Source organism: Nicotiana tabacum, chromosome 1, assembly GCF_000715075.1.
Source record: "Nicotiana tabacum cultivar K326 chromosome 1, ASM71507v2, whole genome shotgun sequence".
NCBI classification, from domain to species: domain Eukaryota; kingdom Viridiplantae; phylum Streptophyta; class Magnoliopsida; order Solanales; family Solanaceae; genus Nicotiana; species Nicotiana tabacum.
Genome location: NC_134080.1, coordinates 108,263,360 through 108,335,448, shown reverse-complemented (window position 1 = coordinate 108,335,448; position 72,089 = coordinate 108,263,360).

Genomic DNA, 72,089 nt, shown 5'->3' with positions numbered 1-72,089 from the left:
CCTGACTCGACTGGAGGCTCCTTGTTTATGTGATTCCTCTAATTCTAGTTTTTTACTATCTTTAAAACACGACTATGCTGGAAACCCTAACTTTTCAAAAGGTTTCACACCTGCTACTATGAGACTTTTGCATGCTTCTGATACTCTATTTTTTCTTCACTATTGATTCAATGTGACTTGACCTACTTGATTATTATGTTTCGAATGTTGACTATCTACTGAACCTTAGGCTACTATTGTATGCTGTTTCTTTTGCCAATAGGTTTGGCCTCACATGTATAGTGTTTGTGCGCTCTATTTATATGCTGAGGTTCCTTCTTTGATTAATCTTCAATCTTGGGACTGATTTCAAACTTTGCTTTCGTGAAACTCTAATTTCACTTGCCTATTTAAGTTAATTGATTCTTTCCTTACTTTGCTTTGCTGAATCTTTTTCCCAAAATAAGTGTATTTCTATACTTAGACTCGATTGCTTACTTAATGTTTTACCCCTTCTTTTATGGCAATAATCAGTTTGCCTACAAATTGATTTTCTTTCCTTAATTTGAGTCTGTCACTGCCCGTTAAGCAGTGGTTCCTTAATTAAAGGGAATCACCTGTGTAATTGATTCTGACTTGTGATTGTTTCCATGTTTGTATCTTATTACTTCTCCTTCACTGGTTTTCAAAAGTTATAGGCTATGGGGAAATTTGCTTACTTTATTTCTACATTTGCTTCTTTACTGGTATGTTCTGATTAATCTTTCAGCATCAACAACAACATGTTTCTTTACTATTCCCTTCACTCTTGCCTGTTTCCTACTTATGTTTGATCAAGTTTCATTATCAAGCATGTTGTAATCTGCCTCTTTACTTTTCTGAATTAATGTTTTCCTTACGAATTGAACTCTGTCAGTTACTTATGAATTCCAAACCCCCATATCCCCTGTGTGTTTGTATTCTATGGTTGGTTTGAGGGCATGTCAGCATTAGACATTACTGTGCATGACCCAAACCTAATCCTCTCTATGTATTATGTTTTCTGGCTAGTTTATGGGCATGCCAACATCTCTTATTGTTGTGCATGTCCAGAGTTGACCCCTCTTAGGGTCATACGCCACCTGCAATATTTTCCCAAACCCCTGCCCCCTTTGTGCAATTGCTGATGATGTGCAATTTCAGCTTTACTGCTATTGTTTTTTAAACTACCCTTATCCCTTACTATTCTCAACCTAGTTTTTTAAATAACTCTCTGCTTCTGCAATTCCACTCTACTCTTAGACTTAGGCTCGGCCCCTCTTGTGTGAGCCTTGCTTTGGGACCCATGAGCTCCCTCTGAACTTGGACACATAAAGGCTGGCCCTTCCACACTGCACTCATCTCTATCTTGTTATGAAACTTGGGTGTAAGCACTGCCCGGGTTCATTGAGACCCTTAGGGAACTTTGACCTACCCAGGTCTAAGAAAGGCTTTGAACAAATGACATTTGAGTTGGTTTATCTCATAACTTAGACAGGAAGTCAAGAATCATGCTTCATATGGTTGTAATTTTTTCTTTTGTACTTTTCTGAAGTAATCCATCATTCAGTTTGTAATAATTTGTAATAAACATTGGAGTTGGCTAGTGAAAAGGGCTGGGTAATTATGGATTCTTAAGGGTAGATATTATGCCTATAAGACCTATAATTCTGCTTGTTGAATTCCGCAATTTAGATATCATGCCTATAAGATTCGTGGTTCTGCATGTTTAACTCTGCATTTAGAAAATATGCCAAAAATGCTACATGTTTAGCTCTGCATCTAGAGAACCCGCCTATAGGACTTGTTTAAATTCTGCATGTCTAACTCAGTATTTAGATATTATGCCTACAGAATTTTGCCTTAAATTCTGCATGTTATTATCACACTTAGACACCATGTTCTAAGGATCTAAATGGTTAAAATCAGATATCATGTTCATAAGGATAAGAATCAGTACCTCTTTTATTTTAGAAATCATGCCTATAAGAATTGCGAGTAAACTCTGCCTGCTTCAATACACGTTCGACTAGATATCATGTCTATAGGAATTAAATCAGTAACAATAGATATCCTGCCTACAGGATCCGAAATCAGTTTAGTCTAAAATCAGCTTAATTCATATTGTCCTTAACTAGTTTTAAACAACTCTCTCACTCCCTACGGTTTAGAAATCATGCCTATAGGATCTTAAATTATTTGTTTTGAAATTGTTATTGCTTTGCCATATTCTGAATAGATACCATGTTCATATGATCGCACCCTAAACACTTAGTCAAGCCTTAAGTGATAACAACAATAAAATTGAATCCGCCTTTGTTAATTAGTAATTGCTACAACCAGCATGCGGACCTGATTCAGACTTCTTATCTGAGTTATGTAATAAACTGATCTGCTTCAATAATTAAAACTCACCCCGCCTTTAGTATTTTAAATTCAGACCCTAAATGTATGTTTAAGTCATGCTATTTATGTGTTTTTTGCTTGAGGAGGTATACATGAGCCTTTTACTTGTTTACATGCTTCCCCTAATGTGTAATATTTATGTGTTTTGTATGTTGCCTTAGCTTTTTCACCTTTTGAAACCAGAAAGTTAGCCTAATATCCCTCCTCTTTAGGAATAGCAGTCCTAAGTTCCCCCGAGACTGATAGGAATGGGACGGGTAATAGCATGCAATAGTGATCGAGACTAATTCGCGCTTTAATACCTTAACGGGGTGGGAAGGGTGGATATGGATATGATGACCGGTGTGCTAATACCTCGTGTATCCTCTCTTCTGAGGAGTGTCATGCCAGATATCACATTGACGTGATCCATATTATAAATAAACCTAGGATCCCTCTACCTTTTTCTTTTCTCTTTTAAGTATTTACAAAATTGTAACTTCTCTTCCAAATTCGCCTTTTAATTTTTTTCTCAAAATCTTATGTGTTTAAACTCAAATCCCTTACTATTTGAGCCTATACTTGTATATTTGCTAAATTGCACAAATTCACAAAAATTGTCTGGCCGGGAACCACACTAGTGGATCCTTAGGGGTGCCTAACACCTTCCCCTTAGGATAATTTCAAGCCCTTACCCTATCTCTGTTTATTCAGACAAACATAGAAGCGAACCTTATAGGTGTCCTAATGCACCTTAAATCATTAGGTGGCGACTCTTCAAATGCAAAACCCAGTTCTTAAAAGGAACGAGTTGTCCCAAAATGTCACAAACCCAATCTCCCGATGACTAAGAGGGAAAAAGGGGGCGTGATAACTTTTCGACTGAAGAAGTGGTACGTCACCTCGCCATTCGCGAAAGGACAAGAGTAGAGGTTTCAATTTAGCATTGAGAGATCAAAATCGCACGACAAGAAAGAATAGATGTGAAGTTTTCCTAACTCTATAGCCTCTGTGGATAAATACAGACATCTCTGTACCGATCCCTCAAACTCTACTAAGCTTGTCTGTGAACTGTGAGACCCATGCAACCTAGAGCTCTGATACCAACTTGTCACGACCCGGATTTCCCACCCTCGGGAGTTGTGATGGCGCCTACTAATATGAGCTAGGCAAGCCAACTGTTTGGACAATTTATATTTTTACCCATTTTATATTCTTTAACAATTACGAAGAAATAACATTTAAACATCATAATTTAACATAAGCGGAATAAATACAATAAGCTATATGAACATGAATATCTATCACAACTATTTGAGTCTCGACTACCCAGAACTGGTGTCATAGTTTCACAAATGGTCTAAGAATACTACAAATAAAGGTCTTAAATAAATAAATACAACACTGTCTCTGGAAATGCATGAAAGAAACAGGAATAGTAGATAGAAGGAGACGCCAAGGCCTGCGGACGCCTGCAGGACTACCTCGGGTCTCCTGAAGAGCAAGAATCAGCAATCCCACTGTGGTCTGAAGTCTACAACATTGGGGTCTGCACAAAAGAGTGCAGAATGTAGTATCAACACAACCGACCCCATGTGATGGTAAGTGCCTAGCCTATCCTCGGCGAAGTGTGACGAGGCTAGGACCAGACTACCAAATAAACCTGTGTAATTTAATTATATACATCGGAAAAGAATAACAATAATATACAGTCAAGTATGGAAGGGGGAAACATGCTGCGAGGAAACATCGTATAGTAACAGAAGGGCAATAAATAAATATGAGGATCACCATAGATCAATTGAAAATAGAACGGGGAAATCATACTGCGGGGTACAACAAGTATCAACATGAAACCAACAATTAGATGTAGAGAAACTGTAACTCAGTTATCAATAACAATTAGGAAAATCATAGACAAGTGCACGACATCACCCTTCGTGCTTTACACTCTTCCTTACCCAAGCAACAATCACAAGGCAAATGGGGTAAGTGAATCTATAACATCAAAATAAAATCAATTAACAAAAAATAATAATAAATAAGCGTAAAGGACATCATAACTCAATTATCAGCAAGAGTCAGGAAAATCAACGACAAGTGCACGACATCACCCTTCATGCTTTTACTCTCGTCCTCACCATAAGAATCAATATAAATTGCATGGCATCACCCTTCGTGCTTTTACTCTCATCCTCACCATGAAATCTGTATAATAGGCATGGAATGGAACATCGTGCGGCACGACATCACCCTTCGTGCTTTACACTCTTCCTTACAAAGACATTGCACGGCATCACCCTTCGTGCTTTAACACTTTTCCTCACCCAATCAACAATCACAAATGAGAGGGCAAGGGAATAAATGAAATTACAATAAGAATCCCGGCAACGGAAGAACAATTCAACATTTAAGTCCCGGCAAGGGAGATAACAAATAAAGCAACAATATCCCGACAAAGGGGGGGGCAACATAATGATCTCTTCTGTTTCTCACTTTTACTTCACAATTCACTTCACAACTCGAGCCAATGCTCTAAAGGTTCAATTATCACTTATACTTTCACAATTCACTTCACAACTCAAGTCAATGCTATAAAGGTTCAATTATCACTTATACTTTCGCAATTCGTTATACAACTTGAGCCAACGCTCCTCAATGTTCATAGGTCACAATTCCTTCCTCAAACTTTACACAACAAATAGAAACCATCACCAAGGCATGAAAGATACAACGAAGTCATGATAATCACAATATAAGACTCACGGTCATGCTAGACACCAACGTATAGATACTCATCACCATGCCTATACGTCGTACTCAATAATTAGCACATAGCAAATACGACTCGACTCCTAATCCCTCAAGCTAAGGTTAGACCAAACACTTACCTCGATGCCACGAACACAATTCAAGTCTCTACTATCGCTTTACCGCTTGATTCCACCACCAACTCGCTCATATCTAGCCATAAGTTACTTAATTACATCAATAAACGCTAAATGAATAAATTCCAATGCATGAAAATAAGTTTTCCAAAGTTTTGCCCCAAAAGTCAAAATTGCCCCCGAGCCCACATGGTCAAAATCCGAGGTTCGAACCAAAACCCGATTAACCATACCCCCACGAACCTAAATATATAATTTATTTTAAAATCGGACCTTAAATCGAGGTCCAAATCCCTAATTTTTGAAAAACCTAGGTTCTACCCAAAACACCCAATTTCCCCCATGAAAAACATTGATTTTGAGTTGAAATCATGTTAAAAGATGTTAATGATTGAAGGAAATGAGTTAAAATTAATTTACAATCGATTTGGAAGAAGAGTTCTTGAAAAATCGTGCTAGGGAGTTTGTGTTTTGAAAAGATGTGAAAATGGGTTAAAAATTCGTCTAAGTATAAAAGTTGCAGGTTGCAGATGTGGGAAATGCGAATAGGGGTTCGCAATTGCGAATCCTGACCTTTGTCATGTTGGGAAATGCGAAACAGGGCTCGCATTTGCGAACCCTTCAGAAATGTTGGCCTGCATGCATGCTATGCACAACTGAAAAATCTACAACTTTCTAAGTCCAAAATACACCCCGTGGTCTATCCAAAACTCACCCGAGTCCTCGGAGCTCCAAACCAAACATACACACAACCTCAAAAAAAACATCATACAGACTTATTCGTGTAATCAAATCACCAAGATAACATCATGAACATCGAATTAAACCCAAGATCAATGAAATTTCTCAAAACTTCTTTAAACATCAAATTTTGCATTTAAGGTCCGAATCACGTCAAATGGATTCTGTTTCTTACCAAACTTCACAGAGTTATCTTAAATAACATATAATACATGTACCAGGCATCGAAACCAAAATACGGGCCCAATTCTATCAAATTTTAATCGAAATTCATTTTCAAACCTCATAAATAATTTCAGAAAACGATTTTCTTTAAAAATTTATTTCTCGGGCTTGGGACCTCGGAATTCGATTTTGGGCATACGCCCAAGTCCCATATTTTCCTACGGACCCTCCGGGACTGTCAAATCACGGGTCCGCGTCCGTTTACCCAAAACATTGACCGAAGTCAAATTAATTCATTTTATAGTCAAAATTAATTATTTTTTTACAGATTTTCACACAATAGCTTTTCGGCTACGCGCCCGAACTGCGCATGCAAATCGAGGTGATGCTAAAAGAGCTTTTAAGGACTCGGAACATAGAAATCATTTTAAAAACAAGTGATAACCTTATGGGTCATCACAGTTAGGGATTGGGTTTGAATTGAAATTGGGCCAGGGAAATGGGTTTAATTTAGGGTTACAATTAGGCTAAAATTGAAATACAATTGGGCTATTATTTAAATAGCCAATTTTCCCCTTTTAAAATTATAAAAAATAGTAAGTTAATTTCTGAAAATAAATTGAAAGCACTAAAATGATTTATCACATATAATTAACAATTTAAAAAATACAGGACTTAATTTTATGAATATAAAACACAATTAAATCTTAAAAGGGCTAATATTACAGTTATATGCAATTTAGCTTAAAAATACTAAATAAATTTGTAAAAATATGAAAAAATTAACTTAGCTATATTTTAGCATAAATACAAAAATATAATAAATGAATTACCAAAAATAATAATTTTGGAAATAATTATTGTGTTTTTATTGATAAAAGAGGGAAATAAATTGATTTAAGAACCTTTAAAAATTATGGAAAAATAATAAAACATTTGGACATACTTATATATACATATATATGCTATTTTGAAGTTCTTTTGCATATTAAAAATATCTATAGAAAAATTGGGTATCAACAGCAACCAACAAGGCCAGGCAGACTTTCGTGCTCCCGGTACGTTGCTCCTCTTCGGCTCGAGTCTGTTCGCTTGGGTAAACCAGGTCTAGAACACAACCACAGGTTTAAACTTAGAATAACGTAACCTCATGTTGGATGCCTAGTGGGAACATTTATTTGCATTACATACATTTGACCTTGGGGACTCAACACAGGGGTTGGGTCCGTCCAGGACAAGTGTACCCAAAATAAAAAACCATCCTGATGCATCCTACGTGCTATATGAATATTTATTTGTTTCAACTTGCATTTTGACCTGTTAGGAAAAGAAAATCAAGAGAAAAATCAAGAGTGAGGTAGGATAGAGAATTCACCCGGTTCTGAAAACCCGGTATTCGAAAATGTCTCGAAACTCTGCCAAAATTTTTGAAAAAAGAGGAAAATGTATTTCAAGATATAAGAGTGAGTCAAATATCATGTTTTTCCAATTATGTCAAAACTGACCGAACTACGCAAGTCTGATTCTCACCGGATGTGGGATACGTAGGCAACCTACATAAGGTTCGGCCTCATTTTTGTAAAAAATAACCAAATATATGTACTTTACGGCTTTGGTCAAAAGAACAAGCCAACCCAGCTTCGGTTACGTCTTAAGCCGTTCTTGCAGGGATAGCCTTAGATTATCTTTCAATTGTCGAAGGGATATTTTTGTGAAGAACGGGCAAGTCTGTCAATAAGGTGTCATTGTTTTTCACAAAGTACCTTCCCCCGGCCTCAAAATTTATTTGGAATTGTGAAGGGGCCATGTTTACAAAAAACGACCACTATTGCTAAAATAGAATAGGGGGCCATTTTTTCTCTCTTTTTGGAAATTGAAAACTTGTTTCACAAAGGAGTCCACCAGAGTCAACCCTAACCTTAACCATCCACGGGTACAAATGAACACTGTCCAGAACCCCTCACAATTGGTCATGGAGTAGGCTTAGCTGCAGCTTCGTATGTGGTGGAATAATTTAGATGAAGATGGTCAGGATTGGGTAAAAGAGCAGTTGGGTGCCCTTGTAGACATTATGAAAATCAAACCCTGGGAGGATCTAATCAAGGCTTTGGTAACTTTTTGAGATCCTGTCCACAACGTGTTTTGTTTCTCGGATTTTGAGCTCACCCCTACTCTAGAGTAAATGGCCGGATATATTCATTTTGGCAAATACTTGAGGAAACATCAACTTATATTCACAAGGGCTCCCTCTATGGACAAGTTCTTTGATCTCCTGAATATCAGTAAGTAAATGAAGAAGGCCCATATAAACAAAGAATATTGTTCTTTCTACTTCTTGTACTTCAGGTTCGGGCACTCAGCTAGGTTTGAAACACATGAGAAGGGGTAAAACAACAGACAAGATAAGAGTAGCTGGAAAATTCATCTTTGATTCACTTTCATTGTGGAGTTTTTGGGAATTATGGTCTTTCCGAATGCAGAAGGGACAATAAATACTCGTATGGACAGAATTGTAAGAATCCTCACTACTAAAAAAGATCACACACTTGTTCCGTTAGTGCTGACAGACATTTATTGAGCATTAACCTTGTGTAAATCCGGGGCTCAATTCTTTAAAGGCTGTAATGTTATTCTTCAAATGTGGTTTATTGAGCATCTCCACCGCCACCCCAAGTTCATGAGTTATGGTTCGAGCGAGGACAACTTCATCAAGAGTTATGAGGAAAGGGTAAAAGACTACAATTCTCCAGAAGGGTTTGAAGCCTGGGTCTTCTACTTACGAACTCTAAAGGCAAGTCAGATAGAATGGACCCTAGGATGGCTTCCGGTAATAGAAGTCAAACACATGATGGCTTCAAAAGGTTACCTAATGATGATGGGTCTAAGGAGTATCCAACCATACGTATCGCAAAGAGTTCTAAGGCAATTAGAAAGATATCAAGTGGTACCTGAAGATGTAAATTTGAGTAGCCAAGTCATTGAGCTACACCCAGAAGCAACACTACTTGAGGCTTTAGTCAAACGAGATTGGAATGGTTGTCGATATCTGAAAGGTGACACCCAGGTACCAGATCTTGAGAGAGGAGAAGTGAATCCAGGTTATTCTGCATGGTTTGAAAGAAGGTCTAGTGATAATAATAAGCCAAAGCCCAAGCCCGAAAGGCCCACCAAAAGACCCCATGTTAAGGCTTTTGATGATAAAGTCCGGGAAAGGTTGTCTTGGGGATAGAAGGAGAAAAAATATCAAGTCACCATTCACACTTTGGAAGAAAAATTAAGAAACGTCATATTCAATAATGATATGTAGGGACAAGAAGCTGAAGGTGAAAGGAGAAGGCTGGCCCAAGAAAATGAAGCTCTCCGAGCCCAATTCCGGAAGATGAAAATAGCAGTTGAGAACCTATAACGACCTGAAATGTCATTTTAAGAATTAATGCCCTGATCCCCTATTAACTACTATCGCCATGTTTGTTTCTACTATTATGATTCGCCGGAATGTTTGGTTTTGAGTTTCGAAGTGTTTTAGGACACTTAGTCCCTAAATAAGAGCTTAATCTTTAGAATTTGGACCGTAGATGGAGCAATGTGAAGATGGCCTCGGAATGGAGCTCTATTGGGTGATTTTGATCTTAGGGGCGTGTTCAGATTGTGTTTTGGAGGTCCGTAACTTATTTAGGCTTGAAATGCCGAAAGTCGAATTTTTTAAGTTTCTGGTTCGATAGTGAGATTTTGATATCGGGGTCAAAATGGGATTTCGAAAGTTGGAGTAGCTCTGTAGTGTTGAATGTGGCGTGCTTGCAAAATTTCAGATCATTTGGACGAGGTTTAATAGACTTTTTAATCGAAATCATAATTTGAGAGTTTTTGGAGTTTTTAGGTTTAAATCCGTTGTTTAATTGGTATTTTGATGTTGTTTGGAGCATTCAGAAGATTGGAACAAGTTTGAATGATGTTTTAGTATTGGTTGGCATGTTTTGTTGAGGTCCCGGGGCCTCGAGTGTGTTTTGGATGCTTAACAGGTCATTTTGGAACTTAGAAATTGCAGAAAAATATTGCAACAGTCAGTTCTGGTTTCCTTCTTTGCGTTCATGAGTGAGGTCGCGTGTTCGCAAAGAGGAGCTAGGGCTGGTAAGAAATTAATGCTTTGCGTTCGCGAAGGAGCTCCCGCGTTCGCGAGGCTATGGGACCTTGTGCCTACGTGTTCGCGAAGGCAGTCTCGCGTTCGCGTAGGATAAGAGAAATGATCATCGCGTTTGCGGTTCGGCATCACATTCGCAAATAGGGAGACTGTCCAGTGGAACTTTAATGCATCACGTTCGTGACCGTTGTCTTGTGTTCGCGAAGAAGAACGCGTCTGGGCAGAATGTTTAAGTTCAAAATTGAGGGTTTAGCCATTTTTCTGAAAAATAGAGCTTGGGAGCTAGGATTTGAGTGAGGTTTTGAGGGATTTTTAGAGATATCGATTTGGTAGCGATTCTTAACTCCTTTTTAATTATAACCCATTAATCTAAACATAAATTTATTGTTTAATATCAGAATTTGTATGAAAATTGGGGGAAAGTTCTTAGACCAAGAATTTGAGTTTTGATTTCGTGAGAGTATGAGAATTCTAAAAAAAATGTAAATTTTACCCAATTCCGAGACGTGTGCCGAGGGGCGTTTTGGTCAATGTAACTAATTTCACGTATTAGTTTAGAATTTGTTTGTAGAATCAGTTACTTGAAGTGTTATTTACATTATGCAATTGAATCGAATAGATTTGGGCCATTTGGGGTTGAGTACTCGTGGCAAGAATGTGGTTTCGGGTTGATTTTGAGCCGGTTCGAGGCAAGTGACTGGCCTAACCTTGTGTGGGGTCTCTCCTTAGGATTTGGTATTATTGATATTTGAAATGCGTTGTATGTGAGGTGACGAGTGTATACTTGTGCTAATTGTTGAAAATCCGATTTTCTTTAAGAAATTTCAATTTTGTTTCTTTTTCTTGTTTATACTACTTGCAATTTAAGCCTTTTGTTATCTTAGGGAAGCATGTCTAATTGACTTAATTGCTTTACTTGCTCAAACTGCCTTATTTGGATTATGTGCAGCATGCTAGGCTAGAAGTACCTGTTTTACCTTAGTATGGAATTTGAATTGAATTGTGTATTCTTCGTGTTGTTGCTGGATGTTTACTATGGGACTATGGGACGGTATCCCCCTAGATCACCCTGCATGTTTACTTTGGGACTACGGGGTGGTATACCGGTAGATCCCCCTGCATGTTTACTTTGGGACTACGGGACGGTATCGCGGTAGATCCCCTTACATGTTTGCTTTGAGACTGCGAGACAGTATCCCGGTAGATCCCGCTACATGTTTACTTTGGGACTACGGTACGGTATCCCGGTAGATCCCCCTACATGTTTACTTTGGGACTACGGGACAATATCCCGGTAGATCCCCTTGCATGTTTATTACGGGACTACGGGACGGTATCCCAGTAGATCCCCTGCATGCTTAATTTTTGACTACAGATTTGTATTCTGATAGATCCCCCTGCACATTTACTTTGGAACTACGAGACTGCACCAGGTAGTTTCCCCTTTGTACTGGATATTTACATTTGGGAATACAGATCGGATTTCCTGTAGATCCCCGCGTATTATGAGTTGGACTACGGGAGTGCACCGGGGAGATCCACTGGATATTATATTTGTGGACTACAGGACTGTATCCTGGGTCCCCGGTTGCATCTCACACTTCACACAGTGTTTCAGGTGTTCAGGGGTCTTAGAATACCCGTACCACACAGTTTCTACTTCTACGTCAGCCACGAGGTTGTTTTGAGTTTGGTGACATACGCCATATGGTGAGGTATTTACCCAGGCTTAGGAGGGGTGCACTTCCACAAACTTCTCAGCCACAAAGTGCCTCGCAAAGTTCTCAGGCTATGGTTATAGCACCAATTGCTACCCCACCCGCTCAGCCGGTTAGAGGTAGAGGTCGTCCTAGAGGAGGAGGCCATGCTAGATATTATGCTCTTCCTTCCCGTACCGAGGTTGTCGCCTGCGATTCTATCATCACAGGTATTGTCCTGGTTTGTCATAGAGATGCATCGGTTTTATTCGATCTCGGTTCCACCTATTCTTATGTGTCTTCTTATTTTGCTCCGCATTTGGGTGTATCTCGGGATTCTTTGAGTTCCCCTGTTTATGATTCTACTCCTGTGGGAGATTCTCTTGTTGTGGACCACGTTTACCAATCGTGTGTGGTTGCTCTTAGTGGTTTTGAGACCAGAGCCGATTTGTTATTGCTCAGCATGGTAGATTTTGATGTTATCTTGGGCATGGACTGGTTGTCTCCCTATTATGCTATTCATGATTGTCACGCCAAAATCGTGACACTGGCTATGCCAGGTGTACCACATGTTGAGTGGAGGGGTGCTTCAGATCATACTCCCAGTTGAGTTATTTCTTTCTTTAAGGCTCAGTGAATGGTTGAGAAGGGGTGTGACATGTATCTAGCTTATATGAGAGATGTCAGTATCGATACCCCTATAATTGATTCAGTCCTAGTAGTACGGGACTTTCTTGATGTGTTTCCAGCTGATCTTCCAAGTATGTTGCCCGATAGAGATATTGATTTTGGCATTGATCTGTTGCCGGGCACTCAGCCCATTTCTATCCCTCTGTATCGTATGGCCCCTTCTGAGTTGAAGGCATTGAAGGCGTTGAAGGATCAGTTACAGGAATTTCTTGATAAGGGTTTTATTTGATCCAGTGTATCACCTTGGGGTGCTCCTATCTTGTTTGATAAGAAAAAGGATTGTTCTATCCGTATGTGTAGTGATTATCGCTAGTTGAACACAGTTACAGTGAAGAGCCGTTATCCTTTGCCACGTATTGATGATCAGTTTGACCAGCTTCAGGGTGCACGAGTGTTTTCTAGATTGACTTGCACTCAGGTTACCATCAGTTGAAGATTCGGGAGCCAGATATCCCGAATACTGCTTTCAGGACTCGGTATTCTCATTATGAGTTCCTTGTTATGTCTTTTGGGCTGACCAATGCCCCATCAGCCTTTATGCATTTGATGCACAGTGTGTTCCGGCCATATCATGACTCGTTTGTCATTGTCTTTATTGATGATATCCTGCTGTATTCCCGGAGTTGGGAAGATCATGAGAAGCATATGAGGACAATGCTCTAGACTCTGATTTAAAAGAAGTTATATGCTAAGTTCTCAAAATGTGACTTTTGGTTGGATTCCGTGGCATTCTCGAAAGTGGATGCAGTGCAGAGTCATCCCAGACCATCTTCAGCTATAGAGATCCGCAATTTTCCTGGCTTTGCGGGTTATTACCGTCATTTTGTTAAGGGTTTTCATCGATTGCAGCCCCTATGACTATGCTGACCCAGAAGGGTGCTTCTTTCTAGTGGACGGAATAGTATAGGGCGAACTTATAGAAGCTCCAGACAGCTTTGACTACAGCCCCAATTTTGATATTGCCTATAGGTTCGGGGTCTTATACTGTCAATTGTGATGCCTCGAGGATTGGCCTTGGAGCGGTTTTGATGCAGGACGATAGGGTGATTGCCTACGCGTCTAGACAGTTGAAGGTACATGAGAAGAAATATCCTGTCCATGATCTCGAGTTAGTTGATATTGTTCACGCCTTGAAGATCTGGAATCATTATTGTACGGTGTTCCTTGTGAGATTTATGCTGATCATTAGAGTTTACAGCACATGTTCAAGCAAAAGGATCTAAATTTGTGCCAGAGGAGGTGGTTAGAGTTGCTGAAAGACTATGATATCACTATGTTGTATCACCCAGGCAAGGCCAATGTGATGGCCGATGCTTTGAGTCGCCGAACAGAGAGTTTGGGAAGTTTGGCTTATTTACCAGCATCGGAGAGGCATATGGCGATGGATTTTCAGGCCTTAGCAAGCCAGTTTATGAGAATGGATCTTTCAGAGCCCCTTGGTTTGATTACTGTCCCGTTTTAGCTTGTATCTCATCGTTAAACTTCATATTCTTAGCATCAACTGCTCTAACAACAAGCATAAAAATAGATCACGTATTTTTAGAATACCATTTACAAATTTAATTGTTGTTACCATTTTCACGGTAAACAGTTTGGTGCCCACCGTGGGGCTAAAACAAAAGAGTGATTATTTTCTTGTTGGTTTCATTGCACAAACACAAGTTATCTTTCACACTTTTTGTTATCCAAGATCTCTTGATTTCAGGTCAAAATGTTTGGCTCGGTAAACAGAGTCGAGAATGACAACCTCGAAAACCACGGGGAAAATGGCGTGGCTGTTCCGGCTATCGGTGCGCCACAAAATAATCCCGATAATGCGCTCGGACCGATTCTAGCAGATGCGGATTCGCAGGACGCACAACAAGTCGACGAAACCTCGCACACCAACAAGAAGCTCAAAAAAACCCATTCCGGGAAGAACAGGAAGTTAGTCTTTATGTTATTTTTGAAATGTTGCAAGCACAATAGTTGGCCATCGCTCAGTTACAAAGCCATATGAAGACTCTCAGCACAGCTGCGCCGGAAACAGCTTCCCCCGCCGAACAAGTACCCATGAGATCGAGCAATAACAAATAGGTAGTTGATCCCGCCATCATGAAAATGTTGGAGGACCTCACCAAAAAGATCGAGTCAGGCGAGAAAATGATAGCGGCCAAATATAAGAATATCAAAACGTACAACTCTAGGGTCGACCAGATCCCCAGAGGCGCCCCCGGTCCTCAAGGGCATGGATTCAAAGAAGTTCATACAAAGGCTGTTCCACGAGGAAGTGGCCCCGAAGCCCATTCTAAAGATATTCATAATGCCGGAACTACCTAAGTACAATGAGACCACCAACCCTAATAACATGACAATGCCTACACCTGTGCAGTAAAAGGCAACGATATAAAGAGTGACGAGATCGAGTCCGTATTACTGATAAAATTTGGGGAAACACTCTCGAAGGGGGCCATGATATGGTATCACAACTTGGATCCTAATTCCATAGATTCATTTGCCATGCTAGCATACTCCTTCGTAAAGGCACATGCCGGAGCCATCAAGGTAGCGACAAGGAAGTCCGACATTTTCAAAATCAAGCAAAGAGAGATCGAGATGCTGCGGGAATTCATGTCTCACTTTCAGATGGAACGGATGGAGCTACCGCCAGTCTTCGACGATTGGGCAGTGCAGGCCTTCACCCAAGGCCTGAACGAACGAAGCTCGATGGCTTTGAAGCATCTGAAACAGAACCTGATTGAGTATCCAGCCGTGAACTGGTCTGACGTCCACAACCGGTACCAGTCGAAGATTAGAGCCGATGATGACCAGTTGGGAGCCCCTTTGGGCTCAGTAAACCCAAGTAGGCTCCTGGCAAAGGAGCCGAAACCAAAGAAAGAAAGGTATCAGCCATACCTCCATGATAGGAGGAACGCCCCGAGGTGCAACCTACCTCACAATGATCAAAGAATGGATCGAGGACAGACCCATCGAGGGCTCATAAACAGAACCAGGTTCGATCAAAATGTAGTGCCTATGGGTGCGCCCCACCTGTCAAAATACAACTTTAACGTTGATGTGTTAGATACCGTGTTCGCCATAAGTAAGATCAGAGATGCCAAGTGGCCCAAAGCTATATAGTCAGATCCTTCACAAAGGAATTATAACTTAATATGCGAGTTTTACAACGCGCACGGCCACTGGACAGAGAATTGTCATCAGCTACGGGAAGAGGTAGCTTGACTGCTTAACAAAGGACAACTTTGGGAATTCCTCAGCGATTGAGCCAAAAATCAGTTCCGAGAAAGGGAGGCAATCAAGAAGAACGAGGCAAACGAGCTGCAACATGTCATCCACTTGATCACAGGGGGCGCTGATGCCCTACAGGAACCCGTAATGAGAAGAACAAAGATATCCATTACTAGAGAAAAGTGGACTCAGGGATATAACCCCGAAGACACCCGCACATTCAACGAAGAGGGCACCGAGACCCTGTATCAACTCCACAACGACGCACTGGTAATCTCCTTCCTTGTAAATTCTTTTCAAATAAAACATGTACTCATGGATCCAGGTAGCTCGGCCAATATTGTCAGGTCGAGAGTGATAGAGCACCTTGGATTGCTCAACCAAATTGTGCCCGCCACTCGGGTCCTCAACGGATTTAACATGGAAAGCAAAGCAACGAAAGGAGAAGTTATCCTCCCGGTTACCGTGGCCAGCACCCAAGACACCAAATTCCATGTCATCAAAGGAGACATGAGGTATAACGCCTTATTTGGGAAACCGTGGATACACTGCATGAGAGCAGTGCCATCCACCCTTCACCAGATGATAAAATTTCCACCAAAGGACGGAATTAAAACCATTTACGGGGAACAACACGCAGCGAGGGAAATGTTCGGAATACACAATGTGGTACCAACGTTCGTGTCTCCGCCCCCGAATAAACCAAAGGGCGAATCCGGCCTCACCCTCGGTCGAACTAGACAAAACAAACTAAAGAACCATACCATGTCTTAGCCTCAGGAAATTGAAATAGATTGGCCCTCACGATTGTAACAAATCAATCCCGAGACATCGCCAGCATATCTAATTTCAAGGTACGACCATCTCCCTTTTAGTTTTGAATTTAGGACTAACCATTGTGCAGGCACTCGACTGAAGCAGTCAGAATGCTAACATCGCCCGAAGACCTTGAGGCTATAAAAACGCACCCGTTGAACTCTTTTCCTTCGATTGAGTTTTTGTCCAAAAGAAGGGTTTTAGCGGCAAGGTTCTTAACGAGGCAATGTCTGCGAGCTGCCTAAGGAAAACTCCGCAAATGCTCGAAAACGTCTTTTGTAGATAATTTTGAATGATGAGGAGTGTTCCACAAGATAGCTACCCTCTCAAAAAAGCCTTGAGATGCCAAATGGGGTTCCTATAGGAAAGTAATGTACCGGGCCAAAACGGTCGAACGAACCGTGTCCATTTAGATAGGCTCCCGTCGGCAAATACGTGCACTATTGTACCGAGCAATCAAAGAATACCTTTTGTCAAATACACCTTCGCAAAGTAAGGTAGCAATTCCTTCGCCAGAAACGTACTAAACACTCGGGGACTGATACCAGCTATTCAACACTTAGACGACCTCCGGGTCGGAACTCCAAAATCACAAAACCTTCAAGTAAGGCAAGGCGGAAATCTCCAAACGTCTCCAACATAAAAGGTACCTTGAGTACTAGGAGACTCTCACCAGACGCCACGCACTTAAAAACCCGAGGCTGTAAGATCTCGAGTGAGCAAACTCGGTCTAGCAAAGGTCTTTTCAACACAACAACACGTATTTACGTAAAGCAATTAAAGAGTATCTTTCACCAAAAGCATCTCATACTCCAAAAGAAAGTTCAGCATGCTCATGGCAGAGATCTTTCCACCAAGAACGTCCCGAAATACTCGGAGACATAGCATCAACAATTTGACACCCGCAAGACCTCAGGGTCAAAACTCCAGTCTCATAAGGCTCCAACAACGCAATTCCGAGCTCACGAGTAACGGCCCTCGAGCCTAATCAAGCTTGATGACTAGGAAATTGCCATCAATCACCATACACTGGAAAACCTGAGGCCGTAAGACCCCGAGCGGGCAAACTCAGTCTAGCTAGATCCATTTTTATATAGAAATATAAACTGTAAGACTTCAACAGGCATGACAAACTGTAAGACCTCAACAGGCATGACAAACCTAAGACCTCAACAGGCATGACAAACTATAAGACATTAACAGGCATGAAAATTTTGTAAGACCTTACTAAAGGTATAAAATTCAGTCTCGAAGTTTAGGCTATATATCGTGTTTGTAAGACTCCCGAAAAGGCATACCCTCGATATAGATGCCTAGACTATCACTCGGGATAAAAAATGACTCCGACAAAACACATATGACTATGGTCAAAATGGCTGCACTAGCCAAATTAATGCGACTCGGGGACACCCGACCATCACTAACAAAATCACATGCCATTACTTCGAATCTACTTCGAAAAGAACCGGTTAAAACAGGATACCCTCAACAGGCAAACGAGCTTCGACCATGTCAGCTCTAAATCATAAGGCTTCGAGCTACTTGGCCTGCGAGCTAAACCTTCCGAGGTGATCGAACATAGCTGCTAACAACTTGAAATCGTGGTTCTTCCCGAACCGACGACGGGTCCGGCAAAATTATTTCAAAAAGATTGTAACGAGGAGAAAATAAAGCCTACAATATGCCCACAGGCAAAAGCGTAAGAGCCATTGTCGCCAGCCAAATGAGCCTCAGGGCCACATACTATAAGGTCGCAACGACCAACAACGTAAGAGCCACTGTCGCCAGCTTAAAAATTGAAAACTTGAGGATTAAAATGAGCTCGAGTCGTAACCCGATTCGGACACCGGATCCAAAATAGTTAACTATATGTGCCTAAGGGCACATCGTAAGAGCCATCGTTGCCAGCTCCTCGAAGACTCAGGGCCACATACTTGAAAGGTCACTTCGACCCGAGGCGTAAAAGCCATTGTCGCCTGCCCATGCAGGCACAAAAAACTTGAGGGTCAATTAAAGCTCGAGTCGCAACACGACTCGGAGACTGAACCCAAAATAGTTAAGATACAAATGCCGAAGGTCAAGGCATAAGAACCAATATCGACTGCCCATGCAGGCACATGAGATTGAAGGTTAGGTAAGCTCGAGTCAACACCTGACTCGGAGACTCAGCCCGAAATATCCGGGCAAAGAAGAAGAGCTATAACGCCAACTTACGCTAAAAGCCGCATCTACCGAGCATACAAAATCCTCTAGGCCTGCCTGACGAGCTCCGGAGCCTTATTACGAATCAAAGGGTTCTTGCCAAACTCTGAAACCAGCCCTTCTAGTCAAAAGCAATGCGGAAAGATATACAAAAGAGATAAAGCGTCAAGTTTTCTTTTTCACAAAGTGCAAAATGTGTGTTCTCTATCTACCAACATGCTCTAGCAACTATAAAATGGCAAAATCCATGCTCCGCTACAGAGGGCTACGGCCTACCAGCCCCAGCTTCGCCCTCCGTGACATTGGTAAGAAGTAACTAAGCACCGCTCTCCTCCACCCTTGCTCGAGCCAACTCTTCCAGTAAGAACAAAACCCCTGGCATTGATCTCTTCAAGTACCTCTCTTCGGGATCTACAATGAACTTATTCCCCGATCCTTTTTTCACGATCGAGGGCCCGCTTCAACTCGGGTTGGGTATGAGTAGCGTCCTTCAAATGAATCGTCATCTCCTGATCAACCTTGGTCCGACTCAATGTTGCTTCAGCCCGAGCATCGATTATCTCAACCTTGACCTTTGAGAGATCAGACTCGAGCTTCGCGATCATGTACACTAGAACTGAAGCGTTGCCACGAGCCAAACGGAGTTGGGCCTCGAAGGCGGGAACCTTAGCCAAGGCACCCCTCTCCTCTAAATCTTGAGCTTGCACTTGAGCCTTAACTCACCACAAGTATTCCTAACTCGGTTGGCTTCGCCCCACGGTACTCCAGAGCCTCTGTCTTTTTTGCAGCTAAGATAGGCAAAAGGATTAACCTTAAGGGTCAAAAAGTCAAAATGTATACTATCAGAGGTTAATGCTCCATCAAATTACTCTCGTAATTCGAGCTCCGGTACGCCTCATATCGCCAGTGCATCAACTTAACCTCTTTCTCCTCGCTGGGGAGCTTAAGGGACTCACTCTCATCCAGAGCTTTCCGAAGCCTATACCCATGATAGAGCAGCTTAGACCTGAGCCTATCAAACGTCTGTAGAAGAAAAACTCAATAAGGAAATAAAGACGCGAAATGCAGAAGGACTACGCAGAAACTCACCACGAAGTAAAGACGACAGACTTTCTCGAAGGCCGAGCACATCCTTGTTGTTCCAGCCCCCTTGGCCTTGGAAGAACCAACCTCGATTGAAGCATGATCACTCGGAGGAACCATTGCTCCAGAATCAAAAACTTCAGGAATAGCAGGCTCGAGTGATGTTCTCTCGCTAGAAACAAGGACCCGTTTAGCCCTGCTAAAAACTCCATCACACTGCGAGTGCATATCCCATTTATCTCCATCGTCCCCTGGCTCGGAAGCCGACAATTCCTTCCCCTCTCCGGAGGAGAAAAACCTCGCCCCTAGGGGACCATCTGATACCTACAACGCCCGTATAACCACTATAGAAGAAGGAATGAAGACACAACTACTAACTCTGCTCTTGCCATAAGTAGAACTAGAGAAACATAGGGCGCGCCGCCTAAGAGTATTGCTCTATTTTTCGACAAATGATATGTTTTCCTAAGGTATAATACTATCAGTTAGCACCCGGGCAAAGCAACTTGTCCATGCCCGGTCTCTTCCATTCCTGGTCAATAGTGATTGAGGGCATGATCGACCGGCACCATGGAGTCAGCAGATTAATCCCACTCCCCCTATCAGATTAATCCTGACATTGCCGCCATCGCGGTCGCAAGGTTGAAAGACTAAATGGGGGAAAGATGTACAAGCGTGTTAATACTGGAAACATGGCACATGAAAGTTCAACTGCATGAGACAGGGTAACCCCTGAGAAGGCGTAAACAACCTCATGTTATAAGTGGGAAGAGCGGCGACGATTCAAAGCTGACCAAAGACACTATCCAATAGCACCCTCTCCGACCTCGAGGCGGTACCCGATCTCGAAGACCTCCGTCATAGTAAGGCGGCACTATAGATAGCCAGCAACACCTTCACCAACACAAAGGTGGCATGCGACATCGAAGATCTCCATAGAAGGAAACCGGTCTATGAAGAGATAAGCATTTTTCGAACGTTGCATGTACGAACTAGGCTCTAGGTGCTGTCCAGGATGGTCCGAGTGCAAGCGAGCCTTCGCTTAGGGACTGCTATCAAGAAACCACAAGAATACCCATCCATAGGTCCCCGAACAAATTTCTTCTCAAAGGTAATTATGAGGCCCAAAAACATTATCCTCATTCTCACGCGAAGTCAGAGTCCCGGCGGCACGAGGTTACTGGCCTTACTCGGGTCTAGTCCGAGGAACCGTAAAGGGCCTCGTGCAATGCCGTCTCCAACAACCGAAGGCCAGGAGGAATACTCGTATCCAGGTCCAGTATTACTAACGACAAGCAGGATCGTGCATTCGGAGCTGCCGCAAAGTATCAAAGGCAAGAGTCAAGAAGTATCTTTGTATTTATAAATGTTCGCTTACAATTGTTACAACCCATATCCACACGTGTTAGTTCATGCCATATAGTAGTTAACATAAATTCAAGAAGGAATTACCTTTGAGATGATAAGAAGTTAATCCTATTGGTCTTAAGTGATACAAGGGTGTATAAGGGTGATTAACAAGAATTAGAAGTTAAACGAATCAAGGATGTTGTAACTCATATTTTCAGGTAAACCTAGAGGTTCTTAATATACTCAAGGTCATATATTAAAGTGTTTGAATCATATAATATCCGTATCATAAGTCTTGAAGTCAAACGAGTTATGAAACAAAAGTCGACAAACGTTGTCGTAACTTAGGTTCATAATTTTACTTAAACATTAGGTTAAATGTTTCTAAGTTTTTCTCCTAATTTACAAGGAATTACGGGGTGATCTACCGACCAAATTAAAGATCTACGAGTAGGTGCATCACCTACTTGCCAAAATGATCGGACAAAATTAAAAGACCTAAGTCGGCCAAGAGAGGACTTTTAAGGGGTTATGAACTCAGTTATTTCTTCCATATTTCAGACCCTCAAAACCAAAGTTAACCCCTGCAACTCCTCCCCAAAAATCCCACACAAACCCTAATCGATTTTCCCTCTCTTTCAAGTTCTATTTGAAGGTAAAACCTAGAGTTTGAAGAACCAAGGGAAGGGCTGAGTTATCCAACAAGTATGGTAAGTTACTACCATCTTTCATACATTTTTATCTGCTGTGAATTCATGGTAATTCGTTCTATACATGTAAGAACTCACGGGACGGTGATCGGAAGCCGTGAGTTCGAGTTATTCACTTGTAACGGACTGTTTTGTGGACTGTTTTGTGTTACTATTGGGTTGAGTGTTTTACTACTATTTTGTGGAGTTTTGGAGGTGTAAGGGTGTGGAGGAACACCATATATATGTAGGGTTGTGGGCTGATAGTGATTCGTAACATTTCCGGGTCGTTTGACACGACTACGGTGGTCGTCGTATGTATGATATAATTAGGTTGTGCGTGGACTATTTTGGGAGGCTCAATATGTTTATTATTAATGTTGTTTGGGCTGTTAGGTGACTGTTTGGAATGGTGTGAAGTCATATATATATAGGGGAGGTGTTGTCCTTTTCAACGTAAAATACGTTATGGTCGATACATAATAGTTATGACGCTTAAATGATAACGATAGTCTCGTTTCTCTTATTGTAGACTAAGGAGTTGTGACAATTGCATAGCTTGTTATTGGGGTAGTATATACAAGGTATGTGAGGCTATCCTTTTTCTTATTTTGCACGACTCCAATTGTACAAAATGTAATGAACAAGCTTCCAAAGATACTTTACTGTTAGAAGCTAGCAGTACTTACATTGCTTTCCCTCTTATGGAACGATTGATGTTAATGTTGCTTCTCTTATTCTTATGTTATCAATGTTGTTGGTACTTCCTGACTATTATAAGGTTCGTAATGAAGAGTTGGTCCTAATAACGTGTATAGAGGATACCGACCTTACGTCACTCCGAAAGGTTTAGAATGTGATTCCATGAGTCGAGCATGCATTATATATATGTATCTATTTTACTCTACCGAGGCGCGCTATAGTCGGCCGGGTATGGCACATATTGTGCAACCACTGATCAGTTGGGTTTTACCAAGCTCCACGTGGCTGGGTATGATTCTACCGAGCCTTATGACGGCCGGGTACGTTTTTACCAAGCCTATTATAGCTGGGTACGATATGATGATGATGATGCCCACAGAGGCGTATGTTTTAAAAGTTTATGTATACATACATATGTATACTGCATTTCATGTCAGTAGCCCTCAGAAGTACTCAGATGTTCCAAGTTGTATATTCTCTATCACTGCTTACATTAATGTTCATATTTATGGTTCCCTGCCTTACATACTCAGTACTTTATTCGTACTAACGTCCTTTTGTGTGTGGACGCTGCATGTCGTGTTGGAGGCCCTAATAGACAGGCAGGTGCAGCTCCCCCTCCATATTAGGTTGTCTAGTTCAGCAGTGATTGGCGAGATCCCTTCTCCGGACTTGCCGTGGTCTTGGTATTCATTTTTGTTATAGACATTATGGGTATGTCGGGGCCCTGTTCCGGCTATCTTGCAGCACTTTTGTTCATTTAGAGGCTCATAAACAAGTGTCGACTCATGTATAGTTTGGCATGCCTTGTCGGCTGGTTTTTGTTGTATAGTCTTTCATGGTAGCGTGGTAGCTCGTACCTTATATGTAGTTTCTTGATTGTCTGGTCATCCCCTACTATGTATGTTCATGCCATCATATTTTATTGCTGGTTGTCCATGATCCAGGTCTACCATTTATATTGATCTCGTCAACCCTAAAAGATAATAAAAAAAGGCTAGATAAAATGTACGTTGGTGCTCGGCAAGTATGGTCGGGTGCTAGTCATGGCCCTCCAGTTTGGGTCGTGACAAACTTGGTATCAGAGCAAGTTTGTCCTAGGGATTGTCTATGAACCGTGTCTAGTAGAGTCTTGATTATGCATGTGTAGCACGCCACATTTATAATCAGGAGGCTACATGACATCTAGGGTTGTTACTTTCTTCCTGAATCTACATCGTGCGTAGAGTTGAGTCGTAAGTGTTTGTATCTAATATTCAACTTGTTTTCTTTCAGCGATGCCTTCGACTAGGAAGCAAACAATTAGTAGACGACTTGATACAGCTGCGGGAGAGGGTACCGATCAGGTGCCCCAAGCCAGAGCAGGCCAAACTGAGGCTCAAAGTGAGATGCCGTCTCATACCTCAGCTACCCCGTCTCCTCCAGAGGATATTAAGAGGCACCCAGCACCTCCAGTTCCTCCGTCTGGCGCTACAGACCAGGATATGCGGAGTGCTTTGCAGTTATTGACTAGCTTGGTAGCTGCTCAACCTTAGAGGCAGAATACAGGTGCTGCTGAGAAACCAGTTAGTACGAGAGTTCGTGATTTTTTTAATTTAGACCCTCCAGTGTTTACCGGATCAAACCCCAAGGAGGACCCGCAGACTTTTATTTACCAAGTTCATCATACGCTTCGGGTTATGCATATTAGTGATATAGAGGCATTATAGTTGTCTTCTTATCAGCTACGGGATTTAGCGGTTCTCTGGTATGATAGTTGGGAGAGATCTAGGGGTTCGAACACTCCTCCAGCTGTGTGGAAGGAATTTTCTGAGGCCTTTATTCGTCACTACTTGCCAGTTGAGATATGACGAGCTAGAGCTGATAAGTTCTTGAACCTTAGACAAGGTAATATGAGTGTGCGAGAGTACAGTATGCAGTTCGATTCTTTAGCAAGGTATGCTCCCCATATGGTGGCCGAGATGAGTGATAGGGTGCATTTGTTCGTGAACGGATTGGGACCACATCTGATAAATGAGTGCACGACAGCCTCCTTGGTGGAGGGCATGGATATTTCCCGTATTCAGGCTTATGCCCAGACCCTAGAGGATCGTAAGCGCCAGCAGAGGGCAGATAGGGAGCAGGATAGGGGCCAGCATAAGAGGGCGAGATTTGCAAGGTATTCTAATGACTTCAGAGGCAGCGTCAGGCCCCAGTCTTCGAGGAGTTCGGCGCCACCTGTAGCTAGTGCTCCCCCACAGTTTCAGAGGCCTCAATATGATCGATTTACCCATTCTGGTCCAGGTCAGAGTTCGCAGGCATCAGGCTCGCAACATCACAGGGATACTAGTCAGACGAGACCCACAACACCACGTTGTGATCAGTGCGGCAATGCCCACTTTGGACTATGTCGTCGAGGTTCTGATGCATGTTATTCTTGCGGACAGCCTGGCCATATGATGCGGGATTGTCCTAATAGGGGAGGTGATGGTATGGCTCAGCCGACTGGATCTGTGTCTGCTTTTTCCTTGTCAGTTCGACCTTTAGCACGGGGTTTTCAGCAGTCGACATGTCGTGGTAGAGGTAGAGGTGCAGTGCCGAGTTTGAGGGGTTGTCAAAATCGAACCTATGCTCTAGTAGGTTGACAGGATCTCGAGTCGTCTCCAGATGTTGTTACAGGTATATTATCTGTGTTTTCTTATGATGTATATGTGTTGATTGATCCAGGATCTGCATTATCATATGTTACACCCGTTGTGGCTAATAAGTTTGGCATTGAACCTGAATTGATAAGTAAACCCCTTGCGGTATCTACTCCGATAGGAGATTCTGTGATTGCTAGAAGGGTATATAGAGGTTGCACTATGATGATTTGTAGTCGTCAAACCTCGGCAAATTTATTTGAGTTAGATATGGTTGATTTTGATGTGATAATAGGAATGGACTGGTTGGCCTCATGCTATGCAAATGTTGACTGTCGTACGAAGATGGTTAGGTTTCAATTTCCTGGTGAACCCATCATTGAATGGAAAGGGAATATTACTACACCAAAAGGTAGGTTTATTTCCTATCTTAAGGCAAGGAAAATTATCTCAAAAGGTTACATTTATCATTTCATTCGCGTTAGGGATGCGGAGGTGAAACCGCCTACTTTACAATCAATCCCCGTGGTCAACGAATTCCCAGATGTTTTCCCAGATTAACTCCCAGGCCTTCCTCCTGAAAGGGAGATTGAGTTTAGCATTGATGTGTTGCCTGACACTCAACCGATCTCTATCCCTCCATACAGAATGGCCCCGGCAGAGTTGCAAGAGTTGAAGGTGCAGTTGAAGGACTTGCTGTATAAGGGTTTCATTAGACCTAGCACTTCACCTTGGGGTGCACCAGTCCTATTCGTGCGGAAGAAAGACGGGTCGTTACGGATGTGTATCGACTATCGACAGTTGAATAAGTCTACTATAAAGAACAAGTATCCACTTCCAAGAATTGATGACCTATTTGACCAACTCCAGGGTGCCAAGTATTTCTCCAAGATTGATTTACATTTAGGGTATCATCAGGTGAGGGTTAAGGAGAAGGATATTCCAAAGACGGCCTTCCGGACAAGATACGGGCACTTTGAGTTCTTGGTGATGTTGTTCGGGCTAACAAATGCCCCAGCAGCTTTTATGGATCTCATGAATACTATATTTAGGCCCTATCTTGATGTGTTCGTGATTGTATTCATTGATGATATTCTAGTATATTCTCGTTCGGAGGCGGAACATGCGGGCCACTTGCAAATAGTATTAGAGAGACTTCAGGATCGTAAGTTATATGCTAAGCTCTCCAAATGTGAATTTTGGCTGAACTCAGTAGCGTTCCTTGGCCATGTGATATCTGACAAGGGTATTAGTGTCGACACTCAGAAGATCGATGCAGTAAAGAATTGGCCGAGACCTACAACACCATCAGAAGTCTGCAGCTTCCTAGGGCTAGCAGGATATTATATGCGGTTTGTGGAAGGGTTTTCCTCTATATCATCACCATTGACTAAGTTAACACAGAAATCTACCAAGTTCAAGTGGTCTGACACTTATGAACGTAGTTTTCAGGAGCTGAAGAATCGATTGAAATCCGCACTAGTGCTCACTCTTCCTGTAGGAACAGAAGGTTATTTGGTATATTATGATGCCTCATGTATAGGTTTGGGGTGAGTATTGATGCATCGTGGGAAGGTGATTGCTTATGCATCAAGACAATTGAAGAAGTATAAAAAGAATTATCCAACCCATGATTTGGAATTGGCTGCAGTAATATATGCTTTGAAGATATGGCGGCACTACTTATACGGCGTCCATGTTGACATCTACACAGATCACAAGAGTTTACAATACATCTTCAAGCAGAAAGAGTTTAATTTGAGGCAGCGTAGGTGGCTTGAATTATTGAAAGACTACGACGTCGAGATATTGTATCATCCCGATAAAGCCAATGTTGTGGAAGATGCTCTCAGCCGTAAATCAATGGGAAGCTTAGTACATATTGAGGCGGGTAGATGGGGGTTGACTAAAGAGCTTCATCAGCTAGCCAATATGAGAATCAGATTGTTAGACTCTGATGACGGAGGTGTTACTGTACAGAATACATCAGAATCATCTTTGGTAGCCGAGGTAAAAGCACGACAATATGAAGATCCTATCTTAGTACGATTAAGAGAGAGCATTCAACAGTGTAAAAGTATGGCTTTTGAGATCGGAAGAGATGGGGCACTGAGATACCATGGCCGATTATGTGTGCCTAATGTGGCAGGGTTGCGAGAGAAGATTATGAATGAGATTCATCAATCCTGATATTCCATCCATCCCGGCTCGACAAAGATGTATCATGATGTCAAGGAGCAGTATTGGTGGGATAACATGAAGAAGTCTATTGCAGAATTTGTAGCCCAGTGTTCCAATTGTCAACAAGTAAAGATAAAACATCAGAAACCCGGTGAATTACTTCAGAATATAGAGATTCCGACCTGGAAATGGGAGGTGATTAATATGGACTTCATTATTGGATTACCTCGCTCTTATCATAAGTTTGACTCCATCTGAGTGATAATTGATCGACTTACAAAATGTGCCCATTTTCTGCCAGTTAAGAAAACTTACACGGCTGAAGATTATGTGAAGTTGTATATCAAGGAGATTGTTAGGCTTCATGGTGTGTCGGTATCTATTATATCAGACCGAGGAGCTCAATTTACAGCTAACTTTTGGAGGTCTTTTCAGAAGGGTTTAGGCACACAAGTGAATCTCAGCACTGCATTTCATCCGCGGACTGACGGACAGGCTGAACGTACTATTCAGACACTGGAAGATATGCTACGAGCATGTGTTCTAGATTTTTAAGGGAAATTGGGATGACCATCTTCCACTCATAGAATTCGCCTAAAATAATAGCTACCATTCCAGTATAAAAATGGCCCCATACGAGGCACTATACGGGAAAAGATGTAGATCACCAGTTGGATGGTTCGAAGTCGGTGAAGCAGAATTATATGGGCCAGATTTGATTCACCAAGCTATTGAGAAGGTGAAATTGATACAGGAGCGATTGAGGACGGCACAAAGCAGGCAAAAATCTTATTCCGGTGTCCGACGTCGTGATCTGGAGTTTTAGGTTGGTGATTGGGTTTTCGTGAGGATCTCACCAATGAAGGGTATTATGCATTTTGGGAAGAAAGGTAAGCTGATTCCAAGGTATATCGGGCCGTATAAATTCTTCGACGGATTGGACAGGTTGCTTATGAGTTAGAATTGCCATCCGAATTGGAATTTGTCCACCCGGTATTCCATGTATCTATGTTGAGGAAATGTATTGGAGACCTTTCTCGAGTCGTCCCTATCAAAGATGTATAGGTTACAGAGGACCTATCATATGAAAAAGTGTCAGTGGCTATATTAGATCGACAAGTCCGCAAGCTGAGAACAAAAGATGTAGCTTCCATCAAAGTATTGTGGAGGAACAAGAATATGGAAGAAATAACATGGGAAGCAGAAGAGGATATGAAGTCTAAATACCCGTACCTATTCCAGAATGAAGATAACAAGGATGTTGGTGGAACACATGAGTCCAAGAAATGGCTCTATGAGGTAAGCAATAACTTGAGAATACTCTTCCTTAATACAAAATGGCAATATGCAAATAATGTACATGTCCATAATGCTTTTCACACTCTTTTAAGGCCATATGTTGAGTTAACCGCTTGCAAGTTTGTCCTCTATTTATGGGAGAAACTAGACCGGAATCCACGATGATTTAAACTCCCCACGAACCCTTACATTCGAGGACGAATGTTCCTAAGGAGGGAAGGGTGTTACAACCCATATCCACATGTGTTAGTTCATGCCATATATTAGTTAACATAAATTCAAGAAGGAATTACCTATGAGATGATAAGAAGTTAATCCTATTGGTCTTAAGTGATACAAGGGTGTATAAGGGTGATTAACAAGTATTAGAAGTTAAACGAATCAAGGATGTTGTAACTCGTATTTTCAGGTAAACGTAGAGGTTCTTAGTATACTCAAGGTCATATATTAAAGTGTTTGAATCATATAATATCCGTATCATAAGTCTTGAAGTCAAACGAGTTATGAAACAAAAGTCGACAAACGTTGTCGTAACTTAGGTTCATAATTATACTTAAACATTAGGTTAAATGTTTCTATGTTTTTCTCCTAATTTACAAGGAATTACGGGATGATATACCCACCAAATTAAATATCTACGAGTCTAGTTTTTAACTCATTAAACCATTTGTCAATACGATCTCGGAGTATAGAGATATTCATATTTTCGCAAGCCTGCGCAGATTGGTAGATGACAAGTAGGTGCATCACCTACTTGCCAAAATGATAGGACAAAACTAAAAGACCTAAGTCGGCTAAGAGAGGACTTTTAAGGGGTTATGAACTCAATTATTTCATCAATATTTCAGACCCTCAAAACCAAAGTTAACCCCTGCAACTCCTCCCCAAAAATCCCACACAATCCCTAATCGATTTTCCCTATCTTTCAAGTTCTATTTGAAGGTAAAACCTAGAGTTTGAAGAACCAAGGGAAGGGCTGAGTTATCCAAAAAGTATGGTAAGTTACTGCATCCTTCATACATTTTTCACAACTTTGAATTCATGGTAATTCATTCTATACATGTAAGAACTCACGGGACAGTGATCGGAAGTCGTGAGTTCGAGTTATTCACTTGTAGCGGACTGTTTTGTGGACTGTTTTGTGTTGCTATTGGGCTGCGTGTTTTACTAATATTTTGTGGAGTTTAGGAGGTGGAAGGGTGTGGAGGAACACCATATATATGTAGGTTTGTGGGATGATAGTGATTCATAACATTTCCGGGTCATTTAACACGACTACGGTGGTCATCGTATGTATGATATAATTAGGTTGTGCGTGGACTATTTTGGGAGGCTCAATATGTTTATTATTAATGTTATTTGGGCTGTTAGGTGACTGTTTGGAATGGTATGAAGTCATATATATATAGGGGAGGTGTTGTCCTTTTCAACGTAAAATACGTTGTGGTCGATACATAATAGTTATGACGCTTAAATGATAACGATAGTATCATTTCTCTTATTGTAGACTAAGGAGTTGTGACAATTGCATAGCTTGTTATTGGGGTAGTATATACAAGGTATGTGAGGCTATCCTTTTTCTTATTTTGCACGACTCCAATTGTACATAATGTAATTAACGAGCTTCCAAAGATACTCTACTCTTAGAAGCTAGCAGTACTTACATTGCTTTCCCTCTTATGGAACGATTGATGTTAATGTTGATTATCTTATTCTTATGTTATCAATGTTGTTGGTACTTCCTGACTCTTATAAGGTTCGTAATGAAGAGTTGGTCCTAATAACGTGTATAGAGGATACCGACCTTACGTCACTCCGAAAGGTTTAGAATGTGATTCCATGAGTCAAGCATGCATTATATATATGTATCTATTTTACTCTACCGAGCCGCGCTATAGTCGGCCGGGTACGGCACATATTGTGCAACCACTGATCAGTTGGGTTTTACCGAGCTCCACGTGGCCGGGTATGATTTTACCGAGCCTTTTGACGGCCGGGTACGTTTTTACCAAGCCTATTATAGCTGGGTACGATATGATGATGATGATGCCCACAGAGGCGTATGTTTTAAAGGTTTATGTATACATACATATGTATACTGCATTTCATGTCAGTAGCCCTCAGAGGTACTCAGATATTCCAAGTTGTATATTTTCTATCACTGCTTCATTAATGTTCATATTTATGATTCCCTGCCTTACATACTCAGTACTTTATTCGTACTGACGTCCTTTTGTTTGTGGACACTGCATGTCGTGTTGCAGGCCCTAATAGACAGGCAGGTGCAGCTGCCCCACCACATTAGGTTGTCTAGTTTACCAGTGATTGGCGAGATCCCTTCTCCGGACTTGCTGTGGTCTTGGTATTCATTTTTCTTATAGACATTATGGGTATGTCGGGGCCCTGTTCCGGCTATGTTGCAGCACTTTTGTTCATTTAGAGGCTCATAAACAAGTGTCGACTCATGTATAGTTTGGCATGCCTTGTCGGCTGGTTTTTGTTGTATAGTCTTTCATGGTAGCGTGGTAGCTCGTACCTTATATGTAGTTTCTTGATTGTCTGGTCATCCCCTGCTATGTATGTTCATGCCATCATATTTTATTGCTGGTTGTTCATGATCCAGGTCTACCATTTATATTGATCTCGTCAACCCTAAAAGATAATAAAAAAGGCTAGATAAAATGTACGTTGGTACTCGACAAGTATGGTCGGGTGCTAGTCATGGCCCTCCAGTTTGGGTCGTGACAACAATGGCCCTCGGGGGGTCCTTACATATTATAATAAAATCCCGCAATTGGATCCTTACATAAGAACAAAGATGTTCAAGGGTATGCATACAACAAAAGCCTAAGAATCTAGCTTATTCCCAAAGTACGACATCTTCGGCATTATCTCCTCAGGCATGCGACCTCAAAGACAATATCTTCCAAGTCCAATCCCCTCGGGGACCTCACCTCGACCCTCCCGGAATGGCATCTTCATAAGGAAGGATATAGAGGAGGAAAGCAATGGAGAAGAGCAAAATGACGAAGGAGAAGCCGAAAGAATACAAGAAGTGGCTGGGTGAAAAATCTGGCTTGTACAAACTCTGCCAATGCTACTGTTATAAAGCTAGTTCTTGAGATGTTGCCTCGGCCCGGGAGCCGACCGCCAGTGGAGAGTGTCGCCATACCCCCACGAATCCAAAGGGGGTGTAACACGCCAAGCCGAGGAGGGAGGGTGAGCAACGGTGTATATTCCGAGCCCCCTCTTGAGCAGCGGTGCATAATCCAAGTATCTCCCCGGGTCGGAGAAAATTGGTCCTCTGCTTCATCGCCCCGAGCTAATGGAGACAGCAACAACAATAATAGCATCACAGCAGCACGATGTCATTGTGGGAGCCCTTAAAGTAGGATGTCAAAATCATTTCTTATCGATTCCCTCTAAGAAACGTGGAGACTATCTGTGCACGGTGAAATCAGAGGACCAATTTTTCATTGACAAATTGCTTCAGTAGGTCGCCTCAGAGGCTCGGGACCTCGAGTTGGTTATTTCCCTCAATATCTGTCGATACCCAGCCAAGGATAACATCGGCCGAACCCCGACGAACATGGGAAGACTCTGAAGGGTGCATCCGGAGTCGATTAAGTCTTCCTGGGCAACCTAACATTAGCCTATGTATACGTCAGGAAGCTAGTTATCTGTCCCATCTCGTCTCCTTTATCACTCGACGCATCTTGTACTAAGTTTGGACCTCCCCCTATTACAAAAGGGGAGTCGTTAACACTATGTAAGGCAGAACTCCAACTATTCCACATACGATCAATAATATCTCTCTCTTTTCTCTCTAACTCATTTGCTCGAGGCTACTCTTTGCATTTATTACTTTCATACATGTTCTTCATTTATTGCTTGGTATTGGCCATAAAGAGCCTTCTTTAATTATATTCTAATTGTTATCCCTAGCCTAGTTACCCCCGATAGATCGAGCTCTAGCCAGATATCGACCCCGAGGCCCTTCATTGATTAGTCCGAAGCCTGGGTAGCAAGCCCCTTGGTTTGATTACTGCCCCGTTTTAGCTTGTATCTCATCGTTAAACTTCATATTCTTAGCGTCAACTACTCTAACAACTAGCACAAAAATAGATCACGTATTTTTAGAATTATATTTACAAATTCAATTGTTGTTACCATTTTCACAGTAAACAGTGTGATTGTGGATCGGCTAATCAAGTCCATGCATTTCATTCCTGTGTGTACTACCTAATCTTCGGAGCGTCTAGCGGAGATTTATATTCGGAAGATTGTTCGTCTAGTGATATTCTAGTTTCCTTCATTTCAGATAGAGGTAATTAGTTCACATCACGGTTTTGGAGGGCCGTACAACATAAGTTGGGTACTCGGGTGGAGTTGAGTACAACATTTCACCCTCAGACAGATGAATAGTCCGAGAACACTATTCAGATTTTTGAGGATATGCTCTGTGCGTGTGTGATTGAGTTTGGAGGGTCTTGGGATCAATTCTTGCCATTGGCGGAGTTTGCCTACAACAATAGCTATCAGTCCAGCATTCAGATGGCACCGTATGAGGCTTTATATGGTAGACGGTGTAGATCCACGGTGGGTTGGTTTGAGCTAGGTGAGGATAGATTATTGGGCAGACTCGGTATAGGATGCTTCAGAGAAGGCTAAGGTGATTCAGGATAGACTCCGTACGGCCCAGTCAAGACAGAAAAGTTATGCAGACCGGAAGGTTCATGATGTTTCCTATATGGGTGGAGAGCAAGTTCTGCTTTGGGTTTCGCCTAGGAAGAGCGTTATGAGATTTGGGAAGAAAGGAAAGTTGAGTCCGAGGTTATTGGCCCTTTTGAGATATTGAGGCGTGTTGGGAGGTTGCTTATGAGCTCGCCTTACCTCCCAGCTTGGCAGGGGTTCATCCAGTATTTCATGTTTCGATGATCTGGAGGTATCACTGTGATATGTCGCACGTGTTGGATTTCAGTTCAATTCAGTTGGACAAGGATCTATCATATGTTGAGGATCCATGGCAATAACAGATAGGTAGGTTCGAAAGTTGAGATCAAAGAAGATTGCATCAGTGAAGGTTTAGTGGCGGGGTCAGCCGGTCGAGGAGGCTACCTGGGAGATCGAGCAGGAATTGCGCAGCTGTTACCCTCATCTTTTCACTACTTCAAGTATGTCTGTATACTCGTCCGAGGACGAACAAATATTTATGTGTAGGAGGATGTAACGACCCGGCCGGTAGTTTTAAGAATTAATGCCCTGATCCTTATTAACTGCTTTCCCGGTGTTTGTTTCTACTATTTTGATTCACCGGGATGTTTGGTTTTGAGTTTCAGAGTGTTTTTGGACACTTAGTCCCTAAATGAGAGCTTAAGCTTTAAAATTTGGACCGTAGATGGAGCAGTGTGAAGACGGTCTCAGAATAGAATTATGCCAATTCCGTTAACTCAGCTGGGTCATTTTGGGCTTAGGGACATGTTCGAATTGTGTTTTAGAGGTACATAGCTTATTTAGGCTTGAAATGCCGAAAGTTGATTTTTTGAAGTTTTTGGTTCGATAGTGAGATTTTGATATAGGGGTTTGAATGAGATTCTGGAAGTTGGAGTAGCTCTGTAGTGTTGAATGTGATGTGCTTGCAAAAATTTAGGTCATTCGGACGAGGTTTGATAGACTTTTTGATCTAAAGCGTAATTTAAGAGTTTTTGGAGTTATTAGGCTTGAATCCGTTGTTTAATTGGTGTTTTGATGTTGTTTTGAGCATTACGAAGATTGGAACAAGTTTGACTGATATTGTAGGATTGGTTTGGTTGAGGTCCCGGGGCCTCAGGTGTGTTGCAGATGCTCAACGGGTCATTTTTGGAACATAGAAATTGCAGAAAAATATTGCAGGAGTCAGTTCTGGTTTCTTTCTTTGTGTTCACGAGTGAGGTCTCGCATTGGTGAAGAGGAGCTGGGGCTGGTGAGGAATTAGTGCTTCGCGTTCACGAAGGAGCTCCCGCATTCGCGAGGCTGTGGGACCTTGTGCCTACGCATTCGCGAAGGTAGTCTCGCGTTCGCGTAGGAGAGGAGTAATGATCATCTCGTTTGTGACTCGGGCAGTGGAACTTTAGTGCATCGCTATTGCGACCGTTGTCTCACGTTCGCGAAGAAGAACGCGTCTGGGCAGAATGCTTAAGTTCAAACTCAATGGTGTAGCCATTTTTGTGAAAACTAGAGCTTGGGAGCTCGAATTTGAGCAAGGTTTTGAGGAACTTTTAGAGATATCAATTGGGTAACGATTCTTAACTCCTCTTTGCTTGTAACCCATTAATCTAAACATGAATTCCTTATTTAATTTTGAAATTTGTATGAAAATTGGGGGAAAGTTCTTAGACCAAGAATTCGAGTTTTGATTGGGGATTTGACATTGGATTTGGATAATTTTGGTATGGTTAGACTCGTGAGAGTATGAGGATTTTGAAAATGTTAATTTTACCCGATTCCGAGATGTTGGCCCGAGGGCTGTTTTGGTCGTTTTACCTAATTTCGCGTATTAGCTTAGAATTTGTTTGTAGAATCAGTTACTTGAAGTGTTATTTGGATTATGAAATTGAATTGAATAGATTTGGGTCATTTGGAGTAGAGTACTCATGGCAAGAACGTGGTTTCGGGTTGGAGGTAAGTGGCTTGCCTAACCTCGTGTGTGGGAACTCACCTTAGGATTTTGTATTATTGATTTTTGAAATGCCTTGTACGTGAGGTGACGAGTGCGTACTTGTGCTAATTGTTGAAAATCCGGTTTTCTTTAAGAAATTTCAATTGTGTATCTTTTTCTTGTTTATACTACTTGCAATTTAAGCATGTTTCTAGCTTAGGGAAGCATGTCTAATTGACTTAATTGCTTTACTTGCTCAAACTGCCTTATTTGGATTATGTGCAGCATGCTAGGCTAGAAGTACATGTTTTACCTTAGAATGGAATTTTAATTGAATTGTGTATTCTTCATATTGTAGCTGCATGTTTACTTTGGGACTACGGGACAGTATCCTGGTAGATCCCCCTGCATGTTTACTTTGGGACCACAAGACAGTATCCCAGTAGATCCCCCTGCATGTTTACTTTGGGACTACGGGAAGGTATCCGGGTAGATCTTTCTGCATGTTTACTTTGGGACTACGGGACGGTATTCCGATAGATCCCCCTGCATGTTTACTTTGGGACTACGGGACGGTATCCCAGTAGATCCCCCTGCATGTTTACTTTGGGATTACGGGAAGGTATCCGGGTAGATCTCTCTGCATGTTTACTTTGGGACTACGGGACGGTATCCTGGTAGATCCCCCTGCATAATTACTTTAGGACTACGGGACGGTATCCCGGTAGATCCCCCTGCATGTTTACTTTGGGACTAAGGGACGGTATCCCGGTAGATTCCCCTGCATAATTAATTTGGGACTACGGGATGGTATCCCGACAGATCCCCCTACATGTTTGCATTGGGACTACGGGACGATATCCCGGTAGATTCCCCTGCATATTTACTTTGGGACTACGGCACGGTATCCTGGTAGATCCCCCTGCATGTTTACTATGGAACTACGGGACGGTATCCCGATAGATCCCCCGGCATGTTTACATTGGGACTACGGATTTGTATTCTGGTAGATCCCCTTGCACATTTACTTTGTAACTACGGACTGCACCCGGTTGATTCCCCCTGTACTAGATATTTACATTTGGGACTACGGATCGGATTTCCGCTAGATAACTGCATATTATAAGTTGGACTACGGGACTGCACCCGGGAGATTCAGTGGATATTTATATTTGGGGACTATAGGACGGTATCCTGGGAGATCTCCGGTTGTTATCTTTGTGTTGAGCTGTACTCCTTTCCATGATTATGTTGTCTCTATTATAGTCATTGTTGCTCTTTCTATTCTATGTTATTTCTTACCGTTGCACTTAATTATACTATCTTATTCTATACTGTTATACCTTATATTTCATATATAATCTCAGTAGGGCCCTGACTTTCCTCGTCACTACCTGACCGAGGTTAGGCTTTGCACTTACTGAGCACCGCTGTGATCTACTCATGCCCTTTCTGCGCATGTTTTTCATTTGCAGATCCAGGTACTTCCACTCAGTCTTATTATCCTTGTGGCGAGGCACTTCTGTAGTGACTTCGAGGTATCTGCCGCGTCTGCAGATCGAGGAGTCCCCTTCTATCTCTCTGTAATAGTATAGCCCTTAAGTATTTTTCCTTTTTGCTAGACATTCCTGGAGTTAGAGCTTCTTATGTATCTCTTAGCTTGTGATTCATGGGGTTTCAGATTTTGGGAAGTGTTAGGTTGAGATTCTTGTGCTGTTACGTGCCAGTCGGCATCTTAAACACTATTTTATTTTGTTATTTTGGTTTTATATTATATTCTTTTCGCAAATTGTTTCTTTTCCGCATTTGTTAGGCTTACCTAGTCGTAGAGACTAGGTGCCATCACGATAGTTCACGGAGGGTGAACTGGGGTCGTGACAGAACCCGGTCAAAAGTAGAAAAGATGAAAAACTCATCTACAACCATACGCAGAAAGTACATTACTATGAGGATGATTTGCAAAAGACTGAGGCTTAGCTGGTAAAAGCCCGAACAAAGTTGGCTAGAAATGCAGAAGAACGGGCAAGTTTCATTCGACAGTTGAAGGAATGATATGACAGGGGAGCCATGGGATGGAAAAAGGAGCTTAATAGCCTTGAGGGTGAAATGACTAAACAAAACAAAAGCTTCAAAGCCGAAAGAGGACACTGCTACGCTTTGATGGCACAACTAGAGGAAGACCTACATCATTTGCAATAGCAGAATCATATGGCCACCCAGGTTTTGGGGGCCAGATCTCAGCAAATTGGGCAGTTGTTACAAGAGAAGAGCATCATCAGGGAAAGGGTCAGATGAATCGCCGACTATATTGTGATGAAGTGAAACGAATTTGAGGACATGACCAGATCCATGTTCTTTGCCACAGTAATGATATTTGTTCGCCAGATTATGGACGACCTCTATCGCCTCCAGGAAGACATGGCATGTAGGCCCGCGACAAGACCAACTGGTGTCCCTAAGACAGGATTGGAGGCACTTATGTACTCCTAATTGTTTTTTTCTCCTTTCAAGTTTGTATTTTCATTCCTAGAGTTTTTTTTATTCTATTTTAGTTTTTTAATTCTTAAGTATGTATGATCGAGTCTTTGTAATAGAGAAAAATTAGAAGTTGTTGTTTTAATGAAAATTTGAAACAAGTGGCGTGAACAAGCTGCCAGGGTGAAACCCCCAATGGATGAGACTGAGATGGTCAGTGTCTTCCTACAAGCCCAAGAGGTTGATTACTTCCAAAACATGATGTCTGTTATGGGTAAGCCATTTGCGGAAGCCATAAAGATTGGGGAAATGGTAGAGAATGGTTTGAAAACGGGTTGCATCCTGAGCCAGTCGGCTATAAGAGCTACTTCTCAAGCAATCTAGAGTGGGTCAAGGGGCGCAACAAACCAGAAAAATAAAGAAGAAGTGAAAATGATGGCCTCAGGTTTGAGAAACCCCTGTCAACCTCGAGATTACTTCGGTTCCTCCTCAAACACCCCGCAACATTATTACCCTCACCAAGATGCGGCATACGCCATGACTCCTCAGCCCTATTCAGTGATGAATGTCCAGCCATACGCTCTGCCATAACAACAGTATAACCAGAATCGAGCTCAATATCCCAAAAATAACCCTTCTCACCAATCTCCATACAATCCTTGTCCCCCACATAATAACTTTAATATAATCCCTATGTCCGTGAGCCACCCAAAAAGAACCACTTCACACCCATTGGTGAGTCGTATTCTAGCCTCTTCCCAAAGATGGTCCAAATGGGTCTGTTGCAGCCCATACCTTAAAACAGGCAAAATCCAGGGGCACAAGGGCACAACACTGAGGATTGTTGGACCCTAAAAAGGGCGGTTGAAAACCTAAAACAACAAAAAAGGGTAGTGCTAAGGGATGAAGAGGTCCCCAATGTAACCAACAACCCATTACTAGCTCACAACAATGGGCCGGTTATTGGGATAATTTATAAAGACAAAGTGTTTGACTCGGCTTAAAAGCTATCATTGCTATTGCTGGTGTTGAAAAGAAGCCCAAAACGGCAGCAAAGCAAGATAAGGATGAGAAGAAAATCAATCCCATTCCTCAAAGCGTAGAAAAGGTTGTGGAAATCGAGGACGAGGCACTACCTCCTAAAGATGCCATTCTATATGTTCCCAGGGCACTCAAGAAAAAATAGTTTGTGTTGATTCCCCCCAAAAGGTTTAAGAAAAAAAAGGTCACACTGACGATACCAAAGATGTACGTGCCAAAGGGGATTTATGTGGCGCAGGGGTCGGTAATTTCACCCAGGCTTACTGAGCCCGTGGTTATCAGCCGCGCAATACAGAAGCGTATGAAAGATCCCACTGTCATCCCTTGGAACTACAACAACGCGGTAGTGACGTACAAGGGAAAAGAAACCATGGAACAAGTGATCGAAACAAACTCGTATGGGAAGTACCTCAATCTGGAAGAAGTGAGCAATACAAAATAGAAGCGTTTTCCGCTTAAAAAGCCACTCAGTGCTAAAGAGGCAGAGGAATTCCTCCAAAAGATGAAAACTGTGGACTACGATGTAGTTGACCAACTCCGGAAGTCTCCTTCCCAGGTCACACTTTTGTATTTACTCATAAGCTCGAGTGAACATCAGATAGTGCTGATAGAAACCCTTAATGAGGCATATGTTCCGGTTGAGACCACTGTTGAGCAATTGGAAAGAATGACAGAATGATTTTTTGAAGTCAATCAGATCTCCTTTAGTCGAAATGACCTGCCACCGGAAGGGGCTTCCCACAACAAAGCTCTTCATCTGAATGTTATGTGTGAAGGGTACTACGTAAAAAGAGTTATGCTGGATGGTGGATCTGGGGTTAACATCTGCTATTTATCAACCCTACAAAGAATGGAAATTGGGACTGCAAGGATCAGGCACAACAATGTTTACGTGCTTTCATTTGACGACATCAAAAGGGACACGATAGGGGAGATTGATTTGATCCTAACCATCGGCCATGTGGATTTTGAAGTGACATTTTAGGTTTCAGACATGGATACCTCCTACAATTTTCTCCTATGAAGGCCTTGGATCCATGCGGCGAGGGGCGTACCTTCTACTCTCTACCAGATGGTTATGTTTGAGCATGAAGACCAAGAAATCGTGGTTCATGGGGAAGATGAGCAATCAATTTACACGGACCCATCAGTCCCATGTCTGGAAGCTAAAGAAGGTAGCGAGCACATAGTCTACAGAGCTTTTGATATTGTGGTCGCAGACCAATGTGAGGAAGTGTCATGCCCCAAAAACTAAGGGGCGCGACCGGCGCTTGACCGGGTAGCCCCCAGCCAAGCGGACCTGGGTGCCTTTCCTATTCCACGTGATACCCTGCGTTTCCATTACCCATTAACCAAGTGAAATAGCCATTTATAAATTTAAACACATTCTTACGAGATTTACATAACATACATAGTTACTTAGCATGGTTTACAAGTTATACTGCCCAAAATACATAAGTACATAACCCACATTTCCTGTCTACGGAGCCTCTAGAAATACAGAAGTGTGTTACAATACTTGCTGGTAACAAGGCTCCGGCTATACCTTACGCAAATACCAAAATAAAATTTTTGGGAGGATAAGCGGCATGAGCCACACAGTGCCCCGAGAGGAAAGGGGCTCACCGATTCAGCTGACGGAAGGTGAAGGAGTGCTATTGTCGGTGGGATCGAGTACCTGTTATGGAACCACCTACAATCATAACACGAATGTAGTGCCCCGGGCAAAAGGGACGTCAGTACATTTGAATTGTACTGGAATGTATGAACAAACTTTACCCCAAGTAAAATCAAGAAATACAAATATAACAAACAATAATAGAATCAACAATCAAATGCACATGAAAGGAACAACCAAAGCCAAACAAACTCCACAATCTCTCCTTTTCCCCTTTCAACATTATTTCATCACATCAATGATTTCACAACTTTCACATATTTTTATTTCAATAGTGATTTCGATCACTTTTCCACCCTTATTACCTTGGCCACCCTTATCACCACAACCCGCACCTTATAACTTCGTGTTGCGGCGCGCAACCCAATCCCACCGGACAATCATATTTCACACGACAACAACAACAATTCACAAAGAATTTTCATAAACGTCAATACCATTTCCATCATATGCAACAGCTCGTATACAACTTAATTCACAACGATAATGCCTGCGACAAGTCACGTATGATATTACCACAGTTGTTTCAATTGCATCAATTACGATTTCTTTCCAACATTTGTTACACAGCTCTTACCACATAAACACATTCACACACACACTTGGTTTGTTGCCATTTACTTGCACCCTTATATCGGGAGACTTAACCAACAACATTCAAGGCATATTAATCACAAGAATTCACAAATAGTCCACATAAGTAACACATACCAATTACTCATACAACAAACAAGGTGACTTTACAAAGGTTAAAATTAGCAATACATACCTGGAGTCGAACCCCCCCCCCTTTTTCTTCTATTTCCAATTCACCAACAACCTAGTAGCGTCAATCTAGTTGACAAGTTAACACATATAACTTAGAATTGAAGTTCACAAACTCATCCCAAACTTACTTAGGTTATCAACCCCTCTTTTGCAAATCTTTAGTTCTACCCAATTCCTCTTACTAGATTCTAGGTATTAAAGGACATGCATGTGTATCTCAACTTCCATTATCAAGAATTAACGCATGAGAATCCCTCTTTTTGTTTAAATCTGAAAACAATGAAAAAGGGTTGGGGATTTTACCTGCAAGAACGGAGATGAAGACAATTACTTGAAATTCCCCGGCCCGAGTGACTTTGAAGAATCAAATTGATGAAGGTAAGACTTTATCTCTGAAGAATTCTCTCTTCCCTCTCTCTAGTTTTGTTCAAAAAATATGTTAAAATAAGGGGTTGGGGTGTTTTATTGAAGAAGGGGTCGGATTTAAAATTTAGAAAAATAGGAGCCCGAGTTAGGTATGCGATCGCAGAGTGGAAATGCGGTCCACAGAATGGACCGCAAAAGTGCTCCCAAAATCTGAACACACTGCCTGGGTATGTGGCAGAAATGCAGTTTGCATACCCATTATGCGGTCGCATAGTGCACCGCAGAACTGCCCCTCATAAAATCCCAGGGGAAATATGCAACGACTATGCCGTCCGCATATCCGTTATGCGATCGCATATTGGACCGCATATTTAACCTCCAACACACTGACTCACTTTGCGACGATTATGTGGTCCGCATATTTGTTATGCGACCGCATTCTAGACCGCAGAATTGCATTTCCTGGAAAACAGTATTTCTTGACTTTTTATAACATAGATCAGTACCAAAAGGGTCCGAACTGCGGCTCGCTTAATTTTACACATTCCTAACATATATTCGGGATTTGGCACCACGAGCTACCCGGTTTTGAGTATAAGTTTTCACGGGGCCTTACAGGAAGGAACCCCGTGTCCTCAATCCTTTTTGTCCAACACATCAATCATGTTTTCTAGTGAGATGATCAGGCATGGCTACAAGCCCGGGAAAGGGCTCAGGGCATTTTTGCAAGGCATTACGGAGCCCATTACCTTGACTGCCAGTAAGAAATTCTTTGGTGTCGGTTTCCAAGCTACTGAAACCGATGTGAAATTTGCTAAAGAACGTAGGAACGATGGGTGGGTTCTACCTCAGCCGGTCCCGTATCTCGCCAGAACATTTGATAAGCCAAAGTACATAGAAGAAGAATAAAATGAGGCCTTCATGGCCAATGATATTGAGGACATATGTGGAGCCATGAGGCAAATGTTGTATGAGGCTCACATGGTCCAGCCGGGAGAACGTTCGAGCACTATTGAGGTGCAATATATGGGGCACGATGCCAAGCTGCAAAATTGGAAGGCTACTTCGTTCCCAGTCAGGCGGGAATCCCGGTGGTTGAGTCTTGTCATCTTTTCTGCATTCCGAGTTATTTCAGGGTGTAACTCGAATGTTTTCTTTTAGTTATTGTCTTTAAAAATCCAATGTAAACCCTTCTATCTTCAAATTCAATGAAATGAAATCAATATTTCATCGTCTATGAATCTCTTTCTTTATTCTTTCTGATTTTGTTATTTTTCTTATTTCTTCTTTTAGTTCTAATGATGCGGACTTAAATAACATGACATGCTTGTGGACTTCATGCCCAAATCCTAACACGCTGTCTAACTGTGAAATAAAGAACCAAGAACCAGAATATGATGGAGATGAGGCTTTTAGGGAAATAAACTGAGAACTGGAACAATTTGAGAATAAGCCTAAGCCAAGCTTAAATGAAACCGAGCCAGTTAATTTGGGTAGTTCAGAAGAGGTCCAGGAAACCATGATAAGCATTCATACTGATGAAAGGACTAGGGATGCATTGATCTAGCTTTTGTTCTAGTTCAAAGACGTGTTTGCCTAGTCCTATGATGATATGCCAGGACTGAGAGTTGACTTAGTAGTGCAGAAATTGCCAACATACCCTGATTATCCCCCGGTCCAACAAAAACAGAGAAAGTTCAAAACTGACATCAGTGACAAGATCAAAGAAGAGGTCAGCAAACAATTAAAAACGGGTGTAATTCGTGTGGTCCGATACACCACATGGTTGGCTAATGTGGTCCCACTACCAAAGAAAGATGGGAAAACCTGAGTGTGTGTTGACTATCGGGATCTAAATAAAGCGAGCCTTAAAGACAACTTCCCGTTACCAAACATCCACATCCTTGTTGACAACTGTTCCAAACATGAGATACACTCTTTTGTGGATTGTTATGTTGCATATCATTAGGTCTTGATGGATGAAGATGATGCAGAAAAGACGGCTTTCACCACCCCTTAGGGTACTTACTATTACAGGGTCATGCCTTTTGGTTTGAACAATGCCAGGGCAACTTAGATGAGATCTATGACTGCCATCTTTCATGGCATGATGCACCAGGAAATCGAGGTATATGTGGACGATGTGATCATTAAATCAAGAACGCAAGACGACCATGTGCGGGATCTGAGAAAGTTCTTTGAGTGTCTGTGTAATTATGACTTGAAGTTAAACTCAGCTAAGTGTGCATTTGTAGTACCATTTAGGAATGTTTTGGGGTTTGTAGTCAGTCGGAGGGGAATTGAGCTAGATCCAACAAAGATAAAGTCTATTCGGAATTTGCCTCCTCAGAGAACCAAGAAAGAGGTTATGAGTCTGCTGGGTAGGTTGAATTACATCAACAGATTCATTTCTCAGTTGACTTCCACGTGTGAGCCCATCTTTAAGTTGTTAAAGAAAGGCACGACGATTAGATGGATAGATGAGTGTCAAGAAGCTTTTGACAAAATCAAAGAATATTTGTCAAATCCGCTAGTGTTGGTACCACCTAAGCCGTGAAGGCCTTTGTTTATCTACTTGATGGTATTGGAGAATTCTTTTGGATGTGTTCCTGGGCAACATGATGTGACCGGGAAGAAAGAACAGGCAATATACTATTTGAGCAAGAAGTTCACTAGTTATGAAACCAAATACACTTTATTGGAAAGGACTTGCTACGCCCTAACCTGGGCCGCTCAGAAGCTTAGGCATTACTTGTTGGCCTACACCACCTATCACATCACCATACTAGATACTTTGAAATACATATTCTAAAAGCCAATGCCCACGGGGAGGTTAGCGAAATGGCAAATCCGGCTCACTGAGTTTGACATAGTCTATGTCACCCGCACGGCAATGAAAGCTCAAGCTTTAGCGAATCACCTGGTTGAAAATCTGGTTGATGATGAATATCAGCCTTTGAGTACTTACTTTTCGGACAAGGAAGCAAAATTCAATTGAGGTAGTTTCAGAAGACACTAATGCTTGGAAAATGTTCTTCGATGGAGCTGTGAATGCAAAAGGTGTCGAGATTGGGGTAATTTTGATTTCGCCCACTGGTCAGCACTATCCAGCCACAGCCCTGCTTGGTTTTCTTATATGAAACACTGCCGAGTATGAAGCCTCCATTATGGGCATGAACATGGCAATCGATCACGATATGAAAGAATTGTTAATTATGGGAGATTCTCACTTGATTATTTGACAAGCTCAAGGTGAATGGGAAACTCGGGATGTCAAGCTTCTTCCATACAGGAAATATGTGGAACATCTTATCAAACAGTTCAAATCCGTCGAGTTCAGGTACATTCCTTGATTTCACAATGAGTTGGCCGATGCACTAGCTACTTTGGCCTCAATACTGCCGTATCCAGGCAATATCCACATTGATCCATTGGAAATCCAAATCTGAAAAAGACATGGTTATTACAATACAGTTGAGGTAGAACTAGATGTTCAGCCATGGTATCATGATATCAAAAGATTCTTGAAAATAAAGGAATATCCCGAGCAAGCTAGTGGAGACCAAAAGAGAACCATTAGAAGCCTCACCAATGGCTTCTTCTTGAGCGGAGAGGTCCTGTACAAAAAGACTCTAGATCTGAACCTTCTAAGATGTGTGGATGCCCAAGAGGCTGTAATAATCATGAATAAAGTGCACACAGGAATGTGTGGTCCCTATATGAATGGATACGTCCTTGCAAAGAAAATCCTTCGAGCAGGTTATTACTGGATGACTATGGAAAATGATTGTTTCAGTTTTGTCTGAAAGTGTCATCAGTGTCAAGTACACAGTGACCTGATTCATGCACCGCCTTCAGAATTACATCCTATGTCAGCACTGTGGTCGTTCGTTGCTTGGGGTATGGATGTCATTGGGCCAATCGAGCCAAAAACTTCAAATGGGCACAGATTCATATTAGTTGCCATTGACTACTTCCCAAAGTGGGTCGAAGCAGTCACTCTCAAAGCTGTCACTAAGAAAGTAGTGGTGGATTTTGTGCATTCCAAAATTATTATCATTTTGGTGTTCCTAAAACTATCATTACGGACAATACTGCAAACTTGAACAGTCATTTGATGAGGGAGGTATGCGAACAATTTAAGATCACGCATCGGAACTCTACCCCTTATCGGCCCAAAGCTAATGGTTTTGTTGAAGTAGCAAACAAAAACATCAAGAAGATCTTTAGGAAAATGATTCAAAGTTCTAGACAATAGCATGAAAAGTTGACGTTTTCATTGTTGGGATATTGCACAACCGTGCGCACATCAGTTGGAGCAATACCATATCTATTGGTTTATGGCACTGAAGCCGCAGAAGTTGAAATTTCATATCTCTGAATCATTGTTGAAGCTGAGTTTGAGGATAATGAATGGGTCAAAACCCGATTAGAACAGTTGACCCTAATTGATGAAAAGTAGAGGGCCGCAGTTTGCAATGGGCAGTTGTATCAACAAAGAATGGCCCGTGCCTACAACAAGAAAGTGCAGCCTAAGAATTTTGAGCTGGGGCAACTCGTTTTAAGACATATTCTCCCACATCACAAGGAAGCAAAAGGAAAGTTTCCTCCAAACTGGAAAGGTCCATACATTATAAGAAAATTGTTTCCGAAAGGGGCATTGTACTTGGGAGACATTGAAGGAAATGACCCTTAAAGAGCTGTTAATGCAGACGCAGTCAAAAGGTATTACGTTTAACCAATCTGCGATACCAAGATTCTCCGGTTGATTGACGAAGGCTTTCATTCTCGCTTCCTAAACACTTTAACCCTTTGAGCCGGTTACCTTTCTTTGATTACCCTCTTTGGAACCCGAAAATATTTGTAAAAAAAGAAAAATAAAAACAAAGTTACCCTGAATTAAATTCGACTTGATTCCGAAAGGATATGTAGGAAGTCTCTCTCTGGGGTTCATTCACACCAAAACAAAAATCCACATTCTCCTCCAAAATTGAAATTGGGCAGAAGTTATAATGGTTTGGTGACAATTCGCCAGAAAGGTTACAAAGTTGTAACTCAATCCAAACTCTTTTTATCCTAAATCCTGTTCAAGTCCTACTGATCAATCGGTAAAGAAGTTCAAAATGGGAGTTTGTTGGTTATTTGGATCGGATACAATCAAATGAGAGAAATAAAAATGAGAGAGTTTTATTTGTGAAAACCCACACGGGCACCGTAAGGCGATTGTGAGCAGAGAAATTGAAAATGAGAGAGTCTTGTTTATGAAAACTCACAAAGAGAACTATAAGGCGACAGTGAGAAGAGAAATGAGAGAGGTCTGTTGGTGAAAACTGGCAAGGGCGCCACTGATAGAAAAATGAAATTCCATAGAACCATCAGCACTGATAGATCCTGGCAAGGTTTCTCGATTTCGAGGTATGAGTTATGATGGGTTTATGAGAGATGGATGGTTACATAGAACGGGTATCCACTCCAAGAAGCATGTCATGTCTATTGAAGTCTGTATGCACTCCAAATAAGTCCTTTTTTCCTTCCCCCGAAAAGGACACTTCTCGTTTAAATTCATTATCATATCCGTTGTTTACTTTTCTTTGAATCCCTTTCGGTCTAATTCTCCTCCGAAACTAATGCAGAGAAAAGATGGCAAGATTAGTTTTACAGGGTTTTTGTTTGATAGAAAGCTAAAATTTAAGGAAAAGCACCCAGCCTTAGCAGGTGTATCAAGTCAATCTCGACTAGCCATGTTCGCTGATGCTCCAGAGTCCAAACGTTTGAAAATAAAGGAAATCAATGTCAAGTGCCCATAAAGGCAAAATAAGATGGAAAAGACCAAGACCCATACGAGTTAATCATAATGTGAAATTTTGGAAAGTCAAGATCCCTGGGCTTAGAAAAGAGACTGATTTCCAGAAAGCCAGCGAGCAATCGAAATTTTCATCAAAAGAGTTGGGCCTAGATCAAAATCAAGGCCACAAAACCAACCACCATTTTAAACTGACAAATTGTTCTTTGGTTTGAAAACAGGAAAATAGGTGCAGTCCAAAACAACCTTGGAAGAAGCAGGTGCAATAAAAGCAAGGCACACAAAAACCAAAACGGTTCTGCAGCAAAAGTTGACCCGAAAAGGGAAGTCCCTTTTGAAACTATTCATTCATTCTCCTAAATAAAATGAAAAGTGAAGTAAAAAAAAAAAGAAGAAAGGAAAGAAAAGAAAAGTTCAAAATAATTGTAGCCTAGGGTCCCCAATCTCTAGCAACGTTTTTCCAACATAGGGTCTCATTCCCTAGTCGCTGCCAGCATAACCTGGTAGTCTTTTCTAGTATAGGGTCCCACTCCCTAGTTGATCCCCGACATAACCCGAGGACCTTTTTCCGGCATAACCCGATGACTTTTCCGGCATAACCCATGGACCTCCCCGGCATAACTCGAGGACCTTTTCCAGCATAATCCGATGACTTCCTCGGTATAACCCGAGGACCTTTTCCGGCATAACCTATGGACCTCCCCGGCATAACCCGAGGACTTTTTCCGGCATAACTCGATGACTTCATCGACATAACCCGAGGACCTTTTCCGGCATAACCCGATGACTTTTCCGGCATAACCCGTGGACCTCTCCGGCATAACTCGAGGACCTTTTTCCGGCATAACTCGATGACTTTCCCAGCATAACCCGTGGACCTCCCCAGCATAACCCGAGGACCTTTTCTGGAATAATACAATAACTTCCCTGGCTTAACCCGAGGACCTTTTCCAGCATAACCCGATGACTTTTCCGACATAACCCGTGGACCTCCGCGGCATAACCTGAGGACCTTTTCCGACATAAACCGATGACTTTCCCGGGATAACCCGTGGACCTCCCCGGCATAACCCGAGGACCTTTTTCTGACATAACCCGATGACCTCTCCGGCATAACCCGAGGACTTTTTTCTAGCATAACGCGATGACCTCCCTGGCATAAACCGAGGACCTTTTCCGGCATAATCCGGTCATTTTTCCAGCATAACCTGGTAATCATCCCAGCTTGGGGCCTCCGATCCCCATTTGATTTCATTTTAGATATAGGGTCTCCACTCCTTAATATCTTTTTCTCAGGGATACACAATCCCGATTTTATTACTTTCAATAAAGAAATAGTTTAGATTTTGTTACAATAACTCACGAAATATTCCTAGTAAAATTGGGGCAGACAAATTTTGTTTATTTGTTTGTTTTGGTGTCTGAGAAGGTTATACCTCAAGACACAGGGTTCGAGATAACCAAAAGAAGAAGTCTCAATCCAGAATAAAAAAAAGAAGTTAATTTCAAGTGCATAAGCGGAGAAAAGATACGGACTGCTCAAGATAAGATTGAAGTAACGAGCTTTGCATGTCCCCCCTTGATCAGAAAAGCTGTAGAAGAACAAACCAGTGTTTGCGGCTAACGAGCATCAAGATTTAGACCAGAGTCTGCAGGAAGAACCAGCCAAGACTCGAGATCAAGCTTTAGAAGGTTTATAGATAGGAATCTTGTAACTCGTTTTGATAGGCTTAGCTAGTTTATCTTTTAATTGTTTTATTTTGGTGTAATAAGGAGCTCAGCAAACAGAAACAGCAGCAACAATAGTAAAATCACAGTTTCCAGGTAGTCTCAGCTACCAAAAGTTCCAGAACTATACTGACCTGATTCCTTTATGACAAAGATATGTAAGCAACCTCCGAAGCAAGGTGCAGTCAGACTTTTTCGAAAGAAGCTTCCTATGGAGTTTCAAACGAGCAAAAATCGCTCGTAATTGCACATTTTATCTTTGCCCGAAAACCCTTTGTGTTTTCGAGCAAAGAGGGGCAGCTGTGACAATGTTATTTTTGCCCTATATTATATACTCCTATAAAATCAAATAAAGTAGATTTTTTCAATTGGTTGCCATTTTGTAGGATTTTTGTATGATTTAATTAATTGTTTGCATTTTTGTGCACGTTTAATTTTGTTAAAAATCATAAAAATATCAAAAATAGCATGCATTGTATTTAGATTTTTGTTTTTATATTTTTAGGATTAATTACTTAATTAGTTGTTTTATTAAGAATGAAAATCACAAAATAGCTCATTTTTTTTATTTTAATTCTTAGATTAGTGATTTTTTTTCTTTTAATTTAGGATCAAGTAATTGTAATAAATGTTATAATTAGGTAACTAGGTTAATTTTACAAGTTAGATTAATTTAAAATTTTAATATAGGAATTTTAATGAAAAAAAAATAAGAAAAGAATTGAGGAGAAAAAGGGATTTGGATTGAATTTGGGCCCGTTCAATACCAAATTGGCCCAAATTTTCCCCCCAAAATCAACCCATATCCAAGCCCAAAATTAACCTTACCCGGTCAACCCCCTTTCAATGCCAAACGATCACGTTTTATTTTCCCTCAATCACAATCGTTGGATCATTGTGATCCAACGGCTCCGAACTAGCCTCCCAATTAATATATAAATACCCCCTAACCCTAAAGACTCCCTCACTTCGTCTCTCTCGCTCTCTCTCTTACCCCTTTTGAACCACCGCCGCTAGCCGCCACCGGAAATTGCCCCACGGCAGCGGCGATACTCCAAACCACCCCAAAAATTTTAGCCCTACAATCCCCACCCTCCCGTCGTCATTATCCTTCCACCAATTGCCCCAAAATCCTCACCCATTTGTTCCAATTTCAAATCTGAGATTCCAAAGGAAATTGAAAACCCTAATCCATCCCTAATCCAATTTCAATGGTTTTCACGGCTAAATTTGAGCCAAAGTTTATGCCAATCGATTGTTCTTGAGAAGAACAATCGATTAGCGTTAGTTTTGGTTTATTTCAAGGCATGCCGCACTCCGACCAAGCACCCACTAGGCGGCCAAACTTTATCGTCTTTGTCGTTCGTTGGCTTGCCTCGTTCGTCGTCACATTCATGGCAAAAATCAATATATTTTCCTCCTCATATCTCTTTGTTTCTGTTTCTTCATTTTTTTCATTTAGATGTTAATCTTATTTGTTTTGTTTGTTGATTCGTTTAAATTTCAGTAAAATAGGCTTATTTAGTTAATTGCATTGATTAAGTGTAGTTAAATGCGCTTAGGTTAATTAAATCAGTCCTGTTCACCTTGGTAGATTAATTAAGGGATTGCTTCTGTTTCAGATTGTTTTGTTTTGGTCTATCTCTGATTTGGCTTTAATTGTTTGAGGTGGGACGTTTGAATGCTGATTGGATTTGAAGGGGTTTGAAATGGTAATAATGAAAACATTAAAGGGTTAATTGGAAATCAATTCAGGGAATTCAAGGCTAGAATGGCCTAGTTGGTTCTACGAGGTTCTAGAATGGGTTAATGGGTAATTAAACAATCAGAATTTAGGTCAAAATTGGTGAAAATTGCAATAATCATTAATTGAAGGGTTAAAATTGGGTTTTATATTGGGTAAATATCAGAATTTTCTAGGTCTTTGCATAGTTGTCGCTGTCCTTAGCATGAAAATGCTAATATTGAGTGGGAAAAAGGATAGACAACTGTAAAAAGATGTTGTACTATTATAAAATTTCAGAATTTAGGGTAGGATATTCCATTTTGATACCATTTTTGTATACTCTATAAAAGGAACAACATTCACTCATTCTCACACACAATCATCAGTATTTTTAGCATAAAAAGCTTTTGAAAACACACACTGATTAGAGATCAGAACCCTAGAAAAATACACAAAAGTTTCTACATTACATTTACTAAAATTGGACTCTTATTTTCTGATTTCTCTTCTATTATGAACTCAAAAGTTATCATGGGAATTTCTTGTTTTCTAAGCTGAAATAGGGCTGGTTATTGAAGCTGTAGTGTTGATTATCACTTATGCTTTTTGTTGCAGGTTTTTTGTTGTTATTTCATTTTGGCTGATTTCAGGATTTTCCTTTCTTTGTTGTCGTATCCAGGTACCTTCAAAGACTATGAAATGCAAAAACATTAAGCTAGAATATGTTGGCTGGAAAGTGAAAACTCCAGATCCATTTCTTGTTAATGTTTTCTCTGATTTTGTTTCTTTTTTTGTAGTTTTTATTTCATTTGTCTAAGTTGCTTTTTTTCTTTACACTTGATGTTTACTTCTATTAAGTCAGTCATAATATTTAGGTCGAAAGTTAGAATTGATTTAGTGTTTCACGTGTGTTTGAATAATTTTGTCACTGTTTAAGAAATCTAATATTTAAGGACTATGTTAGACTTGTGATTGCCTGTTATTTGTATATGCTTGTGATGGATAAATACCTCTAGTAAAGTTATGATAAGTGTTAATATTATCTAAGGTTAGGTTAATGTATGATAATTCCATATTAGTTTTTGATAGATGTTGAATCATTTTTATGTTTGGTTAAAATTAGTTGGTATATATAAATGGCCCATACTATTACTACTAACAACAAATCATTGAAAACTGAGTTTATAATTTGGCATCCATATACCTAATGTTCAAAATTATTGTATTTGGTCATAAGTGAGTTAGAGGGTTTAAGCCTAAAGGGCCTTAATGTTGAAGGCCCGCTTCGTTAGAGGCTATTGAGAATGACTTTGGCCCAAATCAGGTTGGTCCGTTTGGAGCTAGACTCAAAGTGTTGTTTCGTTGTCTTTCTCATTTTTTTGGGGCTCAATCCCAAGCCCTTCTGGTCCAGTAGTTCCAATTTGTTGAGTTTTTCTATATGTTATACAATAGAAATAATTTTTTTTTATAATAATTGAAGGTTTGATCATGGAAGGCCGGGCCCAATACCTGACTATTCGGCTATGGTGGTCTCTTCCCTTGGTCTCAATTGCTGGGCTTGATGTTGAGCACAATATTGTCTTGTTTTCCTCTCGAAATCTTTAGAGAATATTGGGCCTACTGTTGGCCCAGATTTTTATAATTAAATACTTGGTATATTATCCAATGCATACTTGTAATGAGTAGGTTTAGATTGAACTTTAATATAGATTAAAACTCGAACGTCTTTAGGTTGCTTTAGTCAAATACACTTCTTTTAAAAATAGATTGGTGTGTGCCATCCGTAGTTGAATCACCAATGACCCTCACATTACTTTTATAACTTAGATACTAAAAATGAATGTTCATAGTTTGCTTTAGGCAATCTACCATCGTGGTTGTATACACGTTCGCGTGACATAATTGCGATCCTAAAAACAAAATCGGGGTATGCATTCGCGCAACTTCCACCAAATTTTTTTAATAATAAAGCATGATTAATTGTGGACACGTACGCGTGACATGATTTTTGACGCGCCAAACGAAATGAGTATACGTACGCGTAACTCATCTTAAGTTAATTCTTAAAATACGGATTATCAAGTGATTAATAGCGGTAAAAGGTAAAAATAAACATAGGTCCTAAAATGAATAATTAGACAAAATAAGCCGAGCATAAATTGCTAAGCGACCGTGTTAAAACAACAGAACCCAAGAATGCCTAACACCTTCTCCCGGGTTAACAGAATTCCTTATCTAGAATTTCTAGTTCGCAGACTTTTAAATAAAGTCGAAAATTTCCTCGATTTGGGATTTAAAAATAAACCGGTGACTTGGGACACCATAAATTATCCCAAGTGGTGACTCTGGAAATTAAACTAAATAATCCCATTTTAAATAATATCACTTACATTGGAAAGACTCCTATATGCCCTTTCGGGTGTTAAAAAGGAGGTGTGACACATATGCGGAGCGAACTTCGCATCCGCGAAGCACCATCACCAGCTCTCTTCTCCGACACTAAAATGAGCATAACTCCCTCATACGATGTCCAAATTTGACGATTCTTTTTTCTATGGCTCCGGAATTACGATACGGATCTAGCTCTTCATAAAAATAGAAATTAGAGCTCATATTCGCAATGCGATACCATTTATGTTTGAAGAAATGACGTCGAAATATAAAAAACAAGCACAACACAACCCAAACCTATCCGAAACTCACCCGTGGCCCTCGGGATCTCGTCCAAACATACCAACTGTCGCGCCCCCTTTTTACTCATGAAATCTGAGTTTCGACATTTTGGGACAACCCCTTTCCTTTTCGAATTGGGTGAGACATTTGAAGAGTCTCCACCTAACGGATTAAGGTTCATTAGGGCACCTAGAATAATTAACTCATGAAACCAATTTAAATTACTAAAGATTGGGTAAGGGCTCAAAATTACCTCGAGGGGAAGGTGATAGGCACCCCTCGAGGTCCACAACGGCGGGTCCAGACCAAACTCTACTAAGAGAATTAGTCTTTAAATGCAAGTTAAACAATTTAAAATAGATAGACAATTACTTTAAAACAAGAATTAAAGGGTCCTACGTTTTTTAGCCTATAGGATCATTTCCATGCAATACTTGGTAACTTTCCCCAAATTGGGGTGTTACGCATAGCGTTAGTGCACAGGTCATCATCTATTTAACTACCCCGTTACTATCTTTCAGTTTTTACCTAAGCGTTCTAATAGCTTTTAATGCGTACCTTTTATGTGCACTACCTGTCCCTTGCATATAGTCCTGGAGATTTTTAGAAATTCTATTTTTAATGGATCTGGACTCACCTACATTTCTTAAAAATGAGAAAACTAAGCGATAAACAAAATTCAGATAGGACTATCATGTAAGGAGCAAACAAATGGGCTCATGTTAACCTCCAAAAATAGCCAACCAATGCACACAATTCAAACAAATAAAGTTTTATAGTTTAGGATCTTATAAACAAGATATATAGATGAGTATAAACAGAATATATAACAACTTTATTAAAGCGGGCAGCAATACCTATCAGTTTGCCTATTGATTTTTTTTAATATTCTGAATCTGGGCGTGTTTGAAGCAGCAAGAAATCATAGTTTTTAGACCCAGAATTCTTAATTACCCTACAGACTTGCCTAAGTGAGTACCAGAGCATAATATTATAGGCACGGTATCTAAAATTGTTAATTAACGACTACAGTTTATGAACTAGTTGCTGATTTTAACAAACAAGTTTTATGTCCTTAGATCCTATAGACATGCTTTCTAATTTCATTAGAATTAATTATCCATATAGGCACGATTTCTAACTGTTGAAACTGATAGTTAATTTTATTTCCTACGGACATGATATCTAAGTGCAGAACTGATTTTATGTATCACCTATAGGCATGATTTCTAAGTGCAGAACAGATTTTTATATATCTCCTACAAGCATGATTTCTAAGTGTTGACTTGATTTAAACTCCTATAAACATGATCTGTAAGTTTCAGAACTGATTTCACCCTATAGGCATGATATCTAAGTTAAAACTGATTTTTTATCTCCTATAGGCATGATATCTATGAATCATGCGTGTTCAGAAATTTTTAAGCAAATTGCCAGGAAGTTTGTTAATCAAATAGACAGAATCCTATAGACATTATCACTAATGCACATTGAATTGCCAATACGTGCAGATTCTATAAACATGATTTCTATTGTGCAGAACTAAGCGTAAAGTCCTATAAGCAAGGTTTCTAACATGCAAATGTGTAGCACAGAGTCAAAACGATCATAAAAATCCTATAGGTAGGATCTCTAAACACAGTACAATATCCACATAATGTAATCAGCATAGTTAAGTCCTATAGGCAGGATCTCTACCCAATTTCAACAAAGATGTAAGAATAGACCCCCCAACTTTTACTAATAAACCCCAAGTTTGTTTATTGTAGAGATTATTACCACCCAGAATAAATAAATTATAATAGTATCCATTACACTATAAGGAGCCTGAGCAGGCCTAATATAAACCTGATAGTCAGGCCTTCAAACACAACAGCTCTGAAACAATAGCAGGGATCCACAACACATTAAACCAGGCTTATAGTGTGTCAATGTTCACAAAGAGCCTCAAGGACCTCGGGCAATTCTCACACTAGAACCACACTTTCAACACAGAATTCAGAAGAGATTGGAGAACCAGACCCAATGTGTCAGAGTTCAAATGAGTCTTAGGGAACCTAAGCAGTGTTGACCCTGGGGGTGGTAAGAACCTAGATACCTAAGAGTAGAAGTTTGAAATCTAGTATATAGAGGGTAGGGGAACATGTTTAGAAGATAGCGGGGTTGCTTAACATCAGAGCAACCCCTCTTGTCAAACTAGTGCATACATGACAGTATTAAAACTGCACAAACAAACTCATGTTCAGCATATAATTTAACTAAGTTAACATTGATTCAGACTAGATACTCATACTAGTATTTAAAGTGATCACAAAAGCTAACTTACAAGATTAGCCACACATTGCTTGCAGTATCTAACAAATGATCAGAACAGGAAGCATACAGATGAATTGGATAGGGTTTCACACTATTGGAGATAGCTTAGTTCAGTATTGTCACTAAGTGGAATCAACATAGTCAAACAGCAAACAGAATCATGATAAAATCTTAAACTAATAACCACATAGGATTGAATAGACTAAAGCATGTCAGTTGAGAGAGTAATAACAGAAAGCATGCTAAGGTTGAAATAAACTATAGGACAGAATAAGATAACATGAACTGAAGCATGCCAATTGAGAAAAGAGTAAGCAGGAACCATAGATCACACAGAAACATGCTGAGGCTTGAAATAAGCTAACCAAATAAGCACATAGAATAGACTAGGATAACAGGAGTTAACACATACCAGATAGGAAAAATGTAAACATGAATGTAATGGCAGTTTGGATCCAAAGAGTTCAGCCTTCGCTTCCAGCCAGCTAAACAATGTAGAAATCAGAGTAGTTGCACACAAAGAGAATTCAATTCCTTTGAGGAAAAGTAGAGAGCTATTGAGTTGTAATGTGAGGAAATTGTAAGAGTGCGTAAGGGTGAGTTCTAGTCTGTACGTATGTGCTTGTGTGTAGGTGTCTGGATCTGAGTGTGTGTTTTAAAATAAGAATGGAGAAAAGATTATATAGCATACAGTAGAGTAAAAAAGTAAGGTAGGAAAATCATGGGCATACAAATAAGGTATGCAAAATTAATTAACCAATTAATTAGGGCTAAACGTCAATCAATTAAAAGGACAGAATCCTGAAAATGTCACTTAAATTAAGGAGAATCTCATACGAAATCAATTAGCAGACATAATTGAGGTTTAATAAGGTAAGAAATAAATCCAGAGATAATTTATAGGTCGGTCAAAATAATCAAAACCAAGATATCAGGCTAGTAATATTATTAAGGAAAGTAGCACCTGTCCGCCCCCTTTTTCCTCGCGGAATCTGGGTTTCGATATTTTTTTGGGACAACTCATTTCCTTTTGGGAATTGGGTATGGAATTTGAAGAGTTGTCACCTAGTGGGTTTAAGGTGCGTTAGGGCACCTAAAGTAAATAACTCATAAACCGGTTTACATTACCAGAGATTGGGTAAGGGCTCAAAATATCCTTGAGGGGAAGGTGTTAGGCACCCATCTAGGTCCACAATAATGGGTCCCGGCCAAAATCAATTTAAGTGAATTAGTGTTATAAGCAATTTAAATAAGTAAATATTACTCTTAGAACAAGGAGTAAAGGGGGCCTAGGTTTTTTAACCTATAGAATCACTTATGTGCAATACTCGATAAACTTTCCTCAAATAGAGGTGTTATGTGTAGCATTAGCGCACATGTCATCATATCCTTTACTAACCGATTACCCTCCCCTTAATTATTATTACCTAAGCGTTCTAATAGTATCTAGTATGTGCCTTATGCGTGCATTACCCGTCCCTTGCCTCTGGCCTTGGAGGTGTTTAGGACCTCTATTTAAAGAATTTCTAGACTCACCTATGTTGTTTTAAAACGGACAAAACAAAGCGACAAACAAAAAGTCAAGTAGGACTATCACATAAATATCCAATTAAGGGGGCTCGTATTTACCTCCACAAATAAGCAAACAATTGCACGCCTCAAACAAACAGTTTTAAAAGATTTAAAGTCCTATAGCCGGATATCTAGATGAGCACAAATATGAAGCAGTTTCATTAAGGCGGGGCAGTAAATACTAATCATCTTGTCTACTGATTTTATTACTTTTGAATCTGAGCAGGTTTCAAGCAGTAGAAAAATAGCAATTTTAAACCCAGAATAGAATTAACTTACAAGATTGCCTAAGTGATAGTCGGACAGAATTTTATAAACCGGGTATCTGAGTTATAAACAGTTACTGGTTTTAGTAGGCTGATTTTAACGTTTAGACCCTACATGCATGATATCTAAGCGTATAAGAACTGATCTTATGACCTTATAGGCATGGTATCTAAAATGTAGAAATGATTCTGAAAATTCATGTTGACATGGTATCTAAATGCAGAAGTGACTTAAAACATTATAGGTGTGGTATCGAAATGCAGTAATGTGAATCTTGAAATGATATTCATAATTATTTTGGTCCTATAGTCATAACATCTAAAATGGGTCAGGAAATGTTGAACAAATTAAATCTTATAGGCATTATCTATTGCACACAGTAACATTGAAACAAATATATATAGGCATGTTATCTTAACATGCAGTAACAGATTATAAATAACCTATAGGCAGGATATCTAAAATATAGTAGTGCAAATATTTGAAAGAAGTGGACACCTAAAGCAGGTTTCCTACCCTATTCTCACGCAAACATTAAACTAGGCCCAGTTTTTCTAATTCACTATTACCCCATCGTTATTACAAAATAATTATTACATACCATAAGCAAATGAATAAATTACAAAAGATATAACTATAGGAGGCTTGCAGCAAGCCTAATGTATCTGGATAACCCAGGCCTTAAAACCATAATAGCTCCAAAGCTTAGATATACATAGTAACCATTGGCAACGTACCGAGAACCAAATCCCTAGTGTGTCAGAGTTCCCAAGGGCTTTGAGAACCCATGGTAGTGCTCACACTAAAGAACAAATGTTCAGAAGTAGTTCATAAAGGATTGGAAAACATCCCCAATGTGTCAGAGTTCGGAGAAGTCTCATGGACCCTAAGCAGTGTTCACATTGGGGGTTGCAGGACCCTAGTTAAATAAGAGTAGGAGTAGAAAATAATGTATGAAAATAGAAGACGGTTTTTTTTAGAAAACTAGTTTTGATTTCGGAAGTGCATAGAAGCAGATTACTAGATTACAAGAACCACAAGCAGCACACATTTAGAAGAAGGAGTTCAGCCCTGAACTCCAGCAATCAAACAATAGACAGGACAGAGTAACAATGTATGCGGCGAAATCAGGGGGCCCAATTTTTTGCTATTAGTTCATTTCAGAAGAATACCTCGAGGCCTTGAGGACGCAAAGCTACGACCGACCTAAAGGGAGTGTCAATCGAGGTTAGAGTAAAAATGGGGAATTCCCAAGGCACGCGGCTAAGTCTGACAAAGTCAGCCTGCCCGGAACTTCTTTCAAGGTGTCACGTCTAGCCGTCCCATCTCTATACCTTTACAATTAATGTATTTTGTACTATGACGGGATTCCCTTCCTATATAAAGGGGATCCTTACCATTCTGTAAAGGGCTATTGTTGCTCCAACTATTCTACACGAAATATACAAGAATTCTTTCTTTTCTCTCTAACATATTCTGTTATGCCCCACAATATTACGTCGATATTACGTCCCGTAGTGTTATATTACGATGATGTTACGTCTTGCAGTACCACATTACGTTGATGTTACGCTTTACAGTATTAAATTGTGACGATGTTACACCCTGTAGTATTGTACGTTGAATTTGTCGTAAGGTAATTGACATCAGTCTAAGGGAAAGATTATTTGGAGATTATAAGGATTATACTATTTCAAACAAGTGATGAGAAAATTCGTGAAAGTAAGAGCGGAATAAAGTCAAAGAAAATAAATTTTCGTCCAAGTTTGGCATGTTGGGGGTACAATTCGGGCCGAGCGTTAATACCCGATATTTATGAATTAGTACCATGCAAGGTACCATATGACCATGGTAGTATAATATATAAAGTATATATGAAGTATTTTAAAAATAAATAAAATTTTAAGTAATTTGTGGTCATTTTTAAATTATGCGGGTAATGGATTAATTACCGGGTAACAAAATATTACCCGGTTAACTAATAAGTGGATAAGATTAAATTCCTTCCCCTAAGAAAACATGGCAGAAGGCCACTACTTAAGAAAATGACTCATATTGATTATGAGTAGGTGGCTGCCATACATCAATTAATTGTTAACAAGGCAAGACTTGGTAAATGTCTTGGTTCCATGTTCTTTTGGAGGAGTCAGAACGTTCTTTAAGTTCCAAATATACATCATATGTCAAAGTCTCCATTTTTCATTTTGAAACAGGATTAACGTACTCATTCCTCAAAGAAAGGCAAGAAAATCAAGAAGCTTGAAGCTTGAAATTGGAGTTGCATTCTTTCGTTCAGTGATTCAAGAATCCAGAAGCTTTGAAATTTCGTTCAAAAATATTCAAAGATGCAGAAGCAGTTTCGTTCAAGAATTTTAAAAGCAGAAGCTTAATTTGATTTTTGGGTTCTAAATTCAATCCACAAAGGTTTTCAATGGGATAATTATACGGAGTCGTTCCTACTCCAGGTATGTTAAGGCTATCCCTTCTTTCTTTTGGCATGATCCATACAATTCGAACGAAACGTGCAAATGTACAAATTCCATAAGTGACTTTATTCATAGAAGTATTAGAAATATCTATGTTCTTGAATTTCCATGTATCATAATATTTTATTATCTGTTCACGGGTCTCAGAAAAACACAAAAGTTGAAAAGATGTTACTTTATGATATTACTCAAAGGCAAAATGGTCTTATGACAATTCCGAAAGATTTTATAAACGTACTTTTCATGCATTGCATACATGTACACTGACCCATGACTCAGATGGCGTTATATACACACCACCACCTGATCAACTGGTATATGATGATGATGTTGCCCACAGTGGCTGAAATATGATTCAAACGGCGTTATATACGCATATATGGGTATGTATTCAAATGGCGTTATATACGCATATATATGTATGTATTCAAACGGTGTTATATACGCGTATATATGTATGTATATATGTGTATATGGGATATGGGAAAGGTTAAGGCATTATATACGCACCACCACCTGATCAGCTGGTATACGATGACGATTTTGCCCACAGTGGCCAATATGACATGATGGGATTCCCTTAGAGGCTGATGATGTTATGAAACATGTACCTATACACGACATGACATTTATACGCATATGCATGATGCTAAAAGTAATTTATGATTTACAAGGTTTTTCAGACATACAGGTTGAGTCATGTACTCTATATTTCTTCCATGTCTCTTATGGATTTATTTATGTGCCTTACATACTCGGTACATTATTCGTACTGACGTCCCTTTTGCCTGGGGATGTTGCGTTTCATGCCCACAGGTCCCGATAGATAGGTCAAGAGTCCTCGAAGTAGGCTATCAGCTCAGCGGAAGATGTTGGTGTGCTCCATTTGCTTCAGAGTTTCTTATTTGGTTAGTATGATTTAGATGTGTATTGTTCGGTAAGGCGGGACTCTGTCCCAATATTTATGATATTTATGTACTCTTAGAGGCTTGTAGACATATGTTGTGTATATAAAAGATTGTACGGTTTGGTTGGCCTATGTTTTGAGTTTATAAAGGATCGTGTTGGCCTATTAGGCCCGTATGTCATGTGTATATAATGATATAATAAGAAAGATATGTTACGTTGGTACTCGTTTGGGTAAGGTACCGGGTGCCCATCGCGGCCCATCGGTTTGGGTCGTGACAAAAGTGGTATCAGAGCAGTTCTGTCCTAGGGAGTCCACAAGCCGTGTCTAGTAGAGTCTTATTTATGGGTGTGTCGTGCACCACACTTATAAGCGGGAGGCTACAGGGCATTTAGGATTGTCACTCTTTCTTCTTACTCTAGATCGTGTGGTAGAGCTCATTATAAGAATTCAAGTCCCGAGCTTCTATTTTTATTCGTAATAAGACGATGCCTACATTCAGAAGATAGAGGCGGTCCAGAGTTAGCCCAGACCGTCTTTAGCCATAGAGATTCACATCCTTCTTGGTTTGACGGGTTATTACCGTTGGTTCGTTCATGGATTTTTGCGTATAGCATCACCCTTGACCAAATTGACTCAAAAGGGTACGCCTTTCATGTGGTCGGATGAGTGTGAGGCGAGCTTTCAGAAGCTCAAGACTGCCTTGACCACAACTCTAGTATTTATTTTTCTATCAGCTTTAGGTTCATATATAGTATATTGTAGTGCTTCTAGAGTTGGTATTGGGTGTGTGTTGATGTAGGAGGGTAGAGTGATCTCTTATGCTTCTCGTCACTTGAAGCCCCATGATAAGAACTACCATGTTCATGATTTAGAGTGGGCTGCCATTGTTCACGCGTTGAAGATTTGGAGGCATTATCTTTATGGTGTGTCCTCTGAGGTGTTTACTAATCATCGTAGCCTCTAGCACTTGTTCAAGCAGGAGGATCTCAATTTGAGGTAGTGGAGATGGTTGGACCTGCTAAAGGATTATGATTTCACTATCTTGTACCATCTGGGGAAGGCCAATGTAGTGGTCGATGCCTTGAGTAGGAAGGAAGTGAGTATAGGCAATTTAGCATATATTTCAGTTGGGGAGAGACCTCTCACAGTTGTTGTTTAGGCCTTGGCCAATCGGTATGTGAGGTTAGATACTTTGGAGCCTAGACGGGTCTTGGCTTGTGTGGTTTCTTGGCCTTCCTTGTTTGATCGCATCAGAGAATGTCAGTATGATGATCTTCATTTGTTTGTCCTTAAGGACAGAGTTCAGCACGACGATGCCAGAGATGTGACTATTGGTGATGATGGGATATTGAGGATGCAGGGCTGGATATGTGTGCCCAATGTAGATGGGCTTCAAGAGTTGATCTTGGAGGAGGCCCATAGCTCGTGGTATTCCATCCATCCGGGTGTCGCGAAGATGTATCAGGATTTGAGACAACATTATTGGTGGAGAAGAATGAAGAAGGATATTGTGAGATTTTTACCTTGGTGTCGCAATTGTTAGCAAGCGAAATATGAGCATCAGAGACCGGGTGGCTTGCTTCAGCAGTTAGATATTCCAGAGTGGAAGTGGGAGCAGATCACCATGGATTTTGTATTTGGGCTCCCACGGACTTTGAGGAAGTTCAATGCTATTTGGGTGATGGTGGATCGGCTGACCAAGTCCGCGCACTTAATTCCTGTGTGTACTACCTATTCTTCAGAGCGGTTAGTAGTGATTTATATTCGAGAGATTGTTCGCTTGCATGATGTCCTAGTTTCCATCATTTCAGATAGTGGTACTCAGTTCACTTTGCAGTTTTGGAGAGCCGTGGAGAGAGAGTTGGGTACTCAGGTTGAGTTTAGCACATCTTTTCACCCTCAGACGGACGGGCAGTCCATGCGCACTATTCAAATATTGGAGGACATGCTGCGCTCTTGTGTCATTGATTTTGGGGGTTCATGTGATCAGTTTCTGCCGCTCGTGGAGTTTGCATATAACAACAGTTATCAGTCGAGTATTCAGATGGCTCCATATGAGGCTTTATATAGGAGACGGTGTAGATCTTTAGTAGGTTGGTTTGAGCCGGGTGAGGCTAGACTTTTGGGTACAGACTTGGTGCAGGATGCTTTGGAGAAGGTGAAGGTTATTCAGGAGCGGCTTCGTAGAGCACAGTCAAGACAAAAGAGTTATACTGACAGAAAGGTTCGTGATGTGTCCTACATAGTTGGGGAGAAGGTTCTATTGAAGGTTTCACCCATGAAGGGCGTTATGAGATTTGAGAAGAAGGGTAAATTGAGTCCTCGATTCATTAGGCCTTTTGGGGTGCTTCGGAAGATTGGGGAGGTGACTTATGAGCTTACTTTTCCACCTAGCTTGTCGAGCGTGCATCTGGTATTTCATGTTTCTATACTCCAGAAGTATTTTGGTGATCCGTCTCATGTTTTGGATTTCAGCACGGTTCAGTTAGATGGTGATTTGACTTATGATGTGAGCCTGTGGATATTTTGTAGTGGCAGGTCCGAATGTTGAGGTCAAAGGATATAGCTTCAGTGAAAGTGCAGTGGAGAGGTTGGCCCATGGAGGAAACTACCTAGGAGATCGAGCGGGAGAAGTAGAGCAAATATCCTTACCTGTTTGAGGCTTCAGGTATGTTTTTTGACTCGTTTGAGGATGAACGATTGTTTTAAGAGGGGGGGTGTAATGACCCGGCCGGTCGTTTCATGAGTTACCGCTCTGTTTCCCCCACTTATGCTTCCTTGTGTGTTGTTCATCTGTATTTCATCATATCGAGTTGGTTGGGTTGTTTTCGGAGTGATCTTAGAGTGGAATAAGACACTTAGTCTCTTATTTGGAAGCTTCAGTTAGAAAAGTCAATCGAAGTTGACTTGTGAGTAAATGATCTCAGAATTTGGTTTTTATGTTTCGGATAGCTTCGTTAGGTGATTTAGGACTTAAGAGCATGATCGGAATATATTTTGGAGGTCTGTGATAGATTTAGGCTTGAATTGACAAAATTGGAAATTTGGCATTTTTTGATCGGTAGTGGAAAACTTGATATAGAGGTCGGATTGGAATTTCAAAAATTTGAGTAGGTCTGTTGTGTCATTTGTGACGTGTGTGCAAAATTTCAGGTAATTCGGATGAGGTTTGATAGGTTTTTGGATCGGTTGCAGAATTCGGAAGTTTGAAAATCCTTAGGCTTGAATCTGAGGGTGATTTGATATTTTGATGTTGTTTTGAGTGTTCCGAAAGTTGGAATAAGTTTGAATGATAATATGGGACTTGTTGGCATGTTTGATTGAGGTCCCGAGGGCCTCGAGATGGATTTAGGTGGTTGACAGAAGGTTTGGAGTGGATTTGGAGTTGTAGAATTTATGTTGTTTCTGTTGTTTCCGCACCTGTGGATTGGGTACCACAAGTGCGATGATCGCAAAAGCGGGAAGAGACCACAGATGCAGTTTGGGCATTGTAGATGCGGAAGGCGAATCGCGCCTGCGAGCCCGCAGGTGCGGTGGGTTAACCGCAGGTGCGGATGGGGGATTTTAAGTGAAGTCCGCAGATGTAGACATTTTATCGCAGGTGCGAGGTCGCATGTGCGGTATTTGGACCGCAGAGGTGGAACCCCTGGGCAGAACATATAAATCTTGCCTTCACGAAATTTGGTCATTATTCCACCATCTGTGTTCGAACTTGGATCTTTTTGAGAGGATTTTAAGAGGGATTTGAGGGGTAAAACTTGGAGGTAAAGTTTTTGAACTCAATACTCGATTCTTCGGTGATTTCTAACTGATTAGACATGAAACTTGTGAGATTTAAGGGTTAAAAATTGGAGAATTAGGGCTTATAATTGGAGAGTTTAAATTGGGGATTAGAAGGGCCATTTAATGTCCGATTTCGATGTTTTTTTTATGTATGGACTCGTGGGAGGATGAGGACTCTAGTAATATGATTTTTATCAAATTCCGAGACGTGGGCCTGAGGGTCGGGTTTGGTAAATTTTGGGATTTTTTAGTTAATTTGATTATTTTCGCTTGTGTTTTGTTCCTTTACCACGTATTAATGTTATGATACTGATTTTGGTTTTATTTGGAGTATTTGGAGGCTGAGTCAAGAGGCAAAGGCATCGCAGGCTAGAGTTTGGACCGGGTTGAGGTAAGTAATGATTGTAAATGTTGTCCTAAGGGTATGAAACCCCGGATTTCACATTGTTTCACCACTTTGAGGTGACGCACATGCTAGATGACGAGCGTGGGATCGTTCACCATTGGGGATTATGACTTGGTCCATCCCGTATGACTATTAAGTCACATATTTGATTCAAAAATATCTGATACTATTGTGTTTTAGAAAGTATTACTATGTTTTGTGTTGGATGTCATATTTGGGCCTCGTACCAATTGTTTGGACCCTTAGAGGCTTACTTTACTAAAATTCCTCACTGTTTTGATTTAATAACTGTACTCAATAATGCTATGTTTTACTGATTTCCTAACACAGTCTTATTTACTCTGAATTGATGCATAAATGATATTTCGACTGAGCGTCCTATTTTATAGTAGCTTGAGTGGCTTGAGAGGTTTCTGACTGAGGGAAGCCGATGGCTTGAGTTGTGAGGACATCATGGTATCGGGCTGTGCGCCGCAGCATGCTGTATTGATTTGTGATATATGATAGGCCAAGGGCCTAATTTTTTATGCCATGAGATGGCTTGTGATAGCGCTTGGGGTGTAGGAGCCCCTCAGGAGTCAGAACATCCCTAGTGAGCACGATTACCTGGTGTGAGAGATGTGATGTTGCCCGAGGGGCGGATCTTGTTTCATGTTGTTGCCCAAGAGGCCGATTACGAGCGATTGTGAGGTAGCCAGAGTGGCTGGTTCTATTGATATTTTGCCCGAGAGGCAATTTATGGTACATGTCTCAACAGAGGGGTTGTTTTTGTTTCTATCATTTTTACTCACTATTTCATCACTTGTTTGAAACCATTAAAGGATGTTTTTAAACGAAAAGTGTTTTTACTGAAACTGAGTTTGTTTTACGAGATAATTGATTTTCGTACTATTTTGGAAATGTACTCTATTTGTTGTGGTGCTATGACCTGCAATTATATGTTTTCTTACTTCTCAGCTTTTATTTATTTTTATTACTTACTGAGTTGGCGTACCCACATTACTCTCTACACACAACCTTGTGTGCAGATCCAGGGGTTGCTGGTCTAGATAGCGAGCGTTGATTATTCTTCCAGCAAGTCTTCGGAGTCAGCAAGGTAGCTGCCTGGCGTTCGGAGCCCTACACTTCTCCTTCTTACCTTACTCAAACTGTTCTTAGTATTTTATTTCCAGACTATGTTAGCCTTTCTTGTTCTTAAGATCTTGTAGTTGCTCATGACTTGTGACACCCCGATATCGGGCTTGTGTTATATTCTTCCGCATTGGTTATTTAGACTTACGTTATGATACTTTGTTAGTTAATAGCATAAAAATGACTTTTTATGATATACTAATTGATTTGGGAATTTTGTCGGCTGGGCTAGTTTCATGATGGGAGCTATCACGACCGGGTCGGTTTTAGGGTCGTGACATCATGGATGCGGAAGGGTATCCATTGTGCTCATACAATTGCAACAATGCAACTCAAGAACGTTGAGCCAATTAACTACATATGTCACTGGTACCACAAATCCACTTATCTAAAGGCATATTCAACATTTACCCAGCCTATGCCAAATATGCAGATGTGGCCAACATCTACCAATCCACCAATTGAACCCCCACCAATTAAAAAGATGTCTGGCAGAACAAAGAAGAAGAGAAGAAGAGAAGAAACTGAACATCCTAAGTCTTGAAAGATTTCAAGAAGAGGTATGGAGATGACATGTTCAAACTGTGGTGGATATGGACACAACAAAAAGAAGCTTCCCCAAGAAACCAAGGCCTGCAGATTCTACTCCTGCAATTGCTTCATATAGAGAAAGATTTGGAGGAAGAGGAAGCGGCAGAGGAAGAGGAACATGAACAACTACTCCTAGAGCTTCAGAGGAAGCGACAGAGAAAGAGGAACATGAACAACTACTCCTAGAGCTTCAACGTCAACTACTTCTGCCCCTGCTGCTGCTGGTAGAGGAAGAAGAACTGGTAGAGGTAGGGGAAGTAATACACCTTCAGCTTCAACTACTTTTGCCCCTGGAATAGGAAGAGGAACTGGTAGAGGTAGTTGAAGAGGAACTAGTAGTTCTGGTCTTGGACTGTTTCAATCAAGCAGTGGGTTCACAAGTTGTTCTGTAAGTAATTCAAAGTTTACTTTATATCTTGTTTGCTCTAACAACTTAACTAAATATTTTTTGTTTTTGGCAGTCTGGTGGAGGTAAGCCAAGGGTGGTTACTCATGGTGGTGAAAATAGGTCCTCGATAGATATTATGAAATGTGCCTACAAGCTAACAAGTGGAGTAAAATAGAACTGTTGCATCTCATTCCAGAACTGATGCATTCCATTCCAATTTAAGTCAAGCAAGTTCATCATCCCAGCCATCCAAGAACAAGTATATGTAGTTGTTTATTGAATGATGTTTTTGTGACTGTTAAATTATTTTGGAATTGTTGTTAGGTTATTTTGGAACTGTTGTTTAGTGTTGTATTGAATGATGTTATTTCGTTAAGGCAACATGCTATTATTTTAGTATGATGTTAAGATGTCAACCTATATTTTTGTTAAGGCAGGCTGTTGTTAGATGACTGTAATGAACACCTTTGCTCTATGATGAAATGTGTTTTAAATTAAAAATTTCTGGATAGATTCATCTCTTCGGTGTCACTACTTTAGTATTTCAGCATTTGAGCTGTATTTTTGGTAGCAATTTTAGCCACTATTTAACTGTGTAAACAATGTATTATCTACATTTTCACTTCACATAGCAACAAACACAAACAAAACAACATTAACAGTTGTAAAATAATTTCATTCATTTCTAACAAAGGAGTACAAAATATACCAAAAAGCTTTATTCATTTTCTTATATTATATTGCAATCTTTAGAACTACCAAATACAATCAACTTCAATACAATTACAATTAAAATCAGCACACATAATCTTCTTCAATTTATTTGATTCCTATTTTCCTTCAATAATGCATCAAATGCCCTCTTCTTCTTAAGCAGCCCTAAAATCATAATTTTCAAGTTTTCTGGAGCTGGGGGATCAAACCACACAAGAAATTTCACGCCGAGCGACTGTCCCTCTGAAAAATCAAAGAGAAAAAATAATTACGGTATATAAAATCGATTATAAAAGTAAAATTGATATTTACCTCATAAAATGGATATCCGTGAAATCGACGACCCGGATTATCAACACTCCATGACTGTATCACCACAGCTTCTTCACCACAATAACAAAATTATCTCACATTATGCATTTCCCCTAACCCTAAAATTGAACCCTAGAAATTGAACCCTTCTATTGAAAAAGAGAAGGAATAAGTAAAAGAATATTGTAATATCAACAGAAAAACGCATAAAAGGATCAAGAAGAAGAAATTTTCTTCAACTTCAAGCTTTCAAGGAGGAGGAAGAAGGTGAATATCGGGTCCAATTAGAGAAGAAATGGGTTAAGGACCCTTTTATTCTTTTAAAAATGGTCGTTGGGATTTGTTTGTGGCCACTTATTAAAGTTAGAAATTTTGTACTTCTACAGTCTACGCGCTTCTACCATTTTGTATTACACACACTTAGACCTTGTCAAATGAGGTGTGTACTAGATACACTTTAGAAAGATTGCGTGTCTAATGTTATTATCATCCACAGAAAGTGTGTAAGGGAGATTTGGCCAATAGGTTAGATGGCAACTTATGTAATTTTCCATTTAAAAAATAGCTAATTCTAATTCCCCGGCAACAACGCTAAAAACTTGTTAGTTCCCCAAGTACATGCAAGTATACGCAACCGTCAAGTAATAAAGTTACTCGAAAGTCGGATGTCAAACCCACAGAGACTTAGACTAACCGTTAACTAAGCAAACTAAAATCAATATACTTTCAAAGATAATAAAAAATTATTATTTTTATATTAAACTACTTTTGCAAAAATTAAACAAGTAATTAGCTAAACTAACACGGAGCAAGAGATTGCGATGGCATTTTAATCAGAGGAGATATAGATTTCAGGGTTGTGGTTAGTTTATCAATCTTATTGAGTTCGATAATTACACCTATTAATCAGAATTATCTATGATTGCTAGTTGAACCGAACGTTTGTATAAATAGTATGTTCCAACATTACCATCCGTCTATCCACAATATATCAATCCTATATTACTTTGGTCTTGAATCTATCATGAATGAAGAAAATACGACATTCAACTAAGCAAGATTGTTAGGTATATTCATATCCTAACCACGAAATCCTTCCCTGTGCCAGGGGTTCAGAAACAAGCTCTCTCTAATTATACTCTAATCTAAACACGGTTTTCCCATGCATAGCATAGATAGTAAATAGAAACCAACTACTGGACAAACAATAAGGCAATAATGTACAGAATTAGAGAAATAATCAAAGATGATAACTCAAATTAACGGTAATGTAACTAATATACTTCAATATTCATGAAAACCAGAACCTTAGAATGTAATGTTTAGCTCCATATAGACAATATATCAAAATAACAATTCATCCAAAGAAAGTAAATATTATTAAGTTTGATGGAGGAAAGATGGTATCTGATGAATTCTGGCCTCCACAGCAACTCTGTGCTCTGTCACAACCCCAAATCCACTAGTCGTGATGGCGCCTAATCCAACACACTAGGTAAGACAACATATATATATCCAAATCCAATAATAGGCAACTAAAGAAAAGTAATTATCTAAATCTTATACATTCCCCAAAGACTGGTAGTACAAATCATGAGCTTCTAAGAATAGAGTTTACAAAGCGGAAATGAAATAAATACATAGTCTGTTTGAAAAGTACATAAATAGAACATTATAATCTAAGGCTACCCCGAACAATTGAGGCAGCTACAGTAGGGACGTGGGTACATATTCAAATCCAGCAACCATCGAACACAACAACACTGCAGCCAACATCTGCACGCAATGTGCAGAAATATAGTATCAGTACAACAGACCTCATGTACTGAGTAAATAACAAACCTAACCTTAGATATAAAGCACTGACAAGCTATCACAAGGTCGGGTCCAATAACAGTATTCCACAACAGTTCATAGTAGCATAACACAAGTAGTGAAAGGGGTATTTCAGAAGTAAAAAAGCTCAACTCATTCACAGTCCCAAAAAATAGGCATGCTTTTCAAATATCTTAGTGAAAACTCAATTCTTTTGCCGAAAATGCCAAAAATAAGGTATGTTTGGAAATTGTGATTTTTCCAAAAATCTTGTCAACAATGAGTAAGAAGTTTTATCTTCTTTCCAAATAACAAGTGCAACAACACCTATCTATACCCATATATCAATATGTATAAAAAGTAATGAATGACGTGATACTATGTAGCATGAGGCAAAATGCATCTCTATGCATGTATGTCAAGTGTGCATATTAAATGCGATGCAACTTAGTGATAAAACCATATGCATACTCTCAAAGTTTCAATTCACTCACTCCTCCCAGTCACTCAATCCTCACAGTCACTCAGACCTCTTAATCACTCGTCACTCGGCACTCGGCACTCGTACTTAGTAGGTACCTGTACTCACGGGGGTGTGTACAGACTCCGGAGGGGCTCCTACAGCCCAAGCGCTATATCAAGCCAATCATGGCATCAATCAATGAAACATGTTGCGTCATGCAAGCCGATTCCATAGAAAAACATGCTGCGACATGCAGCCCAATCCAGTAAATAAACATGTTGCGATGTGCAGCCTAATCCCATAAATATACATGTTGCGGCTTGTAGCCCGATCCCATAAATATCCTCACAATCAGGCCCTCGATCTCACTCAGTCATCAATCTCTCCAATCTCTCTCTCTCGGGCTCACAATGTCATGAAAACAGCCCGACTATGATGGTGTGATATATCAATAAGTAATAGTAGAGACTGAGATATGATATGCATATGAATGTGTATGATTGAGTATGTAAAACAATGAAAGTAGATAACTCAACAGTAGAAATGACCTCAGTGAGTCCCATCAGTATCAGCATAAGTCTGAACAAGATATCTAGCATGATTGACAGCTCAATTACTATATCACATAGTGAAAACATAGATATCAACAAAATAGGATCACTATATAGTGCCATGGGAACAACAGAGTCCCAATTCACATGGTGCATGCCCACATGCCCGTCATCTAGCATGTGCGTCACCACAATACCAATTACATAACACGTAATGCAGGGTTTCATACCCTTAACACTATGTTTAGAAGAGTTACTTACCTCGAACAAGCGAATACCAATGCCGAGCAAGCCAAGCGATGCTCCAAAAATGCCATCTCGCGCTTCCGAATTTTGAATAGCTCAAAACTAAACAAAAAACTCAAATACATCAAACAATGCTAAAGGAACAAATCCCGATCGTGAAAGATCAAATCTTGAATCAAAACCCGAAATTTGCCCAAAAGCCCAACCCGGGCCTGCATCTCGGAACCCGACAAAACTCACAAAATCCAACAACTCATTCCATTACGATTCCAACTATACTACTTTCACTAATATCCGTCTCCAAATCGGTGTTCAAAACACAAAAAATTATTTTATGAAATTTTAGGCCAAAACTCCCAATTTTCTCTATA